General features: G+C 35.0%; 1 protein-coding gene across 2 annotated transcripts; it reads right to left on the reverse strand.

Annotated features, from left to right (window-relative positions):
* Nucleotides 1-39,045: 39,045 nt before the first annotated feature.
* On the reverse strand, nucleotides 39,046-43,129 carry LOC149550554 (disease resistance protein TAO1-like). 2 transcript variants are annotated; one of them, XM_089795113.1, is made up of 7 exons: nucleotides 42,860-43,129; nucleotides 42,592-42,702; nucleotides 41,726-42,039; nucleotides 41,180-41,340; nucleotides 40,095-41,083; nucleotides 39,725-40,009; nucleotides 39,046-39,631 (listed from the first exon to the last, which is right to left on the reverse strand). In XM_089795113.1, exons 1-7 carry the CDS (start codon nucleotides 43,055-43,057, stop codon nucleotides 39,227-39,229), a joined length of 2,463 nt encoding a protein of 820 aa, XP_089651239.1. In that variant the 5' UTR covers nucleotides 43,058-43,129; the 3' UTR covers nucleotides 39,046-39,226. The 2 variants fall into 2 exon arrangements, with proteins under 2 accessions (XP_089651239.1, XP_089651240.1); XM_089795114.1 differs by lacking the exon at nucleotides 42,592-42,702 and having other exon boundaries at nucleotides 42,860-43,117.
* Nucleotides 43,130-72,089: the final 28,960 nt, after the last annotated feature.

A 72,089-nucleotide genomic window follows, 5' to 3' on the forward strand; every position in this document is an offset into this window, starting at 1 on the left:
GAAGGAATCTAATTGGAAGAAGAAGAAGAAAAAGAAAAAATATGTGTCTAGTGACAATGATACAGATAAGGAGGATGTAGAACAACTTGAAGCACTATTGGCAAGGAGATTTCATAGAGGTAAAGGCAAGTTTAAAGGTAAATTACCTATCATTTGTTTCAATTGCAATAAGGTTGGTCATATTGCTAGTAAATGTCCAGAGAAGAAGAACTATAGAGGTAGTGACAAATAAAAAAGTAGAAGAGCTGAAAACAACAAAGATTATAAAGACAAAGGCAAGAAGTCCTGCTACATTGCTGAAGAGGAAATAAGAGATGAATATGACGAACATGATGATGAAGTGGTGTATGTTGCAATGAAGGACAAATCTAATGAAGATGAGGCAACTGCACTTGTGTCTTGTGTGAACAAGAATGATAGATGGATCAATGATAACAGGTGTTCACATCATATGACTAGATATAAAAGTAAGTTCATTACCTTGAATTGTTATGATGGAAATAGTGCAAGATTTGGTAATGATGCACCATTGATGGGGTAGGCTAGGATAGACTAGCTAGTCTATGCTTCTCATCCAACAATAGGATTTTTGTGTTTTTCTCTACACTTATGTTGTCTATATGATTTCCTACAACTTAGAACATCCCTTGACCTTCTCTTTAGAACCTTCGCACCAGGTGAAAATGATCAAATCTTACTCCATGACTCACTTATCCTCCTAGGAGTGCAATTCTTCCAAAATGCATATGTAGGTCTAATAGGGTTCCACGGTAATACCCAGTCCAACCAAGGTTTTGATGAGTTTTAAGGTGCTATTGGAATACTTTTACTATGCTTGAATGGATGGTAATAATGGGTTCATACCCGATTTCTTGGTTTCTTCACAAAAAGGCTACTAAAAGAGCCCCAAATTAGGCCTCCACCTGGATTTATAGGGCTAATAAATTATTACCCTTAAGGATTCATCAGACCTAGCCTTAATAACATTTGTTTCATACATTATATACTCAAATATTTTTGAGGTTTTAGGCCACCAAAAAGCTGTACAACAATAATGGTAAAAATGAGGATTTTGAGCGCTACCTGCTTCAACTTTCAAACACCTTATTCAACTCATAAAAAATTCTCCTCTACAAAAAGGAACCTTCTTATTTCCCTCTTGAATCTCTCCAAAGGTAAATTCTTGAATCTTTATGCTTTGCTCTTGAGAACAAATTCTTTGATGCTTGCTCTAAGCCAGGCATTGCCTAGCTCACCTAGGGCTTTGTCAAACAAATGCTTGCACACATTTTCTAGGCCCTTGCTTGCAATATGTTACACATTAGGGTCTATAGTATTGTAATCCAAATGGCCATGGAAATCCCATGGTGGAAACAAGAGCTACAACCCGTTCATTGTTGACAACTCAAAACTGGACAACAAACTCTTACTTTTAAAGAAATTTACTAAAACCTTCCAAAATGTGTTTAAAAATCTAATATAATGCATGGATAATGGATAATATACAAGATAAAAACTAGAACATACAAAAAAATGACAGTTAAAATGTGATTTTCTGCCAAACAACACCAAAAACCAATAAAAATGTATTAAAAACTAGTCACAATTTGCTGTAGCAACACAATGCAATGCAAAAACATGACCTCCAACCCTTGGTTTAGGTTCTTCCAACCTTAAATAGGCTATTCCATGGTGTATGGGTTGAGTTAGGGAATTTTTAGCCACTTACAAAAGTTAACTTTCTTTCTAATACAAGTTGCTCAACACTTTTACATAAGTGACCAACAACTTAGCAATTTTTATTTCTTTTTTATTCTCTTTTTGCAATTCCGTCACCAAGACCATTGTTGGGTCTTCTCAAGGAACTCTTGGGCTTCAAACTTCTCCCAATATATCATTCCAACATTTTAGGAACACCCTATGCACCTAGAAACCAAAAAAATTACAATATGACAATACATTGCCAATCACTTAGACCAAGAGCCTGAAGTAGAGAAAAACACACCAAATGAGTTAGAAACTCTTATTCTATCTACATACTTCTTAGAAGAAGTTCATTAAACCAAAATTTAATATGGTGGGAGCCTTGAAAGGGTGCTCCTGCACCAACCATTCTTGATAAAAGGAAAATGTTCTATCAAACTCACAGAAAATATTTATGTGGCAATGCTTACTATGTTGAAGGACTTAACTATAATCTATTAAGTGTGTCACAACTAAATAATTCAAGATATAAGGTTAAGTTTGAGAACAAGATTGCTAAGATATATGATACTGATGGAAAATTGATTGGGAAGGGTGATTAAACTAGAACTAATCTATTCTACCTTGATATAGAGGATGCTACTTGTTTAGTTGTAGAATTTGATGATGTGTGCCTATGACACAAGAGGTTATGTCATGTTAATTTTGATAACTTGGTTAGTATTAGTAACATGAGAAAAGTTAGAGGTTTTCTTAAGTTGAAGAAACCTCACAGTATAATGTGCAAACAATGTCATTTAGGCAAGATGACAAAGTCAAGTTTGAAGAGTAAAACTCATACCTGTAAAGGAATACTAGAGATTGTTCATATTTACTTGAGTGGACCAATTGAAATGCAAAGCTACAAAGGAGATAAGTATATTATGCTACTTGTTGATGATTATTCTAGAATGATGATGGTTATGTTTCTGAAATATAAATTTGATGCTTTCCAAATGTTTAAGTGGTACTTAGCAAGAGTTGAAAAGGAAACAGGTAAAATTCTAAAAAAAATTGTTGATATCCGATTGAAAAGATCATTTGATTAGAAAGTTTACTGAAGAAGACTATGTGTTTCAATCATTTTTTTGTCAATGATGTCAAACCTGCTATATGTTGGTAAGGCAATTGATTATATGTTTCAAGTACTATCACTTAGTTGATTGATGAGGAGGATTTGATCAACAAGATGTAACAAAAGTACCTAGAGGAAAGGTTGAGTTATGATTGTGTATTGAAGTACATGAATCAGTTAAGATAGTGATAACATAATGTATTGATGAGCTACTTGAAGTTACAAAATGACTAGCTACACTTAGAAAGTTTAGAAGAATAAAGTTAAACAAAGTTCATTTGCCAAGCTTGACCAAGTGGGCAGTAGGTGTTGAGTAAAGTTAGTGCAAGCTGAGCAAAAAATCTAGTTGATGTAGAGTAATTTTATAATTGATGCTGAGTAATGTAGTATGTGCCAAGCATCAGAAGATTAATAATGTCCAGCTACTAAATTATGACAAAGATAAAAAAAAATTGCCAAAATAAAAGCCAACAAGTTTGTTTTTCTGGAACTTGTGAATCAAGAGGAAGATAAGATTGATGATCTGGTGGCACAAAATCTTATGTAAACCATTTTGGAAGCAAATTCAAATGGATTCCAAGAGAAGTTTCTAGAAAAGACAAGATATGGGGTAGATACATTGTATCCTACCTAATCCATCAAAAACCCTAATTTTGATGATGAATAATGAGTAGGAAAATGTCTAATTTTCTATATGTAGGAATTTTTGGTCATGAAGGAAAGAGTTAGAGAGTTTTATGCAAAAATCTGATAAGGAGAAGAAAAGGACTTTTGCTTCATCAAGTGACCCAAGTGAAGAAGTCTACAATGGCATACTGAGCTAGAAGACTTAAGGAGGATGAATGCTTGTGTAATATCCCCTTTATAATTTAATATGATATTTAATGCCTCTAATCAGATTTTTAAAATCAAACAACCAATATTTCAAAGATCCACCAATTTCTCAATAAAACCCAAATCGGGTATGTCCGAAATAGTGCCAAAAACTTCACAGCTTCACATATTATTAATAAATCTGAAAATAGACATTTTTATAGAAAATTCAGCAGCATAATAGCCTACAAAATGACATTTCTATATCTGTATAGCATTTGCACAATAGCTCCCAAACGTAGGACAAAAAACCATGCTCATCGGGCTCCTAAAATTAACACAAAAATGCTCAGAAACACCACAAAAAAACTAATAATCTATCTTAGAAGTTTAACCACATCCCAATACATATATTCAGCTCTATTTTAACATTTTAAAGTCTAAAATACAGTAGCAACCCAAACTGATATGAAATACTCAACCGAAAACACCAAACTCTTAAAAAAAAACACGCCCGGAAACTCACAAATTTGCACTATTCAGCAGAAGGGAAAACTCTACATGGGCTTGCACATGGAATGGCTTCAAACTCCCATCCTTAGCCTTCCTAGAAACTTTCAAACTCCCATCCTTGGGTCTCCTTCTCCACAGGTTTGGCAGCCTCTGCAGAACAACAAAGCAATAAGCCAAAATCAAGTTCTGGAATCAGCCAAAAATGCCTCCAAATCTCTTTAAAAAGGGCATAACCCTAACTCACATCCAAGAGGGGTTAATTAAATATAATTTAATAATAATTTTTATTTATTAGTCCATTGGTTTCCAAATATTAGCCCCCTTTTGCCGAAACTTCACCTTTTTGGAGCCTGCTTGCCTTAGCAAAGTTTATTATTTTTAATTATTTGAAAAAGGGACATGAAAAGTCCTCCCCTCCCAAATATTGCTTATCCTCAAGCAATGAAGGTTGGAATTCTCAATAATATGTGCTCCTTCCCAAGTTGCATCCTCTAGTGGTAATCCTTTCCATTTGACCAAATGCTCTATGATGCTCTTATTTCTCAATCTTTTCTCTCTTGTATCCAAAATCTCTTCTGGTATCAAAACTAATTTTCCTTCATCATCAAGAGGTGGTAATTTTTTAGATATTATGGTTTTCTGGTCTAGAACCTTCTTCAGGCAAGATACATGGAAAATATTATGTATTTTTCTATTTGGTGGGAGCTCCAATTCATAAGCTACCTCTCTTACCTTCTTGATGATCTTATAAGGCCCATAAAACCTTGGCTTGAGTTTCTCTGCCCCACTCCTCTTCAAGGTGCTTTGCTTATATGGTTGCAACCTAACAAATACCAAATCTTTCACCTCAAAAGATTTTTCAATCCTTTTCCTATCAGCATACAACTTTTGTTGGTTCTGTGCATGTTGTAGATTATCCTTGAGGGACCTTATTATGTCTTGGCTTTGCTTGATGAAACCAATTGCTACAGGTACTCTGCTATCAGAAATTATTAGAAGAACAAAGGAAAGGGCATCATAAACATAAAGAGCATGAAAAGGAGGCATACCAATAGACATGTGATGAGATGTATTGTAACAATACTCCCCTAGGTGTAACCATTTCACCCAAGCACGTTGTTGATTTGAAACATAGTTCTTCAAATATTCCTCTATCCATTTATTAACTATCTCTATTTGTCCATCTGTTTGAGGGTGATAGCTAGTATTGGGAGTGAGTTCATTTCCTACCAAATAAAATAGCTCCTTCCAAAAAGAGCTGAGGAATCTATTGTCTCGATCACTGACAATGTTTCTAGGAAAACCATGTAATCTAAAAATTTCCTTGAAGAACAATTTGGCCACTTGTGTTGCCTTAAAATTAGATGTGATAGGAAAGAAATGTGCATACTTAGTTAGTCTATCTACCACCACATATATACAATCCTTACCTTGAACCTTGGGCAACCCAGTGATGAAGTCCATGGAAATACTTTCTCATTTTTGTTCAAGAATAAGAAGTGGCTGCAACAACCCTGTAGGAAAATTTTGCTCACTCTTGCTTTGTTGGCATACCATACATTCCTTAATGTGTTTAAGGACATCCTCCTTCATACCCTTCCATGAAAACTACTCTCAAATTTTCCTGTATGTCTTGAAGTATCCCTGATGACCAGGCAGAGGTGTGTCATGAAAGGCCCTCAATATCCTCTCCTTAGTTTTTTATCTTGGCAGTAAGAAGATCCTGTTCTTGTAATAAATCAATTCATCAACAACCTTGTACCTGTTATCATCCACTAACTTATCCAAAATATTGGTGGCAAAGGAATCTTTAGCATACTTTGAAATTATGGAGACTTTTCAATCAGTAGAGATAGATGTTAAGGAACACAAAGTGGGCTTTCTTAAGAGAGCATCAACAACCACATTATTCTTTCCTTTCATGTATTCAATATCAAAATCATAAGCTTGCAATTTGGTTACCCATTTTTGTTGATGATCATTCAAATCCCTTTGGTTCAAGAAGAACCTGAGGCTATTATGGTCTGTCTTTACAATGAATCTCCCACATACCAAATATTGTCTAAACTTATGAAGTGCATGCATGATTGCCAACATTTCCTTATCATAGATGGAGTAACCTTTCTCTGATTGATTTAATTTTCTACTCTCAAATGCTATTGGATGTCCCCTTTGAGTTAGGACAGCCCCTATACCTTCTCCAAAAGCATCACATTCAACAACAAAAGGTAAAGAGAAATCTGGAATTGCAAGCATAGGGCATGAACTCATTACCTCCTTAAGCTTATCAAATTTTTTTTGTGCCTCTTCTATCCAAACAAAAGCTCCTTTCTTTGTCAAATTAGTCAAGGGGGCAGCAAGCTGAGAAAATCCCTTGGCAAATCTCCTATAGTAGCTACACAACCTGAAGAAACCTCTCAACTGTGTGAGATTTATGGGTGGAGGCCAATCCAAAATTGCCTGGATTTTTTGTTGATCAACCTGTACTCCTTTAGAACTTATAATATGTCCCAAATATAGGATCTCTATCAAACCAAACTCACATTTAGATAGCTTAGTATAGAAGGATTGCTGCTCCAAGATTCCCAAAATAGTGTCTATGTGCTTTAGATGCTCTTCCCATGTTTTACTGTAAATCAAGATATCATCAAAAAATACCAAAACAAATTTTTGAAGATGCTGGCTGAATATCTTATTCATACAAGATTGGAATGTTGCAGGTGCATTAGTGAGGCCAAATGGCATAACAAGAAATTCAAAGTGCCCATAGTGACATCTGAAAGTAGTCTTTTCCACATCTTCACTCCTCAGTCAGATTTGATGGTACCCTGATCTTAAGTCAATTTTTGAGAAGTATACAGCACCATGTAACTCATCAATGAGTTCATCTATGCATGGTATGGGATACCTATTTTTGATGGTCTTCTTGTTTACAGCCCTGTAGTCTATACACATTCTCATTGTACCATCCTTTTTCTTGACAAGTACCACAGATGATGCAAATGGACTAGAGCTAGGCCTTATGAATCCCATGTCCAAGAGTTCTTTAATATTTTTTTCAATTTCTTCCTTATAACCTCTTGGATGGTGGTATGGGGTTGTTATAACTAGTTTGGCACCCTGTTCTAACTCTATAACATGCTCAAAACCTCTATCTGGTGGTAATCCTAGAGGCAAGTCATTGAAAACTATACTATGCTTATCAAGAATATTTTGAATTTCAAAATGGAAATTACCTTGATTCTTTGGAGAGCTTGTTGGATGGATTATGACTCCTGCTGCCCATGCTACTTGTCCTCTTCAAAAAGTCCTCTCCATCCTCTTTGCAGAGACTGCCTTAGGTGCTCCATTCGATAAGCCTCTCAATATGACTTCTTTCCCATTGGAATAAAATTTAAACTCCATAGTTTGATAGTTCATGTAATAGCCTCCAATAGAGTGCAACCATTGAACACCCAATACAAGATCTGTCTCCCCAATCCCAACTACATAGAAGTCATCACATAACTCATAATCTCCTAAGGTCATCTTGAGTTGTTTCACCACCCATGTGCAAGGCATAGTGAATCCATCAGCTACAGTAACATTGAATCACTCAAAATCTTCTGCTTTAAGCCCTCTTTTCATGATAAATCCCTCATCAATAAAATTGTGAGTTGCCCCACTATCAAGAAGAACTGTCAACCTTTTCCCTGCTAGTACCCCTCAAATTCGAAAGGGATGGTATCTTGGGACTCCTGATAATGCTACTAAAGTGCCATCCTTGCTGATTTCTTTTTCTTTCTCTTTTTCTACCTCCTTCTTAGTGTCATGAAATTCCTCATGCTCATCTGAATCAGATTCTGAAGCAACTTCAATATAGTGCACTTGACCTTTCCCCAAACATCTGTGTCCTGGAACCCATGGTTCTCTACAAGTGAAACAAAACTTTTTCCTTCATAATTCACTCCTAGTCTCTTCATCTACCTTCTTTTTTGCCACATTTATCACATCTTTTGGTGGTAGTGTTGGGAAAGTTTTTTTCTGAAAATTCCCCTAATGTTGCCAAAGATTTGGGGGTTTTTGATTAGTGACTGGTTTCATAGGCACGCAAGTTTCAAGTTGCAAGCTTCTTTTGATAGCTTCCTGTAAGGTCGAGGGTGAGAAAGCCTTAACCAAACAATTAATAGAATCTTCTAAACCATCAAGAAAAAGATAAACAATCCTCTTTTCACTCATATCAGGTACCATAATAGCCACTTTTTGAAACTCTTCTATATACTCATTAACTGATTTGGTTTGCTTCAACTTTGACAATTCTTTAAAGTACTCTTCATCATCCTTGAGGTCAAATCTATCTATCTCTCTTTGACTGAAATCATCAAATGTAGTTACCTGATCATGACCTTGAGTAGTCATTCCATGATACCACCAATCATAAGCTGCATCTTCCAATTGTAGACTTGCAAATTGAATAGCATCACTCTCCTTCATGGGGTTAAGTGTGAAGAAAGTCTGTAATTTTTGTAGCCATGCTCTAGCTGAAATTTTATTTGTTCCATCAAAAGTAAGTGCTGTAAACTTGCTTATTTTATTTTTGAGCTCTCTTCCACTTATGTTATGCTCCCTCCTATTCTCTTTCTTGGGCATCAAAGTGTTCATCATATCCACATATCCTCTAAAAGGAACCGAACTGCGAAAGTCATCATCTAAGCCATTGTAAGTAGCTCTTAATTCAATCAAGTTACCTGTAACCTCTTCCATAGGATTAAGGGCTAGATTTGGTACTGGTGGCTCATCTGCAGGTAGGAAAATAGTTTTTGTTGATTTAGAGGGTGTGGGTTTCAAATTTCTTGGCTCCTCTGAAATGCTCCCTTTCTCATTAATAGATGCAACTCCTTGCAGTTTTTCTGTCAATATCCGCAAAGCCTCTCTAGTTTCTACCAAACTATCCACTATTTTCTTCTGAGTATTTTGAATGTCTTGAAAAAATTTCTTTGCCATCTCATCTTGATCAGCCATGCTTTTTCCTTCCTTGAATTTTTTACTTTTACTTTTAACTGGTGGTTTGATCAAAATTTCTTTATTCTTTTCTCGCTGCAAATATCTCTTTTCTCTTTCACTTGGTTGCATGCAAATTTTTACAAACCCTCAGGCTAGCAAGATCATAGTTCTGATACCACTGTAATATCCCCTTTCTAATTTAATATGATATTTATTGCCTCTAATCAGATTTTTAAAATCAAACAACCAATATTTCAAAGATCCACCAATTTCTCAATTAAACCCAAATCGGGTATGCCCGAAATAGTGCCAAAAACTTCACAGCTTCACATATTATTAATAAATATGAAAATAGACATTTTTACAAAAAATTTAGCAGCATAACAGCCTACAAAATGACATTCCCAGATTTGTATAGCAATTGCACAATAGCTCCCAAACGTAGGACAAAAAACCATGCTTATCGGGCTCCCAAAATTAACACAAAAATGCTCAAAAACACCACAAAAACACTACTAATCTATCTCAGAAGTTTAACCACATCCCAATACATATATTCAGCTCTATTTTAACATCTTAAAGTCTGAAATATAGCAGCAACCCAAACTGATATGAAATACTCAACCGAAAACACCAAACTCTTACAAAAAAACACACCTGAAAACCCACAAATTTGCATTGTTTAGCACAAGGGCAAACTCTGACCATGCTCATTGGGCCCCCGAAATTAACACAAAAATGCTCGAAAAAACCAAAAAAATACTAATAATCTATCTCAGAAGTTTAACCACGTCCCAATACATATATTCAGCTCTATTTTAATATCTTAAAGTCTGAAATACAACAGCAACCCAAAATGATATAAAATACTCAACTGAAAACACCAAACTCTTACAAAAAAACACACCCGAAAACTCACAAATTTGCACTGTTTAGCACAAGGGAAAACTCTGCATGAGCTTGCACATGGAATGGATTCAAACTCTCATCCTTAGCCTTCCTAGAAACCTACAAACTCTCGTCCTTGGGTCTCCTTCTCCACAGGTTGGCAGCCTCTGAAGAACAACAAAGCAATAAGCGAAAATCAAGTTATGGAATCAACCCAAAATGCCTCCAAATCTCTTAAAAGAGGGCATAATCCTAACTCACGTCCAAGAGGGGTTAATTAAATATACTTTAATAATAATTTTTATTTATTAGTCCATTGGTTTCCAAAGATTAGCCCCCTTTTGCCGAAACTTCACCTTTTTGGAGCCTGCTTGCCTTAGCAAAGTTTATTATTTTTAATTATTTGAAAAGGGGACATGACAGCTTGAAGGGTGAACAAGTTGTTAGAGCTACAAATCTTCAAAGACAAGAAAAGTTGAGGACTGAATAGTAGTCTGAAATCTACAAGTAAGGTTGTAAGTTGTATTAGATCAAAGCTCTATTGTTACTTTCTAACAATTGTATTAGCCTAGGGTAAATCCTTTGGAGTAAGGTTGACTTAACAGTCATTGAAAAATCCTTTAATAGAGTGGCATTCCAAGTGAATGGCCTAAAGTCCTCTAACAAGGCTCACTTTTGATAGAGTGACTAAAATCTCTTAACTGTATCATATTTAACAGTGTGTATTGTAACTTTTAATAGGGTTGGCCCTTAACAGGGCATCACTTCAGAAGAGTGAAAAAGGAGTAGCATGTTACTGGTGGTTTTCTACAAATTGAGTTTCCACATTAAATCATTGTGTCAAATGTGTTGATGGATGTGTTGTGTTTCATGCTTTGCATTTCTGCAAGTTGATTTGATAGTAACATATCAGTTTTAGTTAATACACAATGAATGCATGCATGGTTAAGAATGTTTTATGGGTTTACATCTAAACCTTGAATAACTAATTCACCCCCCCCCCCTCTCAGTTATTTCAAAGTAATTCCAACAATTGGTATCGAAGCCATCTGCTTAAGAGGATTAGTTTTAAGGTACTAGAAGCAAAAAAATCAAGATTTCAAAAAGAGGGGTACCTAAGCTCAACAGAGATAAATTTCCTGCATGAAAATTTTTGATGAAGCTACACCTTGGAGGACTTGGAAATTATGCATAATATTGCATTGCAGTAGAGCATGTTGATCTAGAAGGAGCCCTAACTATTGAAGATTTGAAGAAAAAGAAAGAACAAAATAAGGTGATGTTGGAGATAGCCTCTACCCTAAGCTATGCTGAATTTGATTATATTAAAGGCCTTAACAATGCAAAGAAGATGTGAGATTCCCTAGAAACCATCTATGGAGGAGAAAAAAATGTTCAAAGAGCCAAGCTAGAAAGCCTCAGAGGTAAGTTCGATGACATAAGAATGGAAGAAGGTGAAAATATTTCCCAATATGTTGCTAGAATAAAAGAAGTTGTTAGTGCAATAAAAGGTGCTACTAGTAAAATAGATGATGATACTATGCTAAGTAAAGTCTTGAGGACATTGTTGCTTGTGTATGCCATTAGATTATCTAAAATCCAAGAGTTAAGATGTATACTAAGAAATGATTTACCCCTTAAAGGTCTGGTAGGAAGACTCACTTCTTTTGAGCTATTTAATTTTGACATCTACAGACCAGAGAGTATTGAATTAGCTTTCAAAGTAAAATTGTTATTGAAGGATTTAGAGGAGGTAAAGAAGAATAAAAATAAGAAGAAAAGAAATATAAATTATGCATCCAGTGACAGTAACACACATGAGGAAGACATTGAGCAATTGGAAGCATTGCTGACTATAAGATTTCATAGAGGAAAATGCAAGTTCAAAGGTAACTTATCCATCATTTGTTTCAATTGCAATGAAGTTGATCATATTGTTGCAAGATGTACATAGAAGAACTACAGAGAAAGAAACAAGCACAAAAATTGAAGAAAAGATGATGGAAGAGACTACAAAGGCAAAGGAAAAAAGTCATGCTACATTGCTGATGAACATGACTCTGATGAAAATGATGATGAAGTGGTATATGTTTCAATGAATGATGAATCTAATGAGGATGAGGCAACTGCACTTATGAATTGTGTGAACAAAAATGACAAATAGATTATTGACAGTGGATGCTCACATCACATGACTGGAGACAAAAGTAAGTTCATTACCTTAACCTATTATGATGGAAATAGTATAAGATTTGGTAATGATGCACCATGTTTGATAAAAGGAAAAGGGTCTATCAAACTCATAGACAAGATTTCATGTGGCAATGCTTATTATGTTGAAGAATTGAATTATAACTTGTTAAGTGTGTCACAATTGAATAATTTAGGATGCAAAGTTGAGTTTGAAAATAAAGCTGCTAAGATATATGAAACAAATAGAAATTTGATTGGAAAAGGTGATTGAACTAGAAGTAATCTGTTCTATCTGGATATAAAAGATGCTACTTGTCTTATTACAAAATTTGATGATGTATGGCTTTGGCACAAGAGATTATGTCATGTTAATTTTGATAATCTGATTAGTATCAATAACATGAAAAGAGTTAGAGGTTTGCCTAATTTGAAGAAACCAGAAAATATAATGTGCAAACAATGTCAACTAGGAAAGATGACAAAATCAAGCTTTAAAAGTAAAGCTTATACCTCTAAGGAAATATTTGAAATTTTTCCTATTGACTTGTGTTGACTTATTGAAGTGCAAAGCTACAAAGGAGATAAGTGTATAATGCTATTTGTTGATGATTACTCTAGGATGATGACTGTCATGTTTCTAAACAAAAAATTAGATGATTTTCAAATGTTTAGGTGGTACTTGGCAAGAGTGGAAAAAGAAGCAGGTGAGAGTTTGAAATGCTTGAGATCAAATAGAGGAAGAGAATTCACATCAAATGAGTTTGAGATGTTCTGTAATGGCAGAGGAATCAAGAGATAGACATCTACACCTAGGACCCCTCCACAAAATGAAATTGTTCAAAGAAGAAATAGGTCTATAATGGACTATGCCAAAACACTTATGATGGAGAAGAATGTTGCTTTGAAATACTAGAGAGAAGCTGTAAGTACTGTTGTATACACCTTGAACCATGTGCAAGTCAAGAAAGGTACTCATTCAACACCTTTTGAACTATGGTATGGATATCCACCTAATGTGAAACACTTTAAGGTATTTGGAAGAAAATGCTATATTCTTAAAGATTTTAGGAGTGGAAAGTTTGATGCAAAAAAAGAAGAAGGTATATTCCTTGGTTACTCCACAAGAAGTAAAGCTTACAAGTGTTTAAATACTAACACAAACAAAATTGTGGAAAGTGCAAATGTGAATTTTGATGAGTTTATAGAAGTACATGAGGCAAAACCTACAAAAGAACCAAAATGATACAAATCATTTGTATACTATTATGAAGGAATTCCTGCTAAAGAAGATGCTACAAATCATGCTACAAACCAACAGTAAGTCTCAACAACTGCCGAGTCACAACTTGTGAGTGTCGAGTTGCATTCAGATCTCAAGTTATAGAATGAGGAAAATGCACAATCTGACTCTGAGATTAACACACATGAAAGAGATGTTGAAACACCTGATAGAGATGTACACGGTGATACTGATGCTAAGAGACATAATGTAGTTACAAGAACTGAGCCTATATTTGTTAGGATAAACCACAGACAGAAATAAAAACTACATGCAAATATAACCAATAACAGAAAATAATTGAACACATAGAAATGAACACAAGGCACCAAGATTTAACGTGGCTCACCTAATCCCTGGGCTACGTCCACCAAACAACAAGTCTGATCTTATTACAATCCAGTGATTACAACCTGATTACAATCCGTAATCTCTTACAGCTCAATACTGCCACAAGAACCAATTTCGTATGATAACATTATGAAAAATACCCAACCCTAAGCCCTTTTATACAAGTATTAAACCGCTTTAGGGTTATAACATGTCGGCCATATGTCGGCCATAATATGTTGGCTACCATGTTGGCTACTGCCCAAACCCCACTATTTATGAAGTATGTACAATACTTTCCTGATCAGTCACCACAATCTAACAATATTATCCAAATATGTCAAAAGACATCAACCTGAAGATCAAATCATTGGAGACAAAGATGCAAGGCCAATGACAAGAAATAGATTGAGAAGTGAATCATGTTTGTTAAGCATGAAGGAACCTAAGACAGTGAAAGATTCATTGGAAGATGACGACTAGTGCAAGGCAATGGAAGAAGAAATTCAACAGATAGAGAAGAACAAGACTTGGAGTCTAGTTCCTAGATCAGAAGACAAGAATGTGATTGGCACAAAATGGGTATTTAGAAATAAGTTAGATGATAATGGTGAAGTGATAAGAAACAAAGCAAGAGTAGTTTGCAAAGGATATGCACAAGAAGAAGGAATTGACTATGGTGAAATATTTTCCCTTGTTGGAAGAATGGAAGGAGTGAAAATTTTGCTTGCTTATGCTGCATACAAAGGTTTCTAAGTTTATCAAATGGATGTCAAGTTTTCTTTTTGAATGGAATATTAGAAGAAGAAGTCTACATAGAACGACCAGAAGGTTTTGTTGATAAAAATAATAAAAACATGGTATGTAGATTGCACAAATCTCTATATAGATTGAAACAAGCACCAAGAGCATGGTATGCGAGACTTCATATGTATATTGTTAAAATTGGATTTGAAAGAATAGATGATAATAACAAATTGTACATGAAGACAAATAAAGAAAAATGTATACTATTAACTAAAATATTTGTTGATGATATCATAATTGGAGGACAAGATGCTTTGTGTAAGGATTTTGCAGATCAGATGAAGCAAGAGTTTGAAATGTCAATATTTGGTGAGATCAAATTCTTTGTGGGATTACAAGTATATAAGATGAAATATGGTATATATATCACTCAATCAAAATATGTCAAAGAGATATTGAAGACATTTGGACTAGAGGATTCAAAACCAATAAGTACACCTATGGTGACAACACTCAAGCTATCAAAGAATGATGATTTAGCTAAGGTAAATCAAACATTATACATATCCATGATTGAAAAATTGCAATATGTAGTACACATCAGACTTGATATTGCATTAACTATGGGGATATTTGCAAGATTCTCTATTAATCCTAGAGAGAATCACTTGATGGCTGTGAAAAGGATAATAAGATACTTGAAAGGAATAGAAGAGTTTGGTTTATACTATAAGAAGAATAAAAGGTTTGAACTGAAAGCCAACATTGATGCTGATTGAGCTTGAAATATTTATGACAGAAAGAGCACCAGTGGAGGAGCATTCTTCTTAGGCTAAAGAATTGTTACATGGACTAGTAAGAAGCAAAGTTGTACTTCCCAATCTATTGCTAAAGCAGAGTATGTTGTTGTTGCTATTAACTACACACACATTGTATGGATCAAACAACTACTTAAGGGAATAAAGGAAGAAATTGCAGAACTTGTGACACTTTATTGTGATAATAAAAGTGTTATCAATATATAAAAAAATCCTATGATACATACAAAAACAAAGCACATTGCAATCAAGTATCATTATGTAAGGGAATTGGTTCAAGATAAAGAAGTGAAGATGGAATATATTAACACAAAGGAGCAAATTGCTGATATCTTCACAAAAGCATTACCTAAGGATGCTTATAAGTATCTGAGAGGTAAACTAGGGGTGATACCCCTATTAAAGTCTATGTAAAATATAGAGGGAGTACCCTGCATAAAACAAGGTGACATTCATTTCATACAAATTGATGTAGTGGACTTTCGTTTAGGAATTGCCTAAAGTAATCATAGAACTAGAATTAAAAATAAGTCACAAGCAAGGTGACAAAGGGAGAAAATTGAAGAGCTTGCAAAAGCTATATCTACGTTTATTAAAGATGCCAAATGTTTAGTATACACCTTTGGAATTGATGTCAAAGAGGGAGAAAGTACATTAAACTGATCAAGTGCAAGAGGGACAATGAAGAGAAAGAGGGAGATATTCTAATATAACATAAAACAATCAGAGGAAGGATTATAACAGAAAGAGGGAGATATTCTAATATTTTGCTAATCAATTCAACATGAAAGAAGAGAAAAAGATATGGAAGGAATTCAAAAGGAGTTATATTTTGTAACCTAATCAAAAGAGGGAGCTACTAACAGAGGGAGAAATTTCAACCACAAGTTTTCTTTTTGGTACTATCTTACTGTTTTAACCTAGTTAGTTTGATAGAAGAAGATGTTTATCATTTGTTTGATTGGTTGATCAGTTTGGTTTTCCATCAATGCCAAAGAGGGAGATTGTTGATATCTGATTGAAAAGATCATTTGATTAGAAAGTTTTCTAAAGAATATTGTGTGTTTCAATCATTGTTTTGTCATTGATGTGAAGCCTTCTATATGCTGGTAAGACAATTGCTTATATGTTTCAAGTACTATCACTTAGTTGATTGATGAGGAGAATTTGATCAACAAGATTTAACAAAAGTACCTAGAGGAAAGGTTGAGTTATAATTATGTATTGAAGTACAAGAATCAGTTAAGACAGTGATAACATAATGTATTGATGATCTACTTGAACTTACAAAATCAATGGCTACACTTAGAAAATTTAGAAAAATAAAGTTAAACAAAGTTGATTTGTCAAGCTTGACCAACTGGATAGTAGGTGCCGAGAAAAGTTAGTGCAAGTTGGGCAAAAAATCTAGTTGATGTTGAGTAATGTAGTATGTGATGAGCATTAGAACATTGGTAATGTTGAGCTACTGCATTATGACAAAGATTGAAGATTCACCAAATAAAAGCTGACAAGTTTGTTTTCTTGGAACTTGTGAATTAAGAGGAAGATAAGATTGATGAGTTGGTGGCAAAAAATCTTATGTAAACCATTTTGGAAGTGAATTCAAATGGATTCCAAGAGAAGTTTCTATAAAAGACAAGATATGGGGTAGATACATTGTATCTTACCCAATCCATCGAAAACCCTAATTTTGATGATGGATAATGAACGAGAAAATGTTCTAATTTTTTATATGTAGGAATTTCTAGTCATGAAGGAAAGAGTTAGAGAGTTTTATGTGAAAATATGATAAGGAGAAGGAAGGGGGTTTTGCTTCATCAAGTGACACAAGTGAAGAAGTCTGTAATGGCGCACTGAGCTAGAAGGGTTAAAGAGGATGAATGCTTGAAGAGTGAACAAACTGTTAGAGCTACAAAGATTTGAAGCCAAGTAGAGTTGAGGATTGAATAGTGATCTGACATTTGCAAGTAGGGTTGTAAGTTGTATTAGATCAAAGCTCTATTGTTACTTTCTAACAATTGTATCAGCCTAGGGTAAATCCTTTGGAGTAAGGTTGACTTAACAATCATTGAAAAATCCTTTAACATGGTGGCATTCCTAGTGAATGGCCTAAAGTCCTCTAATAAGGCTCACTTTTGACAAGGTGACTAAAATCTCTTAACCAAGTCACATTTAACAATGTGTATTGTAACCTTTAATAGGGTTGGCCTTTGACAAGGCATCACTTTAGAAGAGTGAAAAAGGAGTAGCATGTTACTGGTAGTTTTTCCCAAATTGGGTTTCCATGTTAAATCATTGTGCAAATGTGTTGATGGATGTGTTGTGTTTCATGCTTTGTATTTCTACAACTTGATTTGATAGTAACATATTAGTTTTAGTTAATACACGATGAATGCATGCATAGTTAAGAATGTTTTATGGGTTCACTAAATTGTGGAAAGTTTTATTTGAACATCTAGACCCTGAATAAGTGATTCACCCCCCTCCCAGTTATTCTAAAATAATTCTAACATGTTTGAGATCTGATCGAGGAGGAGAATTTACATCAAATGAGTTTGAGATGTTCTGTAATGACAGAGGAATCAAAAGTTAAATATCTACTCTTAGAACCCCTCCACAAAATGGAATTCCTAAAAGGAGGAGCATGTTTGTAATGAATTGTGCTAGGAAACTCATGATGGAGAAAAATGTTGCTTTAAAATACCGGAGAGAAGCTATAAGTACAACTGTCTATACCTTGAACTATGTACAAGTCAAGAAAGGTACTCATTCAACACCTTTTGAACTATGACATGGATACTCACCCAATGTAAAATATTTTAAGGTATTTGGAAGCAAATGCTATATTCTCAAAGATTTAAGGAATGGTAAACTAGATGAAAAGAGTGAAAAAGGTATATTCTTAGGTTATTCCACAAGAAGAAAAGATTATAAGTGTTTAAATATTAACACTAACAAAGTTGTGGAAAGAATAAATGTGAAATTTGATGAATATACAGAAGTATATGAGGCAAAAGCTATGAAGGAACCAAAAGAATACAAATCATTTGTATACTTTTATGAAGGTATGCCTAGTAAAGAAGATGTTGCAAATCAAGTTACAAACCAATATCAAATTTTAGTGACTGTCGAGTCACATGCTGTGAATGTTGAGTTGCATTTAGGAATCGAGCTACATTTAGGTGTCGAGTTACAAAATGAAGTTGAGATACATTCTGATTCTAAGATTAGTGTACATGAAAGAAATGTTGAAATGCCCAATAGAGATGTACACAGTGATTCAAAAGTTGAAAGACCAAATGAGAAAACTAGAGTTGAATCAAGATTGTTTGAATATGTTAAGAGACATCATCCTGCTACACAAATCATTAGAGATAAAGATGCTAAACCAAGGACAAGGAACAAGTTGAGAAGTGATACATGTTTGTTGAGAATGAAGGAACCCAAAATAATGAAAGATGCCTTAGAAGATGTGGACTAGAGTAAAGCCATGAAATAAGAGATTGAACAAATTGAGAAAAATAAAACATGGATCCAGTTCCTAGATTAGAAGATAAAAATGTGATTGGCACCAAGTGGGTATATAGAAACAAATTAGATGAAAATGGTGAAGTCACAAGGAACAAGGCAAGATTAGTCTATAAAGGATATGCATAAGAAGAAGGAATTGACTATGGAGAAACATTTGCCCCTATTACTAGATTGGAAGGGGTAAGAACTCTACTTTCTTATTCTGCATACTAAGGTTTCAAAGTTTATCAAATGGATGTTAAATCTACATTTCTAAATGGTATATTAGAGGAAGAAGTTCATATAGAATAGCCAAAAGGATTTTTTGATGTTAACTTGATAAAAACATGGTATGTAGATTACACAAAGCTTTATATGGTTTAAAGCAAGCACCAAGAGCATGGTATAAGAGACTTCATAATTATCTTATGAAGATTGGATTTGATAGGACTGATGATAACAACAATCTGTACTTGAAGATAGAGAAAGGAAAAGATATTTTGTTATCTAAAATTTTTATTGATGATATCATATTTGTAAGTCAAGATACTTTATGTAAGGCTTTTGCAAATGAAATGAAGCAAGAATTTGAGATGTCTATGCTTGGAGAGATCAAGATCTTTGTGGGTTTGCAAGTACATCAGATGAAATATGGTATATATATCACTTAGCCAAAGTATGTCAAGGAGGTGATAAAAACTTTTGGATTGGAAGATTCCAAGCCAGTAAGTACACCTATGGTAATAGGAAATAAGTTGTCAAAGAATGATGATTCAGCTGAGGTGAATCAAACATTATATGGGTCTATGATTGGAAAATTACAATATTTAGTACATAGAAGACCCGATATTTCTTTATCTGTAGGGATAGTTGCAAGATTCTCTGCTAATCACATGGAGAATCATTTGATGGCTATAAAGAGAATAATGAGATATCTGAAAGAAGTAAGGGAATATGGTCTATACTATAAGAAAAATGAGAAATTTGAATTAAGAGCCTATACTAATGCTGATTAGGCTAGAAATATTGATGATAGAGAGAGCACCAATGGAGGAGCATTTTTCTTAGGTATGGTTACATGGACTAGCAAGAAAAAAAACTACACTTCACAATCTATTACTAAAGCTAAATATGTTGCTGCTATTGTAAATTGTACAAACATTGTATGGATCAAATAGCTACTCAAAGGTATGAAGGAAGAAATTACTAAACCAATAATACTTTACTGTGCTAATACAAGTGCTATAAATATATCAAAGAATCCTGTGATGCACACAAAGACTAAGCATATTTCAATCAAATATCATTACTTGAGAGAATTAGTTCAAGATAAAGAGGTGAAGATGGAATATGTTAACATGAAAGAACAAATTTTTGATATCTTCACAAAGACATTACCCAAGGATGCTCATGACTATCTAAGAGGTAAACTAGGGGTGATACCCCTATCAAAGGCTATCTAAGAAACAAGAGAAGTTCCCTGCATCAAATAAGTTGATTTACATATGTTACAAATTTATGCAGTGGATCTTACTTTAGGAGCTGCCTAAAGTAATCAAAGAACTAGAACTACAAATTGGTCACAAGGAAGGTGACAGAGGGACAAACTGAAGAAGTTCATATCTGCATATTAAGATGACAATTTGGAATTGCTATCAAAGATAGAGAAATACAAGAGTTTGGGAGATATGAGAGAGATAGAAATTGATCAAAATAGAGGTATTGAAGATAGACATTGAACAAAGAGGGAGAAATCCTAACACATGGTATGAGGGAGAAACTAAGAAAGAAATTGTATCTGATGATCACATCTACCTGGTAAGAGGAAGATAATGTAGAGGGAGATGTAGAAGTAATGTAGAGGGAGTCATAAGGATGATAGAACAGAGTTTTGTAACCTATTTAGAAGATGAAAGTTGCTGATAAAGGAAGAGATCAATACAAGGAATTATTTTCTTTTTGGTATTCTCTTGGTCTTACTATTTTAACCTAGTCAGTTTGATTGATTACTTTGGTTTGCCATCAATGCCAAAGGGAGAGATTGTTTAAAATAGATTGATGCAAGTATGATAAATGTGTTTCAATAATTGTTTTGTCATTGATGTTAAACTTGTTATCTACTACTAAGACAACTACTTATATGATTTAAGTACTATCACTTATCTGATTGATGAAGAGGATTTGATCAAAAGATGTAACAATAGCACCTAGAGGAAAGGTTGAGTTATGATATGAAAAGGAGTACAAGAATCAATTAAGATAGTGATATCGTAGTGCATTAATAATTTATTTAAGGTTGCAAATATTGGTTACACTAAGCAAGTTTAGAAGTACAAGTATAAAAAAAATTGTCTTCCAAGCTTGACCGAGTGGATAGTAGGTGCCAAGAAAAGTCAATGCAAGCTGAGTAGAAAATTAGTTGATATCGAGTAAAATTTAATTTTAGTGCATGCGAAGCAAAATAATTGATGCTGAGTAAAGCTTAGTTAATACCAAGCACCAGTAAACTTTAGTTCATGCCGAGTGATTTTACAGAGGATGCCGATGAGTGTAGTGTGTGTTGAGCATCATAAGCAAGTTAATATTGAGTATTAACATTATTTGAAAGATCATGAATTTGATAGATCTAAGCTGACAAGTTTGTTGTCTTGGACTGTGTGAATCATGTGGAAGATAAGACTGATGAGTTGATGGCACAGAATCCATGATAAACCATTTTGAGAAAAATTCAAAGAGGATTGAAGGAGAAGTTTCTAGAAAGGGATAAATGAAATAGGGATAGATTCATTGAATCCTACCTAATCTATCCTAACCCTAAATTGTACAATGGAGAATGAATGAAAATACATCTTAATTCTCTATTTATAGGGACAACTAGTCAGGAGAAAAGGTTGTCATGTGTGAGAACCTAAGGAAGACAAGGAATCTAGGGTATTGCTTCATTCAGTGACTTAAGTGAAGAGTCTGCATTGGCATTTTAAGCAAAAAGACTTAAGGATATGGATGCTTGAAGGGTGAACACGCTATTAGAGTTGAAGTGTGTGAAAGCCAAGTAGAATGGAGGACTAAAACAAAGATCTATAATCTACAAATTGAGTTGTAAGTTGTTATCAGATCAAGCCTTACTATTACTCTAATAATTGTAATCAATCTAGGGTAAATCCTTTGGATTAAGGTTGACCTAACAGTCATTTGTAAATATTTTAACCAGTATTCCAAGTGAATAGTCTAAAATCCTCTAACAAGTCTCACTCATAACAAGGTGATTAAAATCCTTTAACCATGTTATATTTAACAATGTGCATTGTAACATTGAACAAGGTTGGCCTTTCATAGGGCATCACTTCAGAAGAGTGAGAAAGAGTAGCATGTTACTGGTGGTTTTTTTGAAATTGGGTTTCCATGTAAATAATTGTGTCAAGTGTGTTATTGAATCTATTATGTTCATGTTTACATTTTTGCAAATTGATTTGACAGTAACCTACAAGTTTTAAGTGATTGCATAATCTTATGGATGCATGCATGATGATAAATGTTTTATGGGTTCACTAAGCTTTGAAAATTTTTAATTATACATTTAGACCTTGGATAACTAATTCACCCCCCCTCTTAGTTGTTCTAAAGAATTCCAATAATTTTTTACCTAAATTTTTGACGGCAGGCCAATTTGGCTTGTCAGATTCATTTTAAAAAAAAATGATCTTGATAACATTAAAATTTCGACAAAAATTAAGTGGGGCATAAATTTTTTGACATTGTCAGGGATATAAAAAAAAATAAATAAAGTGAAACTTCATTTGTTTATGCAAGAAAGTGTGGGCACATAGGAGGGAGGCTCGAGGAAGAGTTTTACAACGACATTTAACGGTAAGGGTTTTCTGAACCAATAATTTGCTAGCTGAGACAAGTAGTTGCCATTGTTGGAGTTTATATGCTATTAGATCAGGAAGATATTACATTTGTTTCATTTCCTATGCCACTGTGGTAGCCATATTTTAGTTTTGGTCAAGCATTTCTCGTGTGGTGGTGAGTTTTGTGCTATGAGTTATTTGTCAATGTTATTTTTTCAAAACATTGGAGGGTAAGAAAGTTAAAATACTTTGATGCATAATGGCCTACAAATCTCCACTAACATATTTGATAAGAAGCTACATTAGGTTCCATTAATTCATTTTCAAGAGAACAATGAACTAGAACTTTAAAAACTTGATAGATTCATCATCTAAAAATATAGGATATCCGACAACCAATAAATATCAACCTATGATTTTCTCCTATTTATAATTTTAATTTACCCTTAAGAGATTGAAAATAGTTTTAAGATACAATTATCTATTATTTTTTGGAATTTTTTTTTAAAAATTGTAAGAGATTTAGAATGCAAGTGATATACCCCTCACAGACACCCCAATGGTAAGGTAGGTGAGTTGTATTGGCATGAAGTACCTTTTGTACCTCATCTCTATTTAGAAAAGTCATTATCTTATCTCCAATGTAGAGATCAATTTCATTTATTTTTTACAATGTTTGATGAGAAATAGTAGCTAACCAAAGTGAGGTGAAAAAAATAGTGTCAAGGAAAATATATGTTAAAATGCCTAATTAGGTTAGGTGTAGTTAGATTATTTATGTCATCATATGTATCTCTTTTTAGCTACTATGAGAAAAATTGCATTTGGGCTTTGATAGATTTTTATTTATATTGATTAAATAACATGGAGTGCAAGGTTCCTTTTGAGTTTAAAGGATGAAAAATAAGGTGGTGCTAAGAGTTTACCATGGTATGAATCTTCCCCTGATCTCTTGATGGAATTTCCTGAGTTGAAATATCAGCTAAGCATTCACCTAATGTGACATCATGTATATCCATTGCATCTCCTATATCAGTTGTTATATTGTTGTTCTTGTCATTACAAGCTTGTGACCATTTATCTTGGTAGTATTCATTCAAATATCTCAAATTGTTACACATAGTTTGATCCATTAAGTATGAGCTATTTGATATTAAACCATGTGACCACAAGTATTCTCCATTTTTTACGCTTATCTCCAAATCTAGAAGGGGATTCCCTATCCATAAACATCAATTTTAGAGTCCATGGTATCAGTTTTATACAAAGTTGCATGCATATAGGCATCATTGAAACAAACTAGATGAATGATTCTATAGCTTCATAGATTCTCAAGAATAGTGGAATTGTAACCTTCCTTTTAAGTGCCAAATGGATTATCTAAGCTCATGACTAATGGGTTCTTACAGTGCACCACTCATGGTAGATGGTTCATTTATGCAATTCAAGTTCACAGGTGATGTATTCTTGTGAATGACTAGTTATATGAATCATCTAATCTCAAAGAAAGATACCTAATTATAATGTATTACAAAAATTAGACCTAATTAGTAAGGCCATGCAGTTCAGAATGATTGGATATATACAATGAAAGAAGATAGATGTCTACCTACAAAGCTCTCTCCTGCTAAGTAAATTTCTACATCTTTTAGCTTAGGAAGTTTCTCCAACCAACCAACAAGGAAATAAAAATTGTCATAAGTTGTAACATGATACATACCATTGATTTGTTTTAAGCATATTTTTACAATCAATACTATCATACTGCTATTACGTATGTACTCAAAACATATAGTATAATAGCAAGGGGCACATCACCCATACTAGATTGTGTATCATTGGAATTATTGCTTGTAGTAGTATTGGAATATGAGAATCCCAATATAGAAGGACTCCCTACATACAACATGTTTCATTCTGCCCACAAAAAATATTTTATAACAGCTACAAGATCCTTGCAAGGAGAATTGAAGGTAAAGGCAAAGGATTTTCAATGTCACTTCCAAAAGACTAGACATAAATTTAGCTATGCATTGAAATACAAGACTTTCTTTCGCATCATCATTATATCTAAAAGTTTTAGTTGATCAAACCTATTAGACTATAGATATTGGCTCTAATTTGGATACTTACTTAGCTATGTGTTGAACCATAGGAGTATTGTTATCCTTTTTATCCTTTTCATATCTATCATTGCTTTATTTCCAACATTGGCTTGGTCTATCTCCATTCTTCCCTTTATTTCAATTTGGTTATTATATTTCCATCTTCCATTAATGAGTCCTCTTCATGGTATTGGGAAACACAAAGATGGATATATTTTTTTGGATAATGATTTATTTCAAAATCTTCAAGGACATTTTCTATTTAGGAATTTGTAATGGATGTTGGGAAGAAAATTGTGTTGTTATGGGTTTTGATGTTGATGTGACCATTATTTGAAACAACTTTAACCCCTAATGTGATCTTGCCTTAGATTATTCCATTGAATTATACAAAAATTGGTGAATGTATCTTCCCACTCATTGTGAAAGATGAATAGTCTCTTCCCAAGTTTCTCATATACAAGTTGCATTTCTAATAGCAAGCATAAATCCCTACAACCAACCCTTTTTTTGAAGAAAAACCTTACAATATGCTATACATAACCTTGATTATTATAGGCTATGGAACTTGTTTGTACATTGGAACAATGAACTTTCAATTTACAATTCAAGCATAAACATTAAAATCATGATTTCCAAAATAAAAATTCTATAAAAAAGCTTGAAAGACAACTTTGAAAAATAAAAATTCAATAGAAAAATTCAATGAAATTTATTCAAAAGCATACTAAGGAGCAAGTAACCTGCAGATACTGTTGTTGTACTTCTTTGATACCTTTGACAAAAAATACATACTACAATAAACGTAATACTACATTAGAAATAACATTGTAGATAACAACATGAAAATCATTTATAGTTTTACTCTTTCACATATGATAAGGTGCAGACAAGATTTTGAATAATGTCTACACCAAACTTGTTTTCATCAAGTAGTACATGGTAATGTGTATATCTACATGTCCCCTACAATCAAATCATTATGTAAGATTCTTGCATCTTAAGAAATAAAACAATTTTGTTTTTTAGCATATGATAGTATGTGGCACTCATAATAGGCATCAACAAGATTAAGGATTTTATATATGTATATGTATGTATATGTTATGGTGGGACTAAGACTAAATCAGCAAGTGTAAGGATTTTCCCACCAAAAGGATTGTTATTTCATTTCAAATCCATACAGTACTATTCTAACCTTAGACTAGGTTGAAGATAAAAAATTTATAGTTCACATCTCTTGACCTTACAAATTCATCCTCCCATGTTTGATCAAAATATTGATATGACTATTACACTTCCAAATTGCAAGAAAAAAAAAAGTTGCATGACAACTTTTATTGAACTTTTTGCAATTTTTACAAATTTTACACAAACTTCAAATAAGACTCCACATGCCTTCAAAACTATACCACAATATGAAAAAAGATTATAAAACATAAAAATGGATATTTTTAGTCAACTCACAATGTTTGACCAACCTTTGACTTTTGCTTATAACCTTATTACAACATGTAAACAACTTGCCTAAATGCATGTTTGAGATTGTCTAAACTATCTTGTGTCGACTTGGATGCTTATTGATCACCTTCTATACTATCCTACATGATGTTTGACCACCTTATTTGGGACCTAGGGTCCTTGCACCAAGATCTAGGATTTCATTATTGTTCCCTTTTGATCGATTTCTATGTATGTATATGTATGTCTGTATATATATACATACATAAACATATGTATATTTATTTATTTATGTATGTATATAAACAATAAAAGTCACTCAACAGGTAGCATGGCCACAAGATTTTAAACATAACTATATAAGGAATGAGTTAGAAATGTATATACAAGTCAATTGGTCTAGCTTCTGATTAGTTGGGTTGATTAAAAATTCCTATAGAATTGTCATCATATTAGGTACAATAAAACAAACAATCAAATGTTCCCAACTAGAATTAACTTGACTGATCTATTTAGACCCATTGATTATTGTTACACACTTTAAAACATAACTATATAAGGAGTGAGTTAGGATGTATATAGGTTAACCTTATATTAACTCTAAACTACAACACAAAGGTTGCACTAGGGTATTATAAGATTATAATTATAGAAAACTGCTCGATTCGCCTTAGTGGGTGTATGATGGTGAAGAGTTGTATTAAGTGAGTAAAGCTCCCCAGTGGTTATATGAATACAACTACATCAAAATAATTAGAAACTAGAACTACATATTTGTTAGAGTGAGTAGTTCAAGGGTCTTGATCTTGTGTATACGGGTATGTATGTAGCCTGGTAGGAGTATGCCTCTAGTGTGCAGACACCTTGGACATAGTTAGGTAGCATGGATAATCATAATGTGGTTTGCACTTTCTTCAGCCTTACCTCATGGATGTAATATCTCAAAAGCTTTCTACCAAGTTGAATGAAGTCTAGAATCAATGATAATTCTATATTGTTCAAAATCAATGCCAATATTTATATTGTATAATTCATTTGATTTATTTAGATGCCATCTGTACTGAAGAGATAATAATATTTAATTATTTAATTATTATTGATTATATACAACATACTACTAATGATTGTATGTTTATATTTGTTATAATTTTATAGCTCAATTATTTACTTCTAAAGAAAGTCCATGTCTAACAATATGGACCTAGAACCAAATAAGGTGACGATTGCTAGATTTTGGTCTTAGTTCAAAAGAAATGGTTATGAAAAATGTTATTGTCCTTGCAAAAAATGCAAGGGCTTAAATAATCAAAGAATTCTAATCACAGTAGCTAAGAGACATTGTAGGCAACATGATCACATTGAAGGGGGAAAGGATTATTGTCCTTTGGTGAATGTGGATTTTGAACTAGTGGAACATGGAGGTGTGAATATCAAAGTAGAAAGTAATGCTACAATGGAAGAAGATGATCATGAGGTAGAGAACACAATTGAAGATGTTGGTATTGGTGTAGCTGATAATGTGCTAGAGAATAGGATTGAAGAAGATGTTATTGGCATAACTGATGAAGATGATGAAGACAATGATAGTCATGCATCTAATGATGATGATGATGAGAACCTTGATATACCTATAATTTAAAAGGCATATGAGCCCTTGTACCAAGGCTCCCAAATAACACTCCTCTCTTTTGTATTATCGTTGGTAAACTTAAAGGTTATAAATGGTATATCCAATGTAGCAATCTCACATATGCTAAGGTATAGTGTCATTTTTGTCATCTTCCATGTTAGCATACCATTAATGTTCTTTATATTAATATTAATGTTTTTCCATAGGTTCATAGGTGAGTGTTTGTTACCACCATCAAACATTCTACCTCGCTCTTACTAAGAATTATCGACCATTATGAAAGATAATGGAATGGAGTATCAAACAATATATGCATGTCCCCATGATCATATTATATATCATAAACAACATGAATTTGCAATAGAATGCCCTAATTGTCACATTAGTAGATATCAATTAGATCAAATAATGAAAAAGGTGCCTCATAAGGTTCTTCAGTACATTCTTGTTATTCCACATCTGCAATAATTATTTAGGTGTACTAGCTTGACACAATTTATAAATTACCATGCATGCAATAGAAGTCAAGATGACATTATGAAAATTCCTATGGATGGTTTTTCATTTAAGGACATAGAAGATAGGTGACTAGTATTTAAACAAGAACCTCACAATCTGAAGCTTTCATTAGTAGTAGATGGTGTCAATCCATTTGGAGAGATGACATCTATTTACTTTAGTTCTAGCTGATTTTTGTTATTAAGAATAACATTCCTCCTTGGATGTCCATAAAGAAGGAGCAAATAATATTGGCAATTGTTGTACTAGGTATTTTTCCATTTAATAGTCATGTAAATTAATTTATAAACACAATATTGAAATGACCATTATAATTATGTTTTGTTTATGTTCATTCAACTAGGTAAGTACCAAGTGAAAGATATGAATGTATATATTGAGCCCTTGATTGATGAGTTGTTGGAGTTATAGAATAGTGTCACTATGTATGACACCTCTAGACCAATTGGTAAAAGGAAATTTCAATTCTGTGCAATGATTGTATGGACTATGCATGATGCCCTTGGACTAACACATTTTTGTGGTATGTAAAACTGTTAACACATATTTTTCATTGTACGTTTAAGTTGCATGTGATAATTGTAAATATGAATCTTATAGAGCACATATCATCCAATTATACATGATATTGTAGGTCTTCAAAGGGAAAATTCGCATGTCCAATTGTGGTCTAAAGATGAAATCTTTCCATTCAAAAAGTTTAGGAAAAAAGGTGTTTGATGAGCATAGACACTTCCTCCACAAAACCATAAGTATCAAATTACCAAAAACATCTTTTCAATGGAAAGAAGAGACAACATCAAAGCCATGAAGAATGACACCTCACATGTGGAAGTTGGAATACAATAGAATGAATTGTCAAGATAATGTCATTCCATCTTATGCAGGTTTTCATATGAAATTTAAATTTGGATGTTGTATTTTGTTTACTAATGATATAATTGATGTCCATGAAGGTCATCAAGGCATCGACGAGAGATTTTCAAAAGGACTTAATAGCTATCCTAGATAATTTAGTAGGTTGTCGTACTATGAGCACCTCCCAATCATGCATTTTTTTGAAGCTATGCATATTTGAAAGAATGTAATAGAGAAAATATGGAAAATATTGGATGGAAGGTGTGACAAAGAAAAATTGGTCAAAATTTGAAATGACATTGATGAATCCAATCATGAATTGAAGATTTTTGTTGAATTAAATAGAGATAGAAACTAGATTAATACGAGTGGCATTGCTTGGTTATTAACACAACAACAAACTAATGTCATATATGAAACCATTAAAAAACTAAATTTTTCATAGGCTTTGCTGCAAACATAAGTAGTCACATATCAAACAAAGGTGATTTTGGGTTAGGGTTGAAAACCCATGATTGACACACCTTCATCAAGGTAAGTCATGTTCTTCTTTATTTGTAGGATTTGAGCAAATATGAAAATCAAATTCAGAAAGCCCAAGAATAACTACATGTAGAAAACCTATCATAGAGAAGAAAAAGACAAGAAGAGACAAGGATTTGATCTAAAAAATATGCAAATTGTATATTCAGATGAAGAAGATATTAAAAAGATAATAATTACAAAGAGATCAATCCTTTTAAACTCAAAAAGGTGACCTAATAATTTACTAAAGTTAACCTAAAGGTGAAAGCTATTTAATAATTATAAAATAATTATTAAATAGAGAAAGCTAAAAAATACATAAAGTGAAATCTTAAGAAGGGAGAAAAGGCAATTTAATAAAATAAATTAAATTATCCTTTTTTTGTAACACCCCCCTTAAGATGAGCAACAATGCAGCTACAAACAATGCCGAAAGAGCAAGTAACTATAAGGCAATGTTGAAAGAAAACTTGGGTCCTGACAACAAGGCTTGATGAGGTACCCAATCACAACAAAATTTCTATGAAATGGAGAAATAGAGAAAACCGAGTGGGAAAAACTCTACTTTGAAAAGAGATAACTGAAAAATCTAGTGAAGGACTACAAAAGCCTCCAACTAGAGGAATGCTCCAAAAAATAGGAACAAAGAGACATCATGAAGAAAACTACTAAAGAATGAGGAAGCCACAAACTCTGTCAAAAAGAAATTGTTGATCTAAAGAACCTCCTCTAAAAATGAAAAGAAGAGTATCTATATGGTAGATGATCCATCTCACCAAAATGCATAGGTATCCAGCCACTACAATTGCCTAGTACATAGGATCAAATATGAAATACATAGCTCACTCTAATGAGCCAAGGAAGCATTAGAAATAATAGAAGAACCCCGCCTTAATGCAAACAGGGTGAGGTGATAGGCAGTAGAGAAAGTGGGCCAAAAATCTCTTGCAAAATAGAAAGAACCAAGAACATCGAGAGTGAGGAAAAGATAAAAACACCTATAAAGGCACATGTCACTGACACATCATGGGGATAATTTAGTGGAAGGGACACTCATTTGACAAAGGAAGAGGGCATTAAATGGCAATCAACTATCCCCCCAGGGAACTTTATAATATAGTACAAGTATAATAAATCACAATGATAAAAAAAGATCCTGAAAAGAAAGGAGTGGCACTTTATCTTAGTGCATTTACATAAAAATTCTTACAAATGATATCAACAATAATTAGAAATGGCAAAGAGCTGATACAATAGAAAGTACAACGCAAAAGAAGAGATCCCATGCCATGAAAATGAACCCCAAACCTGAAACACTCAAGATACCCACCATAGAGAAAAATAGTAAATAACATGATAGAAAGAGTATGGAGTAGAATCTATAAGAAATTATAGCATTTTTGGAAAGTAAAAAAAAACCAACTTTCCAAAAATATAATGTTTTCGAAAAATGGAGATGGGACACTCAAGATATGCCCTCCGAAGTGAAAAATGAACATCCAGCTTTGACTGCCAAAATAAGCAACCAAACTGCATCAAATTTAGAAAAAACCTATATCAATGTCTCCATCTCAAAACTAGCTTTCCAACACATTTTTTAGATTGAAAAAATACATCAATATGCTTAAGTTATAGAGAAAAATCGACAAGGCCCCTAGAAATGCATAATTTTTTAAATTTTTTTTAAAATAAAAAAATTTAAAATAACCCCCCACCACTGATGGAGTGGTGGCTAGGTGGAGGGGTAGGTGGAGGGCCGCCATGGAGCAGAGCTATGGTAGAGCCACGAAAAAGTTGTTGCGGTGCTATTGTAGAGTTTTTGGCGGGCTGCACAACAATAACTACAGCGATAACCGCAATGGTAACTGCCAAGGTTAGTTAATTGTAGTGGGTAAAACTACAATGTTTTTTATTTTTTTTGTAATTTTTTAAGAATGTTTCCACCTTGGAGTGCATGTAGAAGTTGTACGACCCTATTGGGCAATTTTTTTTTGCCTTTTGGATCAATGTTGTCCAAAATAGACAAACTTTATATGGAAACAGGGTTTTGACGCCTTCTGGATCCATCTACATCCATTTGGCCTCAAACTGCTTCAAAAATTGGTGACCCTCCTATTTTCTCAAGAAATACCCAAAAAAAACTCCAGATCTATTATGTCAAACTCTCATTCTCCTTTTTCTCCAAATACCAGACAAGCTATAGTAGATCTGGCTTTGATACCATGTAGGATTTGAGCAAATATGTAAATCAAATCTGTAAAGCCCAAGAATACCTGCATGTAGAAAACTTATCACGAAGAAGAAAAGACAAGAAGAGGCAAGGATTTGATCTTAAAAACATGAAAATTGTATATTCAGATGAAGAAGAGATTAAAAAGATAATAATTACAAAGAGACCAATCCTTATAAAAGGAGATTGAAACCCTAAAAGGGTAACCTAATAAGTTACTAAAGGTAACCTAAAGGTGAAAGCTATTTAATAATTATAAAATAATTATTAAATAGAGAAAACTAAAAAATGTATACAACAAAATCTTAAGAAGGGAGAAAAGGTAATTTAATAAATGAAATTAAATCATCCTTTTTTTCAAACAGTATTTACAATAAATTTGTAAAACATCATGTACTTTTGATTGATTTATTTTACAATATATTGAAAAGATCATTTTATTATTATTGTAGTACATTATACCTCTATCTCTCCCACATAACTTCAACAACATGAGTGTCAAATATGTTATATATGATCTTGGGAAATACATGAGGTTAGAAGGGTTATTTGTTAGATTTGTTGTATACAAGTTTTATTAGCCTTGTTAATATATTTTTGCATGATGAATATCTTCTAGGTGGTTTTCATCTAAAGAAATTGATAAAAAAAACATAAAGCAATGGAAGAGAAAAAATCTTTACCTTTTCTACAAGATGCAAAAGTGTCTACCTTGAACTTTTTTCAATGTACAAGAACACTGAGCCATACATCTAGTGGAGGGGATTGAATTGTGTGGACCTGTACCAACTAGGTCAATGTGGATGGTTGAGAGGCACTTAAATTTTTTGAAGGACTTGGTTCGATAGAGAGCATGTCCTGAGGGTTTCATGGTCGAGGGATATATGGTCTACTAGACCATGGTTTACATTAGTGAATATTTTTCCAAGTTTGCATCAAAAATCCATGTAGATCACATTTGGGATCCCAACTCCATTAACAGATTTGAAGGGGAGTACTTGATGCAGAAAGGTATATTGAGGAAAGTGAGAGGTAATTATAAGATGTTATTATAGTTAATTAATTCTTATCCATCATCAATAGAATTTGTTTCTAACTAGTCTATTTATTTTATATAGTTTCTCTTGAGTGGGATGCACTTATTTGTATATTGCAAACAATCTATAGATTGAATGATCTCAATAAAATAGTCACTCATTAAGATGGGAAGGTGTTACTTCATTGGTTAAAGAGGCTCATTGTAATGGAGATCCCAATGTTACACCAATGGTAATTGATCTAGAAAATAGTTTAAGAGGTGGAAAGGTATGTAAATTTAATCTATCATGACCCATTTGATTAATATCTACTCAAGGATGGATGCATAATTTTGACATGTTTGAAAAATAAAAGGTCAAGCACCATAGAGCTATGTACTATAATGGCCATAAATTTCACATAAAAAGGTGGATGATACTAAGAGAACTTGTGATTCTAGGATAACTACAATGTTTGAGGTCACCAATATTTTATCTAGAAATGACATACATCCTCAACAATTTGAAAATAGATATTATGGCATTTTGGACAATATAATTGAGTGTGACTTTAATTCCTTCAAACAAGTTATATTTGATGCCAAATGGTATATGCTACAACTGAATCAAAATGATCTTGATAGAAGTATTATTGAACATGATAATGGATTTGCAATGATTAATACAAGGTCATTTGAGCCAGTGGGAAATGAGCCCTATGTTCTTCCAAGCTAATGTGAGAAAGTTTTTTACTTTGGCATTCCATATAAATTGGGTTGGTCATTTATTGTTAGACATAATCCAAGAGGAAGACCAGTAAAGTATAATGTGATTGAAGAAGAAGATGAAGGAGGAGATGATAATGATGATGGTGAAGATAAAGGAGGAGATGAAGATGCTAATGATGGCAAAGATGAAGAAGGGGATGATGATGATGATGATGATGATGATGATGGTGATGGCATTGATGATGATGGTGGTGGTGGCAAAGATGATGATGGTGGTGATGGTGATGGTGATGGTGATGGTGATGGTGATGGTGTTGGTGATGATGATGATGATGACAATGATGATAGGCATAGTGACAACTCTGATGATTTGGATGATGATGGCGATAATGATGATGTTCATGATGATGATATGGGCAAAGAGGATGATCAATGACATGATCAATGGAAATACATTAGGTGCTGATTACTTAAAATATGTTTTTTGTAGAGGTAACCAATTGAAAAATATACAATGTTATATTTTTTGCGATATATGCATATTGTTCATGTTGCGTTCTATGCATAATTTATAGGATAAGTATCATGTAATTTGTAACTAACTTAAGAGAAATGGTTTACATATGTAGGAAACTATTACCCTTTAATGAGGATCGTACAAAGTGATATGGATCAAGAGGTATAAGTTTATTACATACTTGCTTTCTCTTTACTTTTGACATTAACTTTAGGTAAAATTCATATCTTGATATTTCATTCCTTCAACAATATCTCTCATTTAATAGGCTCTAGGTACCACCAAATAGGCATCTATCAGATTTGTCTTCCTCAAGTGAGGGAAATATGAGAATAGAATAGGACAATGATACATGTAGTAGATCTACAAAAGAGAGAAAAACTAGAGGGCAACAAATTAGAAGAAAATTCAATAAATGCATGCAATTTTTCCTTGCTCAAGGGGGGTCATGTTCTTACGATGATGAGACAAAGGGTGACATCAATTTTCCCTTGAGGTACACACATATTGAGAAAGAATGGGTACCCAATGTGGTAGAAATGGCAAGGAGCATGTTACAAACCAAGGGTTTGAACAATTCTTATTGGGCTGATTCAGTTGCTATAGCCATATATATTCTCAACAAGAGTCCTATGAGTGCCCTACACAAGATGACTCCATATGAAGCATGGTATGAGAAAAAGCCTAACGTAAATCATTTTAAAATTTTTGGTTGTTTGGCTTATGTTCGCATCCCTGATCAGAATAGGCAAAAGCTAGATGCTAAAAGTGAGGCATGTATTTTTGTGGGCTATAGTGAGGAAAGCAAAGCTTATAGATTATTCAGTCCTATTACTAATAAGATTTTTGTTTCAAGAGATGTGATTTTTGATGAAGGGGGAGTTTATGGTCATCAAAAACAACATGTTGAAAAGCCAAAATTAGTTTTGGATGATGATGATATTGTTGATAATGATAATGAGCAGCCAGCTAGTGGTTCTATTTCAAGATCACCAAGCCCACCAAGAAACTCCTCACCAATCCCAAGAGCAAGTCCATCCTCAAGTCCTCCAAGGAAGGTAAGAAGATTGAGTGATATCTATGACAGGTGTCAAAATCAAGCACATGAAGAAGATCCAATAGGTGAGACAGTAAATTTTGCATTACTTGCTAAAGCTGATTTTGAGCCATCATGTTTTGAAGATGCGTGTGCTAATGAGGTTTGGATGCAAGCAATGAATGAAGAGATGGATTCCATTCATAGGAATGAGACATGGGAGCTTTTAGATCTTCCACATGAGAAGAAAAATATTGGCACAAAATAGATCTATAAGACCAAGTATAATAGTGATGAGAGTGTTGAAAGACACAAGGCAAGATTGGTAGCTATAGGTTTCACTCAAAGGTATGGCATTGATTATGAAGAAATTTTTGCACCAATAGCAAGAAAAGAAACTATTAGGATGCTAATCTCTCTTGCAGCTCAAAAGAAATGGAGTATTCATCACATGGATGTGAAAAGTGCCTTCTTGAATGGGTACTTAGAAGAAGAGGTATATGTGGGACAGCCACAAGGTTTTGAGATTCAAGGCAAAGAAGATTATGTCTACAAGTTGAAGAAGGCTTTCTTTGGCCTCAAGCAAGCACCACGTGCATGGTATGCAAAAATTGATGGATATTTTTAACAGAATGGCTTTCAAAGATGTAAGAGTGAACCTACCCTTTACTACAAAAAAGAAGGTAATGAAATTCTAATTGTGAGTTTGTATGTTGATGATTTGTTATATATGGCCGGTAGTAGTTCAAAGATGAAAGATGAATTTAAAGTTGCTATGATGAATGAGTTTGAGATGAAAGATTTAGGTCTCATCAAGTACTTTCTTGGCATGGAGGTTTATCAAGGTAAAGATGAAATTTTTATTTGTCAAGAAAAGTATGCAAAAGATATGTTGAAAAAATTTGATATGGCTGATTGTAAACCTCTTTCCACTCCAATTGCTCATGGAGTTACATTATGTAGAGATGATGGTGCTGAAATTGTTGATGAGACATTATATAGGAGAATTGTGGGGAGTTTGATGTTCTTAACTCACACAAGGCCTGATATTGCTTATTCAGTTTCATTGGTTTCAAGGTATATGAAAAATCCATCAAAGAAACATATGAATGCAGCCAAGAGAATTTTGAGTTATGTGAAAAGCACAGTAGATTTTGGCATTCACTATTCTTCTAATAAGTTTGAGCTTGTTAGCTTCAGTGATTCAGATTGGGGAAGTAGCTTGGATGACCGAAAATCTACATCTGGTAATTATTTTTCTTTGGGTTCTGGTTTAATCACATGGAGTTCAAAGAAGCAAAGTATGGTTGCTCTTTCATCTACAGAAGCGGAGTATGTTGTCATTACTTCATCTAGTACACAAGCTTTATGGCTTAGAAAGATTCTTAAAGAAATTGGAGAGATACAAGTTGAGCCTACTGTGATATTTTGTGACAATATAAGTGCCATTAAATTGGCTAAGAATCCGGTTCATCACAGTAGGACTAAGAATTTTTATCTTAAACAACGTTTTATCAGAGATTTGGTACAAAATAAAGTGGTTGAGTTGAAGTACATCAGTACAAAATAACAAATCACAGACATCTTCACAAAGGCAGTTGTAAAAGATTAATTTTTGGTACTCAGAGATCGAATTGTTAGTCCTCTCAGCATCAAGGGGGAGTATGAAGATTAATGTTGTTGTTCGATGAAGAAAGAAAACTAAAATAAGCATGCAACTTCAGCATTGATTGACTCCACTTCAGACTCCAGCTCCATCGCTTCATTTCCACTATTTTACAAATAATTTCTAGATTACCTCAGTTCAGGAGTAGTTTAAACAAGAAGCATGTTGTACATATGGCATGCATTAGATGATATTTTTGGATGCATTATAATTTAGTCTTAGTTTCTTCTTCTCCCATCCGTAATCATTGGCATGAATAATGCAATTATCTTATCTTTCTTTTTTAATTTAAAGACTTGCGTTCCAAGTAGTATTCTGTCTTTCCTTTTGTAATAATTTCCTTTAATTAGATTAATAAAAAGATTGTGATTCTGTCCCCAAAATAGAGTATCCTCTGTTCTTGAGCAGAGTAAGTTATTTTACTGTTATATATTATTTTTTGGGGTATTGGATATTATTCTTTCTGCTATTGTTTGGATCCTTCAGGTTTCTACAGTGTGCTATCGAATTGGTGGTAGCAACAATCCTTTATGCTGACTTACTTAGCGACTTCTTCTTTTCCATTATTTTCCTTAACAAAATCTCTTGGCCGTTGGCTTGGCTATTTTATATAGTAGAAGAAATATAAAAGAATCAAATGGGAAAATTTACAGTGTTCACTGAAATAAATTGGTCAAGAATAGACAAAATAGTTGTGGAGTAGAGAAGAAGTCTGTTGCTTAGACTAAAGTTTTAAAAGTTTTCTTGGTTTATCTAAACTGTAATGTTACTTTTTGGTTTTTCTTCCATACATTTTCCAGTTCTTAATTGCTATAGTAAGTGATTGTGCAATACATTTAAAAAAAAACTGTTACGCATTCATTAATGTAAATTCAAGTAAGGTATTTATATCATGTGCAAAGAATAGAACAAATAGAAGAAAGTACCTAGTAAAATCGATTTATGTTTCTTTCCAATGGTGTGGTCTGTTGTCGTCACTACTGCTACTCTCCACAACTCTGTCGTCTGCTATTCTCCCCCAACTCTTCTGTCTACTATTCTCCCCCAACCCTGTAGTACTTCCCAAAGAAACCCCTCCCATTTCTTCTCCTTCTAGTCGTCACTATAACCACTTGCTTGGCTTGTTTTATAACCCCTTCTTGTTTCCATAACTGACCCAATCCAATGGTGTGGTTTGCTATAGTCATTGTTGTTACTCTCCACAATTCTGTCATCTGCTATTCTCCCCCAACTCTTTCATCTGTTATTCTCCCCAACTCTTCTGCCTGCTATTCTCCCCCAACCCTGCAGTACTTCTCAAAGAAACCCCTCCCGTTTCTTCTCCTTCTAGTTGTCACTATAACCACTTGCTTGGTTTGTTTTATAACCCCTTCTTGTTTCCACAACTGACCCAATCCAATGGTGTGGTTTGCTACAGTCATTGATGTTACTCCACAACTCTGTCATCTGCTATTCTCCCCCAACTCTTTCATCTGTTATTCTCCCCCAACTCTTCTGTCTGCTATTCTCCCCCAACCCTGTAGTACTTCCCAAGGAAACCCTTCCCATTTCGTCTCCTTCTAGCCATCACTATAACCACTTGCTTGGTTTGTTTTATAACCCCTTCTTGTTTCCGTAACTGACCCTATTTCAGGTGTATTTGTTTTTGATTTAGGTCCTTTTTCTTTTCATTCACATATGGAATTCTTTATTTTAAAATTTATGTAATTCATACAATATATTGTTTACACAGTTTTGAGGGGTCTCTTATGAGATTGAAGAGCCTCTCGGCTAATAATAACTAATTATTTTTGTTTCAAAAGTTAAAAATATATTATAGTTAGATCTAAATAATAACTATATTTATAAAATAAAACAAAATATTTTTATTTAGAATATCAAAAGATTATTGAACTTCACATCTTACTTATCCCATCACATATTGAACAATAGAGAAAACATTTCAGAATGACAATTAAAGAGTATACTATTTTAAAACAGGATACATTAATCTCCATGCAAAATAATGTACTAGAGACAAAACAAAGTGAACCTTTTTTTTTTTCAGATTCACAGTAGTGATTTTTTTCAAAATCTGAAATTTCTAGAAAAATCTATGACGTTTTCAATTTTTTGAAAATTGGTCAATTGTACAGTTTGAATGAAAGATTGCACAGTTTGGATGGAGAACGGCGTCCTTTTACAACTGCTTAATACATTAAGCAACTTTGTATGATATTGTTGGGCAGGGATTCTTTTAATTTCGAAGAACATCCTCTCAAATCTAATGTCTTTAATTTTGAGAGATCTCCAAAACTTGATGGCCATTCCTCTAAGGTAGAGCAGTATCCCAGATTTAATATTTCTAAATTCCTAAGTTGGCCTATGTTGGAGGGAAGTTCTCTCAACTTCGAGCAATTATGAACTCTTAATTCCTCTAGCTTTGTTAGCTTTTCCACTCCGTCTGGTAACCTTTCCATGGTTGAAATACGCCAGAAGACCAATCTTGCAAGAGAAGAATCTTGACCGAGTTTGGCAGAAGCTTTAGAATTTGCAATTCCACTCCCAGGACAAATTATATTTGTGATCCACATATCACGCAGATTTGGTGGAAGCTACATATTTGCAGAACAATTATTAAAAGGATAATAAGTGCCATTCTAAAATCTAATCAAAGCTAACTGAAAGATACATATTGCAAATCTTACCTGGTACAAACTCATTCCTTGCATCAATGGGCCACGATAGGAGAGAAGGTGCTCTAGTTTGTCAAACTCCATCGGTAAATCGGAGATGTCCCTTGGAAGAGCGAGGCCTCTGAGTTGCTTAAATGGTTTATGGCATTTCCCACTGAATCTTAATTGAGATGTCATATAATATATTAAGATTCTTAAAGAATTACTCATACTGTTCAGATTATATTCGTTGATTTCTATTGGAGACTGCTGCAGAAAAGGTTCCCTAAAACAGATACCTTTAAGATTTTTGAGTTTCTGCAGCAATATAAACAATTGTATTACTATGGTTATAAACATCGATTATATTTGAATTCTATTAACAAGAGGCATTGTCCTGTACCTCTTCATCTTTCAAGCATTCGCGTAATTTTTCAGGTTCTGTAATTCTGCTTCCCTCTGACATCTTTTCCCCTCTTGCTCGGACTATGTCGTGAACAGTCACGTTGCCCAGCTCATCTGTCTTCACTAACGATGCCTCTTCTAGAGCTCTGAACTCCTCCTCTCCAACTCTGTATTCCACAACTTTACTGTTACGATCTCCTGTGGAAAAGAAGCATGTGATATCTAGGAAAGCCTCTTTAATGGGCGGTAATAATCTGTGGTATACAAAATCAACCATTCGGTCACTTATATCTTCGACCTCCTCTCCTTGTCTAAGCATCTCTAATACTAAATTGTTTCTACCTCTACTATTTGTAGCCAGTTGCGAACCAGCTAATTCCAACAGAAGTGGAACCCCACCACACAAATCGAGAAGGTGCTGTATATTCTTTTCATTGTTGTAGTCTGAGACTTTCTTCAACAAAATTTCTCTGGCCTTTCTCTGTGGAAGAGGAATCACAGCATATTGTCGGCGTTGAATATTCCTGCTGACAAATATGTCCGTCTCTTGCAGATTTCGAGTAGTGACAAGAATTCTACTCTTATGTGGAAGCCAACTACCCAGGTCTGCAGGTAAAAGTTCTTCCAGATCTGTACTTTTGAGACCATTGTCGATGTAGAGAAACAATGGCCGATCAGGATTCTGTATAGAGAGTGACTTGATCATTCCTCGACCATAGTCACAGTTTGTCAATTTCACATTCTGTTGGAACAAATCATTCAAAATCTGTTTTTGAAGGACTTTGAGATCATTCTTTGTACAATTTTGATCCATGTGGATTCTACAATGTTTATAACTGTGGAGGTCAATATGTGCATAGACAGCATCGGCTAGAGTTGTTTTTCCAATTCCGCCAAAACCATGGACAACCACAACTCTCGCTGATGTATGTTGTGCACTCAAATCTAAAAGTCTGATTACTTCATCACGTGCAGAGTCTATTCCAACTGTAAAATTTGTATAAAATTTCAATTAGAGTTTTTCACAGAGTTCAATGGATAACATAACAGTCAAAAGATGAGTAAAAGATAAGAACATCTTACCCGCTCCTTCATTTGCATAGAGTTTCTGTAACTGCGAAGCAATCCGTGGCAGTCTTTTCTGTAAGTCAATAATACCCCACATTTGGAGATCGCCGTACAGACGGTCTATTCTAAGTTGGAAAGCCTTCAAACTATCGGCAGTGACTGAAGATGTAAGGAACCTTCGCACAATTCGAACAATCGGTATGGATTAAATATAATTCAACCTTGCTTGTATTTGTATTTGTATAGAAACAAACATTATCTGCGCTTAACATCTCAAATAAAATCTAAAGACGGTAATCTTTAAATGTTTTGACTATTAAACCTTATATTTGAAATTGTCTATTTTATCATCCTTTTTTGACACCAAATTATATCAATTCCATTTTAAGAATATAAAATCTCATTAAAACACCGACTGATAAACAGTCGAATAATCAAACTGAAAACGAGGGGGCATTCTCAAATTACAGGATTTTTCAACTCATGCAGAATGAACATTTTGTAATTTCCTATGTATAACTTCAGCCTCTGGAATAAAACTGATTTAATAATTGTACTCACCTGAAAAATTTAGAGGTTAAAATTTGGGAGGTGCACAAACAACATCCTTCAACAATGCACTCCACAGCCTCGTTTAATTTCTGCTTCTGATCTGGCATTTGCTCATTCAACTCCACAATTTGCCTTCCAAGATTGACCATAGCTTTCAAAATTCCAAGGCACTCTCGTTTGTTGTTACACATCTCATTAAATCTTGCTAGTACAAATCCCACCATAGAAAGTGCTGCTCCGATCCAATGAACTTTCCCAGCGCCTTCCAGCAACTTTATGACGATTTTCTGGGTCTCTTCACTCAAACCATTCATGGAATCTTTCTGGATGGAGAAATCCATTATATGTAAGGAAAAGTTATGACAATCAACATCTATTAATGCGATTAGATTTTCACAATCCATCATACTTATGTAAATCAGTTTCTGGATTAGATTGTGCAAGAGATGTCAAACAAAGATCAGATTTCCACAATCCATCATAGTTATGTAAATCAGTTTCTGGATTAGATTGTGTGGAGATTTTTACCATCAACGTTTCAAATCACACTACGTGATCCATCATCAGGATGAGAGAGCAAGAGATGTCAAACAAAGTGATGATGGATTGACATTTCTTGCTCTCTCATACTGATGATGGATCACGTAGTGTGATTCGAAACGTTGATGGTAAAAATCTCCACACAATCTAATCCAGAAACTGATTTACATAATCAACATCTATTTAATATAATTTCTTCCCAAATGTGTAGGTTTACAGCCACCCGTCAATTTATAACAGGCTGGACTTTATTCATACTGGAATTAGAATTTTATCAAAGGCTGATTTTATAGTTCTGATATGGAAAAATAATATTCAAATATTGTAAACTTTACGTTTGGAGGAAATTTGCAGAAGTGTTTATCTACAAACACCAGGAATGTTTCGCCATCCAGAATATAAGAGCTTACTTCGGAACTAGATCCTTCTTCACACTTATCTCCCAACTACATTCGACAATAATACATTTATACTCAATATAAACAAACATCAATGGTTTACTGAAGCATAGAATACATAACTAGTCTGAAAGAAAACTAAATTAAAAACCTGGAACTTTAAATGTAACATTGGATATACAAAACATATGGATAGATAACTCACTACGTTCTTCAAAAGACCTTCAACGAACTTAATCAGATCCTGGAGCCTGCTTAGATTGTTAAATTTATATAGAACAATTTGCAAATCAGTTGCACTGGCAGGAGAAGGTTCAGCGTTGGCTGGTTGTTCCTGAGGAAGTGAAGAGGAGGAGAAGCAATTGCAGGAGAAACACCAGCAAGGAAAGGAAACCTTGCCCATTATCAAAATACTGGGAAAACACAATACAAAGAGGCAAGAAGATTGAGTAAGAAATTAGAAGATAACTCTTGTAGGTTTGTCTGGCCTTCTCTTATTGATATTTACAATGGAAGGCATTTGTTCCACGGTCAATGTGGGTCATGCTTCAAAAGATTATTCTCAACAAAGTAGTTTCCATCATGACCCCAGTGATTATTAAATGCTCACTGGCACTGTACAGGATATTTCTAGACTTTATATTAAATGCTTACCTACTGAGGAAAGATTAGTCTAACAGCCATCCAGACTTTATATTAAATTCTCACCATCTCACATTATTCTAACACCTATCATAGTACAAACAGAATCGAATAACAATTATGGTTGACACAGCTTAGAAATGAATTTGACAAGAGTTTATTTTAATATCTTCAGAGCGAGATTTGATTAAGAGTGTAACGGATAAACCAATTGGAATATGTTCTTTAGTATCAAATTGTTGCACATCGTATCATTGGATTTTTATTGCAATTGGATCTGTGTGACATACAATAGAATTTGCATTCCAGGTAATACGATTTGGAGTAAAGTTTGACTAAATAAATAGTGGAAACATTTGTTTAATTTAAATTATGATTTTCTTTTTGATGATTTAGAGAGCAGAGAAAAATTGGGGGGCTGACCTTGTGGTACAGAGGGCTGGAGATCAGCTGGTAGTTACTCCATACTATCTAACCAATTTTTTTCTAGACATCAAAAACATCATAATATTTAAAACCGTAGCATTATACTTCAAAATATCAATGTCCACCATACTAACCTTAACATACATATTATGCCAAAAAATAATCCAGCAGCCAAGATTGCATGCCCTGCTAATAGAACAATTAATAGCCACATTAACTAAAAGTGCCACAAAGGGCATAGAGTTTGTAGTTAACCATCACATTAAAAATAACAAAATAAATGCAAGCACGAGGAGTAGCTTCCCTCCCTGTCCAGGTCCTCCTACTCCTTTTCATTAGGATCTTCCATGGCTAATTTCTCCACCTCCTCCTTGATGAGTTTCACCAGTAGAATCTTGAGCCAATCGTCCGCTAGGAAGTTGTAGAGGGAGCGGGTGGTCTCACTCATTTTGCCCTCATCCTTGTTCACTTGTAGAACGTATAGAGTGGTGAACGTGAAGTGCGCAACTTTAGTAGAGAATATCCCAAGGGTTTCAACCTTTTGGCATAGGGCTTCTTGATTATGGATGAGGTCATGCATCGAATTTTCTAGCCTCTCCCATGAGGTTTTACTTTGATCCTATCCATAGGGTGAACCCACAATAGTGGGTTACACCTTTTTGGAGGAAGAAATCCCTCCAAAAAAGTGCGGATGGGAAAAATAGTCGGAAGAGTTTGGATAGAAATGAAAATTTATAGTTTCAATCGAAACTAAACAAGTGCTTAGTTTCGATCAAAACTAAAAAGTGGTATCTTCTGATTGGGGGCACTATATTCCTTGGAGATCTTGTCTTGTCCATCCTCCCTTGTCATTGGTATCTAGCTCTAGGCTATTCTCATGCAAACCCAATGTCATCTCTTTATATCCATCATAATCCTAGCTATCTACCATCCTATCCAGCCATCTCATCTTGCTCCTCTAGCTATCCTTGGTCACAAAATCTCTCATCATCATTGGATGCATCCTGCCAAATCCATATCTTTCGTTATCACCCCACCCTTAGCTTTCGCATCTTGCACAACATTGAGCCATCTCGCTATCCTATCATCCTGAGCTTTTGCCTGCTTGTAACTATCTTGGTCAGCTTCAGCTTGTAAATATCTTGGTCCGTTAGCTTGTACATCCTCTTTAGCTTAGTACCATTGTATCTATCCAGCTTTTGTGTCAATTTGTCCTTGATCAGCATCTTGCACCCATCGCACATCTTGGTTAGCTATTCCAATGCATCCTTTAGCTAGATTTCCTATCACCAAAGTGTTATCTTTCTTAGTTCAGCTTGCCAGACACATCGCTCATCCAAATCCACTAGCTTAGGTGCTCTCCGATAGGTCCTTGCAGGATATAGCTTTCCTCATGTCTGATCTTGGTCCGTTAGTACCTCATCCTAGCCATCTCATTGGCAAACGACTCTTTTTTGGATTTTCACTTTCTTTTGATTTGGGATCTTCCCTTTTGGGTCTTGAAATATCTTTTCCAAGCAATCTCCTTGTTCCCTCCTCAAGGTTGCCACGATCTTCCATATCATGGTATGCTGCGAATGGGGCAATTAGAGCGTAAGGTCTTGATCAGGTCTTTCGTTTATTTTTCTTTTCTGCTTGTGGGTTCTCTAGTGTCATTTCCACGCTGCTTCCTCTAGGATTCATGTGTGATGCTGGGGCAATCCTTGTGTGTTTGTTTTGAGTTAGTTTTTCAGTCCTTTGGACGGTTGGTGAAAAGGCCTTGATGTTCTTGGTAACCTTGGCAATTAACCAATAGTCCTATAGCAAATCTAGTGCTCAACTACATGGTGGTACTTCTCTTTGAAGTATCCCCCCGCTCAAAAAGCTTCAATGGTTTTCCTTCATCTCCATTATCCCCCATCCATATCCAGCATCCGTCTCTCCTACCCCAGCTTATGCATCAGTATCTCTTTGAATCACTCTTCACCTTTAGCTTTAGGGATCCACAATCCTAGTCTTAGGGATCCACCAATCCAAATCAATCCACCAAGCCTCATCTTTCGAGATCCACAATCCTAGTCCTAGGGATCTCCGAAACCCATCTTCCGCCAATCTGACTCTTTGAAATCCTGTTGCATTAGCTTTTTTAATCCCCTCATCCATCTCCCCATCCTGAATTCCTTTTATAGCACTCCGCTCCTTCATCCTCCACCTTCCCTAAAGTCTTAAGCTTGCTTCCTCTTCTGCATCTGATTCTCCTTTATCATTCTCCCATAGTGAGAGTTTGAGCTAATTCAGCCCCTTCTCCTTGCCAATCTGAGTTTCCTTGCTCATCTGAAATTCTTGTCCTTTTCAAGAAGCCATCGAGCCTTGCTTTCTCTCCCCGCTACCTTCTTGAGGGGGCATCTCACAGTCCATTCTCTCCTCTTCTGCTCTAGCCTTGGGCATCTTATTTTCTTATCTTTGATGCCATGCCACTTGCGGCATCACATCAAAGAGGGGCAAAATGTAGACACCTAAAAATCTTTAGAAAATAAAGTATTTTTATTTTGTGAAAAAGTCCTGATGACATCATCATTTATTAATTAATTAATTAATTAATTTTTATGCCATTAAATCCCTTTATCTTAATTAAAAATATTTAATTAAGGAATCCCTTCCAAAAATGTTTAAATCTTATTTAAATATTATTTCCTTATTTATTAATTATTTAATTAATAAATTGACCAAAAATCCTAAAATAAATTTAAAAAATTATTTTTTGCCCAAAACTTGGCCAATTTCCTTATGACCAATAACATCTTCCAAAATCTTCTAATCCTTCTTTAATTTCGATTAAAGGCTAATCCCATCATTTCCTACCCCTAATCCCAACTCAAAATATTTAATTAAGAATAAATATTAATCCTCATGTTTATTAAAAAAGTTTTAATAAATATCTCCTCAACCCAAACCCTTGAAATAAATAAAACTTTATTTATTTCCTAAAAATCTAATTTATCCTCATCCTAAGAAGTTTTAGACTCTTCTAGAAAGTCTTTATCCTCATCCTAAGAAATTCTAGACTATTCTAGAAAGTCTTTATCCTCATCCAAAGTCTAGACTCTTCTAGAAGATGTCTTTAAACCTAATCCTAATCCCCTCCTAACCTTGTCACATTCCCTAAACATGGGTTAAAACTTACTAACCCAAGCCAAAGTTAACAAATATCTCCTCCTTCACCCACCCTCATTAAATGCCATCCACTTGCCTATCCCTAAGCTAATCCTAAACCATCCTAATCCATCCTCTAATCATTTGCACAAGCCTAAGCAAGCTTAAAGCCCTCCTAATCAAGTGCAAGTCGAAATTGCTCTCATCACCCTCAAAATATCTCAACCATAAAACTTTATGAAGTCCACTAGGCCATAAATGACTCTTCCAAGCCCTTTTATTGCTCTTACAAGTCATTATGAGGGTCTTTATGAAGATTTTATCCCTTGAGCCTCCTTTGTTGACTCATCCTTCCCCTTTCCTCCATCCTCTCACCATGTGACATGTGTCACTCCTTGATTGGCTGTAAGGAAGCACAATCCATGTGCTCTCCTCTCATGCAATCTAAGCCCTCAATGAGCTTTTTCCCATCCTTGCATCTTAGCCCTCAATCCCTCAAGCCTCTTGCCTATAAATTGGATCCTTCCCCTTTGCAAAATAACACAATCCATGAAGTAAAGTTATAATGCTATTTTGAGAGCCAAATCCATACTAAAGCCATCTATCCACACTAAAAATCCACAATCATCCATTGAAGCCTTTGGAAGCATATTGAGCATACATCCTATCCATTTAGATAAAGCTACTCAACAAGAGAGCTTCTTATTGAGAGAGTCCATTAATGGCTCATATTCTCAATTGAGATCTCATCTTAGTCTATCTTGAAGTTTATGAATTTTGTTTAGTTTGTAGAAGCTTTATTTAAATTTTGTTTCTATTAGCATACTAACATTGCTCATATACATTTTGGCACGCCCGGTGGGACCCCGCATGGGTCATCTTCATTAGCTTTTAAAGTCAAGTTTTGTATGTCATTTGCTAATTTTGGCTAATTTTACTTGTTTTTGTGATTGGTAGGATTGTATAAATTGGTTTTGTAGGTCCACATGAGCATGAAGAAGACAAAGGAACTCATAATCTATCTCATAGTGTTTGCAGATTTTTCAAGCTTATAAGTGGACAAAGAACTTGAAATTCTTCTTCCTCTTCTTGTCTATATTCTTCTTATTCCATCTACTTCTTCTTCTTCTTCTTGTGGGAGATCTTGGCCATTTTTTTTTTAAGGAAGCAAAATCATACACACTTCTTTTTAGTGCTTAAAATGAACCCCCAAATCATACTTAAATCCATTGAGAAATTAAAAATTTGCAAAAAAGAAAAAATCTTTTAACAAGTGAAACTAAACCAATCTAATCATTTTCATCCTTGCAACATCAAGGTTTTAGATGCATTCATGCAAAATTAGGAACACTTCATTTTTGGGAATTTAAAAAGAACTTCAAGTTTCCATTTCAAAAGGTTCAAAATCAACACTAAGTGCACACTAAAGTTCTTTTAAAAAATCTCATGAAAACTAAGAGTCCTAAATGGTTGCCAAAAATTGTCCTAAAAGCTTTGTTATTTGTTCCAAACAAATGTCTTATTGCAAAATATTGAATGTTTCTTAGGTTTTTCATGCATCAAAACAATCTAGGAATATCATTTTTGGGCTTAAAATATGCAAACTAGAACACAAAATCTTGAATGAAAACCAAAGTCCAAAGAGTCATTTTCACTTTTGAGTTCAAAACAATCTTGAATGATCTAGGGTTAAAACAAAGCACTTCAAAGTTCTTAAAACAACACACAAAATCTCAATCTTGAATGCTCAAAAGAAAACACTTGAATGTTTAACCACTTGTCTTTGAATGCATGTTGCTAAAGTCACTCTTGAATGCCATGGATTAAAATCAAATTTTCCTTGAATGCATGATTAAAACAAAAAATCCAATCTTGAATTCTAAGGATCAATTAACCATTGCAATATCAAACACTTCATTTGGAGCTTCTAAAAATTGAACAAAACTAATCTCTTTTCCACATGCAATCTAGGTAAAGTTTGATTTTTGGACATTTAAGAAACTTTGTTAAGTTAAAATACAAATTTGCAAAAATCAATTTGAGTAGTTCCTTGGACTCACCTCTTTTCTAATCACCCATCAAATATTAACCATTGGTTGCAATCTCAACGCCATTTATGGGGATGGGTCTACTTGAAAAAGGTGTTAAATGTTCCACAATCTAACTCACTCACTTAGTCTTTGAATGTTTGCTTTAACTTTATCAAAATTCTTAAATGATCAAAACTCTAGATTAAATCGATCACACTTCAAGTTTGGGCACTAAAATTGAACAACAACTGATGTGGAGAGCCTCCGGGCGCGCGCTTGGCAATCGAGTTTCACACATCTTTGTTTTGGGCTTAAAACAAACTCACACTCAATCTTGAATGCCTAACAATCAATGAACATTGCATGGTTTTAATGCATTTTCAATGACGCTCACATTTCTTATGTTGACGATCTCTCGACTTCCATTATGCTAACGACGCTGTCAAATTGGAATGAACATTGTATGCCATAATCACAAGTGTCTTCAATCATAGCTTACAAAATCTAAATCATCAATTGGAATGAACGCGTGTCTTTTAAAGCCCAAGATCATGTATGTGGTCTTGTTTTACACTTTTTAGGAGGCCTGCTTGGGGATTTCATCACCCCTTGGGACGACCTCAACTCCAGCGTTCCGGCAGAGTATAAAGATCCGGAGGTGAATCCAAAGACACCTCTCTTGGGATCAAAATTTTGTCACTCAGGCTAAGCCTCAAGGAACTTTATACCCTTGAGAAGTGAAAGAGGAGAAGTGGGTTACCGCTCCTCTCGGCTGTGTGACATCTTTTTGGTTTCATCTACAGATTTGGGCCTCATGTACCTTGCGTATATCAAGGACTCCCTAGCTAAACCAAATTTCATCCTTGTAGAAAGCTTCCTAGGATGTTGGTGTGTTTGACGTGCTTGCTGAAAAATTTTGTCTGCTTGTTTGTTCATAGCTTTTGAATGAATGTTTGCCAATTTTGGTCGAAATCTCAGAAAAGTAGAAATTTCCCAGCTCAAGGCATACTTAGCGTAGTCACTGCCTTATCAGAAAATCATCCAAGCTCCCCTGCTACAACTAAATCTATCTAGTTCCTTGCTTTAGAACAATCCCAAATCCAAAGTCTCTCCAAATCATCCCCCCCCAGCCAGCTAGAAACCCAATCCAAAATCACACCCAAGCCTTTAGAGAGTTGTCATTCTGCTAGAATTTGCTATCCAATCAATCTATCCTACCAATCAACCAATCTCACCAAGGTTATCCCTCTGACAGAGCATTGTCTAGGGTAATTTAGCTTTGTCACTTGCATCCCTCATCACCTTGAGCTAAAGGTTGGGATCCACAAGTGGTCAATCTTGTTTCATGCCCATAGGATCATTAGTCTATCCTCAAGTTGACACAGCCACCACCAAATCTAGCACATAGGAAAGAAAAACTCTCACCTTTTGACAACATGCCCTTGAAGTATTCCATCCATAGGAAAGCCAAAAATCTCCAGCCAATCCTGCTTAGGTCTGTCATGCAGCTTTGACTCTCCCTAGGAAATCTTTTATCAACCAATCCAAAATCTATGCTTAATCCAAATCCAACCATGAGCTTCCGTGTTCATCCATATGCAAGACCCCATCCCCATCAAACTCACCATCAAAGCATGAAGTACCAATCCTATCATGATGTGTTTGGTCGCATTGTCCTTGCTCCCGCCACCTCCTATTCCAATGATGATGAAAATCTTGTTGACTATGATGGGTATATTGAAAGCCTTAGAAACATTCCCCCAAGCATCCCCCAAAATCCAAGAGTTATTCCAAACTGTCTAGTCATGCCATCTGATATTCCAGCTTCCCCTCCATCACCCCATCAACCAAGCTTCCAATCTTCCACCCCCATCACACTAGCTATTCTTGTCAATCCACCTCCACCTTCGACACACGAGTCTCCAAGGAATCTCCTAGAGGAAATACAAGAAAAGTCGCCTCCAACAGTAGATAAGCCATGTCATCTAATCCAACCATGTGAAGTAGTCAGTAATGAAGCTTCCCCATCTATAATATCACCTCCATCTGCCATAGCTATCATCCCCATAGCATCCATCAAATTGCTTAAAATCCTTCCACTTCCCGCAAGCATCAAAATCCCACCACCTATCAAATCCCTCCAAATCCTATCCACATCGCCTCCAAGCATTTTCCAAATCTCTCGTAATGACCCTTATGCATCCATCTTCTACTCACCCATCTCCACTACTGAATCTCCCATCTATCCATCCGCTGCCTTTGAAGAATCCATCCCTTCACCTCCTATCGCACCATCCACTCCAAACCAATCCTATCAAGATCCTGCCCAAAAGCATGTTGACATCCCCCAAAGCATAAATGAAGATATCATCATACCATGTCTTCCATCCATAGTGCATTCACCATCTCCTCCATCTCCAAAACCTCAAGCCATATCTCCTCCCTTACAAGATATCTTGTCATCCCACCAGCTACATCAAGATCCTATCCTTCCATCTCCCTCGCTCCATGCTTCCATCTTACCACCTATCCAAGCTATTCCACCATCTATAATCTACCCTCTTGGTTCACTTACATTCATCCACGGTGGCCCTCTCTCAGCAGAAGAATAAAGAACAGTATCTCCCCATTGCAATACACCTAATAAATCACTTCTACCATTTTCTGCAAGCAAAAAGTTTCCTCAGCTTGTTCAAATGCTCAATCGATGGCATTATCAAGGTCAAGGTTTAGGACCACAAGAGTAAGGAATCAGAGAGCCTATTATTGCACAAAAAAATCTAGGATTTCATGGTCTTGGATATGTATCCAAAGGCTCACCATCTAAAGGTGTTGGTACACCACACCCCCAAACCAAGCCTATCTCCAAGCCCACCATGCCAGCCTCCCATCACTCCTTCAAGAAATCTTATTTCATCCCCCCTCCACCATCTTTGCAACCCAAAAAAACCTACCATATTGTCATGTCCCCTTTTCAAATAATTAAAAAATAATAATCTTTGCTAAGGCAGGCATGCCCAAGAAAGTGAAGTTTCGAAAAAATGGGGTTAATCTTTGGAAACCGTTGGACTAATAAATGAAAATTATTATTAAAATATGTTTCATTAACCTCTCTTGGGCGTGAGTTATAGTTATGCCCTCTTTTAAGGGGTTTGGAGGCATTTTGGGTGGAGGGGAGAACTTGATTTTTGCTCATTCTTTGTTATTCTTCAGAGGCTGCCAAACCTGTGGAGAAGGAGACCCAAGAATGGGAGTTTGCAAGTTTCCAAGAAGGCTAAGGATGGGAGTTTGAAGCCATTCCATATGCATGCTCATACAGATTTTGCCTTTGTGCTGAACAGTGCAGATTTGTGAGTTTCGGGTGTGTTTTTTGTATGAGTTTGGTGTTTTTAGTTGAGTATTTCATATCAGTTTTGGTTGCTGCTGTATTTCAGACTTTAAGTTGTTAAAATAGAGCTGAATATATGTATTGGGACGTGATTAAACTTCTGAGATTGTTTATTAGTGTTGTGTGGTGTTTTCGAGCATTTTTGTGTTAATTTCGGGAGCCCGATGAGCATAGTTTTTGTCCTACATTTGAGAACTGTTGTGTAAAGGTTATACGGATCTGAAAATGTCATTTTGTAGGCTTTTATGCTGCTGAAATTTTTGTAAAAATGTCCACTTTCAAATTTATTAATCATTGGTGAAGCTGTGAAGCTTTTGGCACAATTTCTGGCATACCCGATTTGGGGGTTTCTTGAGAAATTTGGAGGATCTTTGTGATATTAGTTGTTTGATCTTAAAGATTTGATTAAAGGTGGGAAATATCATATAAAATCAGAGAAAGGGAAATTTTAGTGGTATCAGAGCCATGATCTTGCCAGCCTAAGGGTTTGTAGAAGTTTGCAGGTCAGTTTTGACAACTACCCAGATCTTGCATTTCAATTTTGAGAACTACCCAAATCTTGCATGTCATAATTTATGATTGCATGTTGCTTCTAATCAGCTACATGTCAAAATTTATGGTTGCATGCTACTTCTAATCATTTTCATGTTATTTCTTGGTGAATTTGGTGGTTGTAGAAGTTTGCATTTCAGTTTTGACAAGTACCCAGATCTTGCATGTCAATTTTGACAACTACCCAGATCTTGCATGTCATAATTTGGTGGTTGCATGTTGCTTCTAATCAGTTGCATGTCCAAATCTATGGTTTCATGCTACTTCTAATGATTTTCATGTTAGTTCTTGGTGAATTTGGTGGTTGTAAAAGTTTGCATGTCAGTTTTGACAACTACCCAGATCTTGCATGTCATAATTTGGTGGTTGCATGTTGCTTCTAATCAATTGCATGTCCAAATCTATGGTTGCATGCTACTTCTAATCATTTGCATGTTAGTTCTTGGTGTTTGAAGAAGTTATATCCTATTGGGGTTACACTCTACTTTATCCAGAATGGACAGGTATAGTACAGAGTCTCAGAGGGAACGATCTTGGACAATTGATAGCCAGAGTCAAAATAGTAGAAAGGATGGTTATTTAGACATTCGAGATAAACTTATGAAAATAAGCCATGACATGTCTAAACAATTGGTTGAGCACCACCGTATAATGAATGACATGTTATCTAACCCAGCTAAGGTGGATAAGTTGACTGGATTTCTATTTGGCAGATTTTCTCACAGGACAGATGACACAATTCCCAAGAACTTGCATGAGGAGTTTGAGAAACTAGCTGATAGCCAGGTAGAGGTCTCAAATTCTACTCTGCCACAGGAGGTGGTGGGAAAGGATATTACACAGATTGATAGTAACGGTCAACTTGATACTCAAATTGAGACAATTGTTTACAGGTTGTCAAAGGGTGATGCCATAGGTATTCGGGATGGTATAGTTACAACAGGCAGTGACTACAGTGTAGTGGGTTCAGATGATGATTATGAGGATGTTGTTGTGCAGAATGGTGAGATACTTGGTAGAGATGAGAAAACATTGAGCATTCATGATTTTGGTGAGAAAGAGTACCAGGCACAGTTAGATGCTTCATCACATGAGGTTGAGGCAAGTAGTACTTCACATGATTTATCCCGCCAGCTGAAGGTGAGTGAAGATAGTATTTTGACTTCATTATCTCATCATGATAGGTATGTGGAGTTAGTTGGTATTGGTTATATTACTCAAGTGAGGATTTTGCTTGAGTTACCAGCTGATTCTAGTTTACAAATATGGACTCAAGATTGTTATATTGGCATTTGGGATTCAGTTGACAGGAGATCTTTAACACTTTTTGGTAGCAGTGTTTGTTTGGGTGCTATCATGGATTTGATTAGCAGATTGCACGGTGTTGTCTTTTCTTGTGCTAGCAGCTTGTCCAATGTTGGTATTAGTTTTTATACACCGATGTTGGGCTTTGTTCATATATCCAGTCGACCATACTTGCTCGAATGTGTTGATGATATTTCATATTTGGCAGTGTGTATAGATGAGTCCCAGGATCATATTGGCATTGATGACATCCAGGAGGATCCAGAGGGAAATTTTGAAGACTTAGTTTTCTTGGGTATAGAGGAGTTGGACAGCAATGCTAATGTTTTTGATACTCTGTATGTTGATATGAGTTTTAGATTTGATTCACAGGATATGGATGGTAATACTCTAGAGACTAGTAACTTTGAGGATACTCCTTTAGACAGTGCATCAGAGGAGGTTTGTAGGAGACAGTCAAGCCAGTGCCATCATGTGTCTAATCAGTTGAGAGTTAGTGACCAAGACATTGCTATCACTTGCCAGCATTTCGATGCTGCCCGTCAGTTGTTAGCAGTTTATGGATGGGGTTCTCCTACTAGTGATGAGTAGGGAGGCAGTTATCTTTCCTTGACAGAGTTCCACTCTTTATGGGAGGCTATCCAAATTCTGAGATAGGATTATATGCAGTTGGTAGCCGACAGAGATTATCTTATGAAGTGGGGCAGTACAGCATATGATGCATTGTTGGCCAAGGAAGATGAGGTGAGTGAGCTTACTGAGCAGCTTGAGGTGACTTCTGAGATTCTTGAGAGTACACAGTTGGATTTCAAGGAGTCACAATTTCATTTGGCTAAGGTGACCATGGAGTTAGAGTGACTACAGTCTTCATCTGATTCTATACAGTCACAAGCTGTGGTGTTTGGTGATCCGAGGATGTCCATGGCTGAGATTGTTAGAGACAGTGGAGATGGGGATGCATCCATTCTTGATACTAACATTGGAATATCAGGTTCATTCCCACTAGAGTTAGGTTCAGTTGAGTTGGGTGTTGTAGCAGATTGTTGTATGCCTGACATGGTGGTGGCCTCTAGTATTGATGGCACAGAGACTAGAGATGTATCAAAGATCATGTGTGATGTTGGTGAGTCGGCAGTTGGCATGGTTCCTACTAGTAACACTACTCCCTTGGTGATATCTTCGGAGGTAGTAGTTAGTTCCAACATGGTTAATGATCAATTGCAGTTAGTTTCATCTGGATTACAGTCTGAGCCATTGACTGAGATTGGTGCATTCTATCGGCATTACACTGTGAGGTATGCTCATCAATTTACCTTTGATGACCATGTTGATGAGATAATGATACAGAGATGTACTTTGGTTCCTAGTGCTTATCATCAGTTATGGGACAATTTGATGCCTCAAGATGAGAGTTGTGATGGGCATGACATGGCGATAGGTTCTACAGTTGACAGCTTGATAATACATGACTTAGAGAGGGAGTTTCAGAGTGATGCTTCAGCGGGTGTTGTTATTGATTCTACTCCTTTGGCTATGACATCTCCTGACTTAGTTGGTGATCAGTCACAGTGGGTTGTATCACTTGTTCATGGTGAGTTGTTGACTAAGGTTGGTTTTTTTTATCAACATTATATTGCAAGGTATGTACATCAGTTAGCATTTGATCCTTGTGTTGAGGAGTTGATGGCAGGAAGATTTGGTTTGGGTTCCAATTCTTGCTATTTATCTTGTGATGGCTTTTCACCATCAGGGGTGCATGGTAGTTATGGTTATGAGATAGTGGCCGGTGATTTGCAAAGTTGTGTTGACTGTAGGAGTTGTACAGTGTGTGGATTCTCCATACTTGGTACAGTTTCATTCGAGAGCATTCACCATTGTTGCAGAGTTGGATTGTGCATTCCGTATAGGCCAGTGGGATGCGTTGATGGTATATACTGTGTTGGTAGTTTGATTTGTCCACTTTGCTTGGGTTCTGATGTTCTAAGAGTTTGTGCCTCATGGGTTTTTGATTGTGGTAGTGGTGATTTCAGATTTTGGTTGAGCTATAATTGTCAGTTTGATTATGGATTCCTCTTGGTCATATTGCAGAGGATATTGCAGGAGCCTGTGTTAATTGGTAGTAGTATAGTTCATGACTACATTTGGGATCCAGATGGATTGATTGGTTTATTGTTCAACCATTGCTTGAGGACAAGCAATGTTTGGGAGGGGAGGACTTGTCATGTCCCCTTTTCAAATAATTAAAAAATAATAATCTTTGCTAAGGCAGGCAGGCCCAAGAAAGTGAAGTTTCGGAAAAAGGGGGTTAATCTTTGGAAACCGTTGGACTAATAAATGAAAATTATTATTAAAATATGTTTCATTAACCTCTCTTGGACGTGAGTTACAGTTATGCCCTCTTTTAAGGGGTTTGGAGGCATTTTGGGTGGAGGGGAGAACTTGATTTTTGCTCATTCTTTGTTATTCTTCAGAGGCTGCCAAACCTGTGGAGAAGGAGACCCAAGAACGGGAGTTTGCAGGTTTTCAGGGAGACCAAAGAACGGGAGTTTGCAGGTTTCTAGGAAGGCTAAGGATGGGAGTTTGAAGCCATTCCATGTGCATGCTCATACAGAGTTTGCCTTTGTGCTGAACAGTGCAGATTTGTGGGTTTCGGGTGTGTTTTTTTGTATGAGTTTGGTGTTTTTAGTTGAGTATTTCATATCAGTTTTGGGTCTGCTGTATTTCAGACTTTAAGCTATTAAAATAGATCTGAATATATGTATTGGGACGTGATTAAACTTCTGAGATAGTTTATTAGTGTTGTGTGGTGTTTCCGAGCATTTTTGTGTTAATTTCGGTAGCCCGATGAGCATAGTTTTTGTCCTACATTTGAGAACTGTTGTGTAAAGGTTATACAGATCTAGAAATGTCATTTTGTAGGCTGTAATGCTGCTGAAATTTCTGTAAAAATTTCCACTTTCAGATTTATTAATCATTGGTGAAGCTGTGAAGCTTTTGGCACAATTTTTGGCATACCCGATTTGGGGGTTTCTTGAGAAATTTGGAGGATCTTTGTGATATTAGTTGTTTGATCTTAAAGATATAATTAAAGGTGGGAAATATCATATAAAATCAGAGAAAGGGACATTTCACATATCCCCCCTTCATCTGCTAAATCCATTTTGGGTCCCTATGTCCCAAAATCTACCATCCTCCATCCTCCTATCAGCCATCATAAAAATCCTATTCCATCCATTCCTATGCAAGATCAACAAAGGCACACATCAGGGCACATCATCCATCATCATCCCCCTACATTCTCTTTCATATCCTCTCCATCTCACAAAGCTTCTCCTAACCATCCTCCCAAAGCTTACCATAGCAATGTGAATGCCAACTTCAAAATGCATAAAGCTAAAAATCCACATCCTAGGCAATCATATGTCTATTCTATAAGACATACTCCAAAAAGGAAAAATCCAATCAAAGAATGCAAAACAATGCAAAAGCCTATGAAAAGAAAATCCAAAACCATGTGGATCCCCAAGAAAAAAGTTGAAACCCAATGCATAATGGCATCCACCATTGCTAATCCCCCATCTAGTGACTCATGTCCCCCATCTCCTAACTCCATCTTGGGTGCCTATATCCCCAAGCACGCTTCCACAAATCCTCCATCATGCCCGCATCTACCATCTATCACCCATATGCTCTTTTCACACCCATTCCAACATGTGCCAATGTTGCTCTTGCAAGCATCCCCATCTCATGCTCCTTTCCAGCATTTTCATCCCTCCATCTCCTACCATCAATCCCATCTAATCCGATCTATTGCATAAATCACACATCTGGTGTACCAACAGCTAGCAACAAAATTGAACATTCCAACAGCCAGTGAAAAATCCCAAAAAAGCCAAAATAGCTGAAGAAAGCCAAAATCATTCCAGCTAAGTCCAAAGTCAAAAAGTCAAAAAAGAAAAAGAAAATAAAGCGTCCACTAGTGAAAACTTGGCAATTCAAGTGCCTTGGACAAGTACCATGATGAAAACTTGGCAAACAAGCATCATACGTAATCCTTCCATCCCCAGCTTAGCCTATCACCCTCATGCTTTTGGTCATCTCTTGACATCCAACTCCATCTTCCAATCTATCCACCTATCCTCCATCCTCCAGCTTCCATCTCACACCATCCACTAATCTTATGCAGCTTCAGCCAATCATCTCAGCTATCATCCATCTCCCTAGCCGCTTCAGCTTTTTCCATCCTAGCTTCAATCCTATCACATCCATCATAAGACGTCCTTCCACATGTTATCTTCTAATTGGGGGCACTATATTTCTTGGAGATCTTGTCTTGTCCATCCTCCCTTGTCATTGGTATCTAGCTCTAGGCTATTCTCATGCAAACCCAATGTCATCTCTTTATATCCATCATAATCCTAGCTATCTACCATCCTATCCAGCCATCTCATCTTGCTCCTCTAGCTATCCTTGGTCACAAAATCTCTCATCATCATTGGATGCATCCTGCCAAATCCATATCTTTCGCTATCACCCCACCCTTAGCTTTCGCATCTTGCACAACATTGAGCCATCTCGCTATCCTATCATCCTGAGCTTTTGCCTGCTTGTAACTATCTTGGTCAGCTTCAGCTTGTAAATATCTTGGTCCGTTAGCTTGTACATCCTCTTTAGCTTAGTACCATTGTATCTATCCATCTTTTGTGTTAGTTTGTCCTTGATCAGCATCTTGCACCCATCGCACATCTTGGTTAGCTATTCCAATGCATCCTTTAGCTAGATTTCCTATCACCAAAGTGTTATCTTTCTTAGTTCAGCTTGCCAGACACATCACTCATCCAAATCCACTAGCTTAGGTGCTCTCCGATAGGTCCTTGCAGGATATAGCTTTCCTCATGTCTGATCTTGGTCCGTTAGTACCTCATCCTACCCATCTCGTTGGCAAACGACTCTTTTTTGGATTTTCACTTTCTTTTGATTTGGGATCTTCCCTTTTGGGTCTTGAAATATCTTTTCCAAGCAATCTCCTTGTTCCCTCCTCAAGGTTGCCACGATCTTCCATATCATGGTATGCTACGAATGGGGCAATTAGAGCGTAAGGTCCTGATCAGGTCTTTCGTTTGTTTTTCATTTCTGCTTGTGGGTTCTCCAGTGTCATTTCCACGCTGCTTCCTCTAGGATTCATGTGTGATGCTGGGGCAATCCTTGTGTGTTTGTTTTGAGTTAGTTTTTCAGTCCTTTGGACGGTTGGTGAAAAGGCCTTGATGTTCTTGGTAACCTTGGCAATTAACCAATAGTCCTATAGTAAATCTAGTGCTCAACTACATGGTGGTACTTCTCTTTGAAGTATCCCCCCGCTCAAAAAGCTTCAATGGTTTTCCTTCATCTCCATTATCCCCCATCCATATCCAGCATCCGTCTCTCCTACCCCAGCTTATGCATCAGTATCTCTTTGAATCACTCCTCACCTTTAGCTTTAGGGATCCACAATCCTAGTCTTAGGGATCCACCAATCCAAATCAATCCACCAAGCCTCATCTTTCGAGATCCACAATCCTAGTCCTAGGGATCTCTGAAACCCATCTTTCGCTAATCTGACTCTTTGAAATCCTGTTGCATTAGCTTTTTAAATCCCCTCATCCATCTCCCCATCCTGGATTCCTTTTATAGCACTCTGCTCCTTCATCCTCCACCTTCCCTAAAGTCTTAAGCTTGCTTCCTCTTCTGCATCTGATTCTCCTTTATCTTTCTCCCATAGTGAGAGTTTGAGCTAATTCAGCCCCTTCTCCTTGCCAATCTGAGTTTCCTTGCTCATCCAAGATTCTTGTCCTTTTCAAGAAGCCATTGAGCCTCGCTTTCTCTCCCCGCTACCTTCTTGAGGGGGCATCTCACAGTCCATTCTCTCCTCTTCTGCTCTAGCCTTGGGCATCTTATTTTCTTATCTTTGATGCCATGCCACTTGCGGCATCACATCAAAGAGGGGAAAAATGTAGACACCTAAAAATCTTTAAAAAATAAAGTATTTTTATTTTGTGAAAAAGTCCTGATGACATCATCATTTATTAATTAATTATTTAATTAATTAATTATTTATTTATTTAATTAATTAATTAATTTTTATACCATTAAATCCCTTTATCTTAATTAAAAATATTTAATTAAGGAATCCCTCCCAAAAATGTTTAAATCTTATTTAAACATTATTTCCTTATTTATTAATTATTTAATTAATAAATTGACCAAAAATCCTAAAATAAATTAAAAAAATTATTTTTTGCCCAAAACTTGGCCAATTTCCTTATGACCAATAACCTCTTCCAAAATCTTCTAATCCTTCTTTAATTTCGATTAAAGGCTAATCCCATCATTTCCTACCCCTAATCCAAACTCAAAATATTTAATTAAGATTAAATATTAATCCTCATGTTTATTAAAAAAGTTTTAATAAATATCTCCTCAACCCAAACCCTTGAAATAAATAAAACTTTATTTATTTCCTAAAAATCTAATTTATCCTCATCCTAAGAAGTTCTAGACTCTTCTACAAAGTCTTCATCCTCATCTTAGGAAATTCTAGACTATTCTAGAAAGTCTTTATCCTCATCCAAAGTCTAAACTCTTCTAGAAGATGTCTTTAAACATAATCCTAATCCCCTCCTAACCTTGTCACATTCCCTAAACATGGGTTAAAACTTACTAACCCAAGCCAAAGTTAACAAATATCTCCTCCTTCACCCACCCTCATTAAATGCCATCCACTTGCCTATCCCTAAGCTAATCCTAAACCATCCTAATCCATCCTCTAATCATTTGCACAAGCCTAAGGAAGCTTAAAGCCCTCCTAATCAAGTGCAAGTCGAAATTGCTCTCATCACCCTCAAAATATCTCAACCATAAAACTTTATGAAGTCCACTAGGCCATAAATGACTCTTCCAAGCCCTTTTATTGCTCTTACAAGTCATTATGAGGGTCTTTATGAAGATTTTATCCCTTGAGCCTCCTTTGTTGACTCATCCTTCCCCTTTCCTCCATCCTCTCACCATGTGACATGTGTCACTCCTTGATTGGCTGTAAGGAAGCACAATCCATGTGCTCTCCTCTCATGCAATCTAAGCCCTCCATGAGCTTTTTCCCATCCTTGCATCTTAGCCCTCAATCCCTCAAGCCTCTTGCCTATAAATTGGATCCTTCCCCTTTGCAAAATAACACAATCCATGAAGTAAAGTTATAATGCTATTTTGAGAGCCAAATCCATACTAAAGCCATCTATCCACACTAAAAATCCACAATCATCCATTGAAGCCTTTGGAAGCATATTGAGCATACATCCTATCCATTTAGATAAAGCTACTCAACAAGAGAGCTTCTTATTGAGAGATTCCATTAATGACTCATATTCTCAATTGAGAGCTCATCTTAGTCTATCTTGAAGTTTATGAATTTTGTTTAGTTTGTAGAAGCTTTATTTAAATTTTGTTTCTATTAGCATACTAACATTGCTCATATACAAACCCAACCAAATTCTAATTCTCTCCCTAACTAAGAGATAATATAAACACTAATTGTAACCCTATCCCTAATCAAAGCCATAACTCTAACCCTACATGGTACATTATATGAATCCTAACACTGGCCTTTATTATAGCCTTAACCATAAATCTTGACCTTAACTACAATCTTAATCATAACCAAAGTTACATTAACAATAATCCTAAGAAAAGTATTTCTCTAACCTAAGAATACTTCTAAACCTAACTATATCACTAATACAAAACCTAACCCAAACCTTAATCATGATGTTAAACTTGACCTTGACCCTAAAGCTTGGTATTAGTAGTAACACTTATGCTAGCCATCCCCAAACCCCAAATCTAACTATATTTTTATTCCAACTTTTAACTCTAATTTGCTAACCATGATTTAAATAACCACACCATAACCTCAATGCAAAACCCTAAACCTAAACTTTATCCTAGTATGCATATATATGTGTGTGTGTGTGTACACACACACACACACACACACACACATATAGATCTATATGCATGTACACATGATATGTATATTTGCACATATCATGTGTGTGTGTGTATATATATGTGCATATGCACATACACACACACACATGATATATGTGCAAATCTACATATCATGTGTATATGCATATATCTATATATACATATATATGCATATTTACTTCGTGGACCTAGATTACACTTGACAAGTTTATGTACACATGTATGTCTAAAACATTTGAACATTCAATCTAACTTCTAAAAATATAACTTGCACACATAGTTCTTAAAAGGTCCTTGAGTTACAAACATTATATATAACAACATGTGTGTTTTAAAATTTAGTTTTTTTAAAGTACATGTTCATTTATGTTTTAGGACTTCTATATATATGTACACATGTACACATGTTTAATTTTATTAAAAAAATTTAGATTATTTTTAAATTTTGTCAAATTGTACATGTATGTTAATATAAATTTCAAGTTTATTAAATGTTGTACATTTTAATTTTAATTTTCAAGTTTACACATTATACACGCACCTACATACATTGACACATGGTTGATCAATAGCCTTCTATCCCCCCCAAGTAGCCTATCCCCCTCTAGCAGCCTATACCCAAGCCCGAGAAGCCTATCCTGGGCCTTGAGCAGTAGCCTATCCCCCCTAAGCAGCATCATATCCCCCGTGATCAGCTACCTATCCCACCTCAGGAGCTCTATGATTGCACTAACTAGGAGATTCATAGACTTTAGGAATCCCTGACTAGTGGCACATGCTCTAGTGTCTATAGTGGTACATGCCAAAGTATCTTACGTAGACTAACATTTATTCGAGATGAGATTCATGGCACTGCCCCATATTCTACACAAACTATACAGACTGTCCTTGATAGTAAGAGAGAAGGGTCTCCTCTGGTCTTTCACTCCAACAGGTTTAGGGCTTAGTGACCAAAGATGTCCTGAAGAGGGAATGTTTCCCTCATTATCTTTCACAAAAGTATGTGAAGGGGTATTCTCCCCTTAAGTGTACAAATCCACAGATGGCTGCATTGATATACCCACACTTCCTTGTTGCCCATGGTCGTTATCCAAATAACAACCAAATTCCACTCTATTTTGCTCAACAACTTTATTGCAAAGGTTCGCTTATGCAGGGCGGTGAACTACACAGATTAGGATAGGGGCGTGGTAGACTGGCTGATAGGTAGCCAGATCATCCCCCACTAGCACATAGATCGATTGTTGGAGAGAGGGTGCCTGCTATTTCCCCTATGTTAGGTCCATCAGCTGATGAGGCCATGCGTAGCACTCAGTTACGTGGGGTCATTCAGGGAGTTGGAGAGATTGCAGTAGTTGTTAGATCTATTTTGAGTGATGAGGTTGGTTAGTATTTGATGTCTCATTGACGTTCCAGATCATCATCCTATGCTTTATCTTCAAGAGACTTGTACAGTTCAACAAACATCCCTTTAGTGGCTAGCTTAGAGGGTCTCATTGGAGTGTTGGCATGAGATACTATGATTGGTCTAGTTGAGGATCTATTAGATACATATAGATTTGTATCAGAGCATCTTGGCATACCCATGTCAGATGTTCAAGATCATGTCCATGGTAGTACTAGGAAACATCCTTAGCCATATTCCTCTCATCTATCAGGTAGTGGTCATGGTGGTAGTGCACATGATGATCCACCTATTGACCACTCTTTTGCTCTAGAGAGACATATACATAACATAGACCCTTCAGCTAGTGTTATAGGGCAGGCTCAGAGTTTAGATGTGGGCCTTAATGATGTTGATTTGAGCTTGTCGACCATAGGATGGATGGACTTGTTGACACATGATGATTCTACTTCTATGCCATCTCATCTACATAGTCCACTTGGCTCGTCATTATTAGGACGTGTGCTAATCACCAGTCATGGGGCTCGCATAGATGTAGAGATGGACCTTGATGTGATGCAGCAAAATCTGGATGCATTAGTGGACATGATCGATGCTAGGCAGTCTGAGTATTATTGGATGCCACCATCTACATAGGTAAAAAAAAATTTGTTCATGTTAAAATTTCAATCATTTGAAACTAATTTAATTTACACATGTGCATGCGTGCACATGTATGTCTATCATGCACGTAGATTTGTAATCATAGAGAAATTTTAATTTGATGTGTTGCATTGGCACATGTAATGTAGGGGGACATGCCTCTTTTTACTCCAGCTTTGATGCCAGATTGTGTACATCATCAAGACTCATTGGATGATGTCAGTAGTGGACAAGTAATGTTTATTTATGTTTTGATTATGTGTACATGTATTTCAATATCACTTTCTCTTGATTAAATGTATGTATGTATTGATATCACTTTCTCTTTAATTTATATATAGGGGTCAACACATCCTAGTGAGCACCTTGATAGTCAATCTTCAGACCACATTGTGAGGAGGTGTGGCGATGATAGTCCTGCACCTGATGATCTATAGTTTCTTTTATCTAGATGATTTGTTCTATACTTTCATCCAGAGAGACATTCATATATTAGATAGACACTTTATATACATACATGCATTTTATATTCATATTTGATTTGATATAGATGTACCTGGATCTACATGTCTACATGTGTGCACGCTATTTATATTTGATATTATCTTCTAATAGATCTCTAGATAGATACATGTATGTTTTTGTTATTTGTTCTCGAGATGATTGATACATGCTACATTATGTTGTGGAATCTAATACATTATAGATCTAGATGTAGTATATTATAAATTGTTTCTAGAAGATATGTAAGTAATTTATTTAGATATGTACACATTTAATATATTGATTAAATTTAGACATATATATATATATATATATAGTTCATGTAATTTAAATGTCTGGTAATATATCATGTATTAAATGTTCAAGTATCAGGTAATTAGTTGTACATAATTCCTAAATTGAGTAAATCTATAGAACTCATCCCTTTTATTTGTACACATATCCTAGAATTTTATCCCCTTAAGCCCAATGTTCTAATTCAAGTCCAACTTAAAACATGTACATGTTCAAAATTTAGTTAAACAAATCACAATTTGAACTTGAAAGCTCACATGTCCTAAAATTGAAAGCACATGTCCTAATTAGTTAAATTGAAAGTATACATGTGTCCTAAAATTGACAAGTTAAATGAAATAGAAAGTTCAATATAATTAATTTTACAGACCCCTAATTTCATCCCCTTAAGACAAGCGGAGTTTGAATTTCTTTTCCTCAAGACCTGCACATGTCAGGTAATTAGTGTACACACGTACATATAAGTTCATAATTTCTATAATTAGTTACTTTATGACAATTTGAATTCAAGACATTGAGTTAAAAATGAAAGAGTAAAAGTTCAATTTAGAAAAATGAGTTATTCCACCAAATTTCAAATTGATCAAATGATTATTCAGCCAAATTTCAAATTATTCTTGAGTTACATTTCAAATTTTAATCATAGAGAAATTTTAATTTGTACACATATCCTAGAATTTTATCCCCTTAAGCCCAATGTTCTAATTCAAGTCCAACTTAAAACATGTACATGTTCAAAATTTAGTTAAACAAATCACAATTTGAACTTGAAAGCTCACATGTTAGGTAATTAGTTAAATCGAAAGCTCACATGTCCTAAAATTGAAAGCACATGTCCTAATTAGTTAAATTGAAAGCGTACATGTGTCCTAAAATTGACAAGTTAAATGAAATAGAAAGTTCAATATAATTAATTTTACAGACCCCTAATTTCATCCCCTTAAGACAAGTGGTGTTCAAATTTCTTTCCCTCAAGGTGCACATGTCAGGTAATTAGTGTACACACATACATATAAGTCCATAATTTCTATAATTAGTTACTTTATGACAATTTGAATTCAAGACATTGAGTTAAAAATGAAAGAGTAAAAGTTCAATTTAGAAAATTAGTTATTCCACCAAATTTCAAATTGAACAAATGATTGTTCAACCAAATTTCAAATCGTTTGAACCAAATTTCAAATTGTTCTTGAATTAAATTTCAAATTAGGAGTTGTTTCTATCTTATATCAAGTGGATCAGCTCGTTCTTGGATAACATTTAATATTTTCTCATGATCATCAATATGGAGCCTCCACTTACGTATTCCAGGTCCTTTGACTGGATGAAGAGTTAGACTAGTGGCAATAACATGGTTACTATATTGATATACCTTATTGTTAGGTTGATAATTGGTGAAATGAATCCCAGTTTTAAGTACTTTTCTTTGCTTCAAATATGTTCCCTATACAATAATAGAACCTGCACATGTACACATTTAAAAAATACATCAATCTTGAATTTAAGTCAAAGAATTTGAATTCATAAAAAACATAGATACTTGACATACATGTACATAATTCAACTATATACTAACCTATGGGAAAAATAATTTCATCACTAATTTTAGTCTTTGTTAGCTTCTCTCTTTCCATGGTGCAACGTAATAAATAATAGCTAACACCTTCTACATTTTCCAATTCTGCCATGACTACAAAAACATTTCCTACACAAACTTATATATGTCAAAATTTTGGATACATGTCATGTACATAAGTACATATATATAATAAAAATTAACCAAAATTATGAAAAATTTATACATGTACATGATCCAGGTATATATATGGTTCATACATACCAACTCTGATCAATCCTGAAATATGGTTATAATCACTAGAAATCAATGGAATATCATCATATTTTTTGTCCTCAAACTCATTCATATTAATAACATCTAGTGGCACCAAATTCCATTCACCCACATATCCATGTTCTTGATTAATGCAACCATCATAGTCTTCATCAATACAATTAGGACAAAAACATGAGTATTCTCGTGTACAATGAACACACATTACTATTTGTACTCATAATTGAATGCAAAGATCGTGTCTTCTCTACCCTCTTGCATGCATGCATTGATCTTCTATCAACAATGTACACAAGGACCATAATTTAGTTAGAGATCACCTAAGGTAACATATTAAATATAAATTTAAGATTCAATTTAAAAATATGAAAAAATTAATTTTTATATATACTTGATACCTCCCAAAACACTCTAAATGGTATGACTCGATCCGCTTATGATGATGTGTTATCTATATTTGTTGGCACCAAAAAATGTTTTTTGCACCACTCAACCACATCATGAGCATTATTAATGTTATATCCTTTATAGTCCATTTGATACTTTCTTAAAGCACGTTTGATACAAGCTCCTACACCATCATGCTTGTCCTTTCCATGTTTGGACACTCTAAAAAAAACTCCAAATGTGTGGTATATTAAGGTATCGATGATATCTACATAATGCATAAAATGGTCTAGCTGATATGAATTGTGCTACACATCCATCGGACCATACAAAATGTTTTTCCATTTTAATGTTTTTGTTTTTCAAATATTCAAAAAATGTCTTAAAACTATGTTCCACAAAATGTGTGTCATGTTCTTTGTCATCACTAATGTAAAAGTGATACCCTTTTTTAATGACTCGTGCTTGATCTGTACTTTCTACACCATCCAGATCAATTTGTGCATGTCAATAAGACACTTGAACCAAAATAGTAACCTGCTCTGTATAGTAGTATTCTGCTTGAAGTTGTTTTTGAGATACGGAAGAATAATTCTCTACAAAGTCAACAACAGATAGAATTGTTCCGAGTGGGAAAGTTTCTCTTAGTGTTTGAAATTGTTCTGCTTGCCACTTAGCAAAAAATGCATGGCATATATATGGTTGAATCAATTTATGAAAATTTGACATAAATTCTCCAGCCGATATCTCATCCTCTACATATTCTAACGTTGTTGATTCTTTTCCAGCTTTTGTTTATGACTTTATGTACTTATATCTCTTACATTTTACCATCCTTGTCATATTATTATCTTCTTCTCTCAAAGGAAATTTAGTCAAGTTACAACATGTTTCACAAGTCCCTCTTATGCAATCTATTTCACCTATTGCACAATCATTTGGTTTGTCACATAAGATTGATGTTATGAATTGACTCGGTCATTTAGGAAAAGTATTTTGAGAAGTTCCACCACTTTCTTCTATCACCTTTCGAAACCCTTCATAGTATAGATCAAATTCAACATGATATTGACAACAACATGTTTCAAAAGATTTATTTATCTTCAAAAAATAGGGCTTCAATCTTTCAAACATTGTTTGTCCAATCTTTATGTTAGGTTTTAAATTAGAAAATGAGAGATATAATTCATGTTGAGTGAAATCCAACCAATGTTTTACGTGTTGAATATATTCCTTAGGCCCAATCCTCTACTTGATGATATCTCTTATATTTGGTGAAGGACGAGTATTATCAATCCAAAACTGAATAACTAAGTTCTTAACTGTTTCCCCAATCCTGTCTCTTTGAGGAGCACTACACATTAGTGCCCAATTTCCTTCTAATGTACTATCATTCAAATTGTTTCTCCTTTTCAGATAATGTAGTACTGTCTTCCAACTATACCCAAAATGAGATGATAATGAAGAGATCTATCTATTTTGGGATGTTTTCTTATTTAAAATAGATGTCAGTATCACTCTTCGTGCAATGGATTTATCTGTAGATCTAGTTTTTTTCCCAATGGAATGTAACCCTTCCTTAACACTTTCAACAATATCTTTTTCTAGTTTAGAAGTCCTCCTCTTTTTTATACTTTTATCTATACCTAATAGTCTCAGTGGCTCTTTTAATTCATCTTTAAGAAGTGAAATTGATAATAGTTGAGTTTTCTCCACTATTGATAGATTCTCAAATTGTGCAATTATGTCTTTAGACTTTTTATTCAATTTCCTCTTCGTAGTATGTGTAGGTTGATTAGTATATTCTCTCAATTTTTCCACATCCATTTCAATTAAATGGTCTATGTTTCTATGATTAATTTTTCTCTTCAATCTTTGAGCTAGATTAACATTCTCATTTGTTGTTTGAGCTCGGGCTGCACAAGAAAAAATGAAACAAAGTCTTTAGATACAATCTCTTTAGGGGACATATATGTATACATATATACATGTTTAACTTGAGTGAAATATTATGTACTTGATTAAATTATCTAACCTTTAGATGGTCCTTCTTCAATATCCATTGCTTCATCTTCAATTTCCTCATGTCCAACATTTTCATCATCTACTAGAGTTGCACGTGCATGATATAACAAATAAAATCAAGTAAGTTTATAAGGGGAAATATTGCTCGCTAAATTTAAAATTTAAAGATATAAAGTTTCATAGAGACCTAGAAATCTAGAGAGATCTATATTATATACTTGCAAGAGATGCACATGTACCTGTTTGAACTTAAGATGAACCTTCTTCAATGTCGGTAGATTGTCCTGGTTGACTACATCCTAAATAAATTCATTTATTTAAATTTGATCATAATCTAATAAACCTTAATGGACTATAAATTATTAACATAATTGAATAAACAAGGTAATTCCCATGTTAAATAAATTCATAATTTAAATTTATTCATAATGTAATATTTACCCTAAGGACTAAATATGGACATAATTGAATAAACCCTAATGGCCTAAATATGAACATAATTTCAAATAAACTCTTAATATTAAGTTAATAGTAATGCTAATTTAAGATAAATATGATATTCCTAATTGGATTTAAACCCTAATCCTAACTAAATAAACTAATTAAATACATTGGAAAAAAGATTGTGCATGTGTACCTGATCTAAGATAGTATCTTGCTAGCATTTTTTTGATGATTTTCATCTTCTTGTTCCTTAGTTCTTCTTCGTGCATATTTACTTGCTCTTTTATCTTTATTGCCCATGTTGTAAATTCTTCCTCCAAAATTTGAAAATAGGTTGAAGTTTGTCAAATATTTCTTTCTTCCCAACTCAAAAGCCAATAACTTGATTTCACATAAATGTAAATTGAAAAAAATGAAACTCATATTTATATAAGTTTTTTTTTCTTTAAAAAAAACAACCTTATTAGCCGACTAGGGAAAAAACCCTAGGGGCCAACTAGAGAAACACCCCTAGGGGCGGACTTAGGTAGCTATGATGTCACTTCTTCCCACCACCCTTAGTAGTATCCTTCATTAGGGAGGTGATCTATTCCCCCTAGCTTTTATCTAAGGATGGGTTGGCTTCCAAGGTGTCCAAAATGTGGGAAGGGCCTAGAACATCCTAACCACTTGAGCAAGGGTGCATAACCTTTCTTTTCCTTTTGATAGATCTCCTTTCACTCTTCATGGACTTAGAAATCACCTCTAGTTTGGGGGGGTGTCTTAAATTTTTCTTTTTTAAAGCCTTTTGTTCGTCATCCTCGCAACTTTATTACTCCAACTAGTATCAATATCTGAGTCAATAACACTGATGTTTTTGTCCACCTCCTTTGAGGCAGAACTAGGGCTAGGGTCTGTGGAGACTTGGGGACTAACAATGCCAATCAGATTAACAAGAAGTGGTGGGTTGAGGGCTAGTTGGAACTTGTATAGTTTAAACATGAAGGCATGGTACAAAACATAAAAAGGTCTTCCTCCTCCCTCTTTTTCCAAACATTAAACACACTATCCACCATCAAATGCAATATGAGTCGTGGGAAGAAAATCAGGTCTTGATTCTTGAAATGGTTTAAAATAGGAAAGTGGTAGCACACAATGTCTCTTAAACTGATCTTTGAGAGTTATGTAGTGCATAATGGTGTAGCACAAAATGTCCCAGGGTTTGGGTAGGTCCTCCCTGAATAAATAACCCCACATGTAAACCAGATCCTCCTTGAAGTGGAAGAATTTCCTCTAGCTCATTTCATCATAAACCTTGGTCTGATTACACCAATTCCTTCCTTTGAGAGATAACCCATCAATCATCCCGACAAGCTCCTTTATCATTTTGAACATCACTAGGTATTAATGTTCACCTTCCTATTATTCAAAGTGTTGATGAATTGAAGGGACACATGGTCATAATACCCTTCCATGCCTTCCATGAATGAAAAAAAATCACCTTCCCCCAGATAAATCCACACTACCTCACCATCCCTAATACATTTTTCAATACAGCCTTAGAAAATGTGAAGCCTTGAGATTCAATCATAAAATCACAAGGCTTCACATTTTCCAATCCACCTCTAGGTTGAGCATGTCTAAGAAGTACCTTTCCCCTTGAAGTTAACCATTTCCACTTGTGCACTGAGTAAGGCAAGGAAATTTCCATTTTTATTATTCACAACTCCCATATTTTGCAGTTTCATACTTCTAATTAAATCTGTGTGGATCATCATCTCACCATTGTAATTAATATTCATGATGAGGGAACTCCAAATGTAAATAAATACAAAATATTTCAAAATATTCTTGACTCTATGATTTTTAATTCTTGGGTTCTCCCACCCTCTTGAATCCACACCAATACATCATCTGTTGTACGTCATTAAATTGCACCACAAGAAACATGTTCACTTTCCACCTTCATTTTTGTGGATGGTGGGGTTTTTTCTGATTTCATCCCATACCTTTATTTCTTCCAATTTATGACCAACTTTGGCCATGTCATCTGTAATTTTATTGCCTTCCCAATAGATATAGTCTATGTGGACTTTAAGCAACCCATTCAATAGGGTGTAGATTTCCTTTATTACCACTTTTATCTTCCAACTACACCTTCCTTGACCCTTCACAACATTGATAATTAACATTAAATATCCCTCAATAGTGAGTCTATTAGTTCTTCTAACTCTCACTATCCTCATTTCCCATTGTATGGCCAAAGTTTTTGCTTCACTATTTGATACCCCTCTCCACATTTTCTAGCATAGCCAATCACCACCTTATCGATATCATTGTAGAAAACACCTCCAATCATAGTCATTCCAAAAATTTCTAATCCATCAAAATTGAGTTATGAGGAGGTAT

The sequence above is a fragment of the Cupressus sempervirens genome, chromosome 7 (assembly GCF_028749045.1).
Source record: "Cupressus sempervirens isolate cs-2001-9-10 chromosome 7, ASM2874904v1, whole genome shotgun sequence".
Taxonomy (NCBI): Eukaryota; Viridiplantae; Streptophyta; class Pinopsida; order Cupressales; family Cupressaceae; genus Cupressus; species Cupressus sempervirens.

Excerpts from the sequence above, each read along its gene's own strand:
- LOC149550554 (XM_089795113.1), bottom strand. The coding sequence starts at position 43,057 with ATGGGCAAGGTTTCCTTTCCTTGCTGGTGTTTCTCCTGCAATTGCTTC. Across the intron at positions 41,341-41,725 it reads TTAACCTCTAAATTTTTCAG|GTTCCTTACATCTTCAGTCA; the intron begins GTGAGTACAATT and ends AATTGTGCGAAG. Across the intron at positions 41,084-41,179 it reads CTATGCAAATGAAGGAGCGG|TTGGAATAGACTCTGCACGT; the intron begins GTAAGATGTTCT and ends CAAATTTTACAG.